This window comes from Dendrobium catenatum, unplaced genomic scaffold (genome assembly GCF_001605985.2).
Source record: "Dendrobium catenatum unplaced genomic scaffold, ASM160598v2 fragScaff_scaffold_621, whole genome shotgun sequence".
In the NCBI taxonomy this organism is placed as follows: Eukaryota; Viridiplantae; Streptophyta; class Magnoliopsida; order Asparagales; family Orchidaceae; genus Dendrobium; species Dendrobium catenatum.
In genome coordinates, this window is record NW_021319083.1 from 30,954,916 (window position 1) to 31,013,231 (window position 58,316).

Consider the following 58,316-nt stretch of genomic DNA (forward strand, 5'->3'; position numbering starts at 1 on the left):
CAAATTAGACAGCCACCCAATCTTTTTGCCATTTTATCTTCGTGTCTATTGAAAGAAAAATCAAGAAGAGAGTGCGAGAGAGCATTCAAAGGAGGATTCCTACCACTGGAGCGTGAAGGCTTCGTTTGGTGTTCAAAGGTAAGAATCTCTACTTGTGATTTGGGATTACTTCACTCTTTTCTTCATTCTTCTAGAATTCTTGTCAGAAGATCTGTCAAGGAGATCCGATTCTCTGCCGACATTTGGAGAGTGTGAACAGCTGCGGGTTCTCTGCCCACACTAGGAAAGTGTAAAAGGTCGAAGGGTTCTCTGCCCACAGTAGGAGAGTGTGAAAGGACGGACGGTTCTATGCCAACACTGGGGATAGTATAAAAGGACGACGGTTCTCTGCCAACACTGTGGATAGTGTAAAAGGATGACGGTTCTCTGCCGCACCGGGTAGTGGTGGAAAGAGTGTTTGTAAAGGCTTCTCCGCCTTGCTGTGGGTGCAAAAGGAGAGACACTATTGGTATTAGTGCAATACTCGGAGGGTGCCTCCAGGGAGTGGATGTAAGTCTGGTTTAGACCGAACCACTATAAATTTTGTGTCTTTTATTTTTACTGCTTTTTATTTTCTGCATTTTGTTTAGTTCTAAAAATTGTGATTGAAAAACTATTTCCAAAAATCCATTAAAGTTTATTTTCAGTTCAACATACTCAAGAGGGATAATTTTTTAAAATACCAATTCACCCCCTTCTTGGATAGCCTTGGGACATAAGCTTAGGTTTAACAACCTAATTCATAGTGAACGAATCTCAACACATTTGAGATCCTAATATCCTACACTTTATTTAGTATATTTTAAGAGAAAAAATAAAAAAATGTATACGAATCACATGAATTTTTAAAATTTGTAATAAATCATTAAATCTGAAGTACTCACGTAAAAAACCAAATGAATTCTTATGCAATTATTATTTATTTTTATTTTTTGGCCGTTCAGAGTATTAAATAAAGGGCATTCTAGTCGTTCCCACCAGGTGGAAATACAACAAACCGCTAAGAAATCCAGCCCTTAAACCTCTATCCCGGATCTCAACATCGCCGGCCTTCCCCTTCTCCTCTATAATCCCTATCTCATGGAAGCAGATGTCTCCATCCTTTTTGCTGTTGTTTCTGTAGTTCAATCGATCCGGAGTCGCCAGGTATTAAAACCCTCCTCCCTCGCCTTGGATTCTACTTCAAAATTCGATATTTAGTCGCGAAGTTGCTTTTTCAACGGTAACGTTATATTTCGCTTGTTTCAACTTTGTTCGTTTTGCTTTTATGATTCCCATTTGATTTCCCTGGTATTCTGTAGGAACGGGAAGGGTTATAAGTGGATTTAGGTCTGCGGATTCTCTGTTTACTGCTTTTGATTGGGAATTGTCCGTCTTGTTTGTTGAATTGGAGATGGCTTCGCTGAATACAGAAGGAGGATGGAGCTTTTTGATACTTTTTTGTACTGTTCTTAATTTAATCGCTAGGTTTGCTGGAGCTAATATTGTAGTGATTGGGAAGAACGTATCTTTGTCATTTAATGACCTCGAGGCCAATTTTGGTAAGTTTTACTGTTGTTTTGATTGTTTTTTAGGTTTTATTCTCAATTCATTTATTGTTCCATCCTTTTCTTGTTGAAATAGTTCTGCAATCCTAAGACTTGACATGTAATCTAGTTTCTTATGTGAATATTTTTTCTTTGCTTATATGGAAGTTAGTTGAAATTCTTGCAATATGCCTTTCTTTTCTTTATCGATTTTCAGATATATTGGTGAATTGCATGAGGAAATTGAAGCAGTTGCTAGTGGAAAAACCTGATACGGTCTAATGATAGTGTTCTTGCAGGTTGAGCTAAGGAAATAAAGTGGAGCTGAGCGTATGAACTTTTACTTTCATTCAATTGCAGTAGTCTTCATTTCGATAGAACAATACATTCATGCTTATTATTCTCTAATCATTGGTTTTAATAATTCAACGCATGTTGAAGCAAAAAGAACTATTTAGCACCATCAGGTTTAAAGGTTGGTCCAGAAGCTCATCAAATTACCTAACACCTTATAATTATTGGACATGCCCGTTAAAAAGTTCACAAACGCCACTACCTTTAGAATAATCTTTAAAGAAATCAGTCATATGTCACCCGCAGTTACATTCTTAAAAATTCAGTTCATAGGACTGCAATGATAAACAACTATAATGCTGCTTCAATATCATTTTGGGAAGCATATTTTATTGGTTTTAAGCAATGAAATGATGCTTCAAATGCTGCATTATTTTGTATTGCTTCAGTTATGGTGTTTTGTACTTTTATTTTTTTTCTTCCTTCCATTGGTTGGCTCCGTGCAGCACTAAACTAAACTAAACTACACCCACCTAGGAGCCCCTTCACCTAATTGCATCCTCAACCTTCCTTCTCTCTTCTTTCTATGACATTGTCTTTAAAAAGGTTTTAAAGTTTCTGGCATAGGATTTCAAGAGTGCAGATTAAAGTCAAATAGCTTTTCAATTATTGTTTCTTATTTTCTCTTCAAATAATACTGTGTCATTTGTCATTTTGTTGTTCTTTATAGCCATCCATTGTTAATGAATTTACCTTTATGAAAAATGAAGTTATATTTGATATGTATAAACACACACACACACACAGACACACACATACACACACACACACACACACGCTTGATCGACCGATTCAATTGTGAACTAGTCAAAAGGCCAGTCCAGTTCATCTCAAAAAAATGCTTTTGCATCAAATCGGACTGAACTAGTCAGAACCGTCGGTTTAGCTCGACTGGTTCAGCTGACAAATCGATGAACCAGTCGCAATTCCTTTGAACCGGCCAATTCAATTGTTGAATTATTTAAAAAATTAAATATAGTAATTTAATATATTTAGAATAAAATATTAAATTTAATTAATTTAAGATATTTTAATTCCTTAATAAGCATGTAAATCCTATAAAAATATTTGCCAAAGAACACCAATCAAGTATCTTCACATGGCCTTTCAACTCCATGCAAGTTTCCTACACATGTAACCCAAAAAGCTATAAATAATATTAAATGATGCAACCTAAAAACAACCTTGGTTCTAAGAATGCGAATTACAAACCTCCTTTCAAAACAACTTAAACAAACACCGATAGAATATAACAACACATCACTTCAAACTCACATTAAACAGGACATAACAATACTTTACAACTTACAATAAAACAGGACACAACAACACTTCTTTTTTTTTTTTAAAATACAATAAGCAATTTTATTCACTTTACCACTAACAAGAAGATTCCTCCTTTAACAAATTTAGAATCCCAATAAAAGGAAGAAAAAAGAGCATAGTTAGCACATAAATCAGCTAACTTATTACAATCTCTCTTAGAGAAAGAAAAAATAAATTGCTTAAAATTAGAAAGAAAATCTAAATCCTTAGGATTTATAAATTCTTCATCAATCGCTGTCTTTTTCAATGAATTTTGAAAGATTTTGATGACATTATAGTTGTCACCCTCAATCACAATGCCTTTTACATCTAGCATCCATTCTTGGATGTACTCTCTTAATGCCAGAATGGCTAAAGACTCCATTTGAGAGCAGTCCCAATGTAGACAACCAAAGCCAAAAGCAGCTAATACACGACCTTTACAATCCCTGAATACTTCTCCTATGCCAGCTTTCTTATTAGAGAGCACTGAAGTATCTACATTCACCTTGATCCAACCAGGACGAGGAGGATGCCAAGAAGATTGAGACAGCTTATACAGCTGATTAGCATCCCAATTTTCCCGGAATAGACAAGTATCAAAAGACATTACTGTCTGAATAATAGAGTTTGAAGCAATAGTAGAAGAGCTGTCTTCCGACCCTCCATGAACAATTTTATTTCTTCTTTTCCAGCAAAAGTATACCACTGAACAGAGTAAATTTCCAAGGAACGAATTTGATTCAGCAAGGTTATTCAATAACCAATAGCATTCATTCATAGAATCAAATACTTGAATGATAAAATTCCAAACAACAAGCAGTTCCAATATTCTTCTGACCTTATAACATTATACAACCACATGTTCTACATCTATCAATCCCATACATCCTCTCGGACATCCTTCGAACTCAGCCAGCCTCCTATGCAACAGAAAACCAAAAGTTGGAATTACATTTATGCATAACCTCCACCAAAAAATTTCAATCTTTGGCCTTAGCTTCAATTTCTTTCTCCAGATCCCCGTCTAATCATCCTTGTCATATTTAAATTTTTTCTCATATGCAATAGCTACTATAGATTTACCAGAAAATCTACTAATACATTCCAACTTGTCTTCACCTGCTTCATTATAAATTGGAATCGAAATTATCACCTCAATCAGTTGTTGTCCAAAACAGAGTTTTAACTTGTTCATATCCCACATTCATCAGAAATAAAAGCTGATGTATTACTGAATTCAGGAGTTAAAACTGCTACAAAAGTTGGCCACTTATCAATGGTCTTATCCAGGATCCAAATGTCTTTGAAAGTATCCACATTCTTACCATTAAAAATTCTCCACCTCATAATTAGATGCAAAAAATATGCTCCATTCATAATAATTTTCCAGGTTGCAGAATAACAGCTCTTGGAAGCTACATTCCATAAATCATTCCCATACTTGGATCTTAAAACTCTATTAAGAAGAGAGTTTGAGTTTTTGATAAAATTAAGAGCAAACTTAGACCTCAAAGGTCCTAATTTCTCCACCTGCGATTGTAAACCACAGTTTCCTTTGTTCTTCGGTTTTCACATGGTGTCCCATGTAACATAGTGCATCCCATAGCTTCTATCCCTTTTATTCCAAAGAAAATCTCTACACATTTTCTCCACTTCATTCAAAACCCCCAACGGAATCAGTGAATGTTTAGAAAGGTATATAGGAAGTGAAAGAACTGAAGTATTTACTAAGGTAATTTTTCCTGCAAGAGAAATAAATTTGGAACCCCAAAGATTCATTCTACACGCAGTTTTCACCATGAGATTGTTGAAATCAGCTTTGACCAATCTTTTAAGAGCAATCTTAACGCCCAAATAATCCATCTCATTTACCACTTTCACCTTGAGAATCTTAGCTAGAGATTTACCTTTCCTCTTTTTGACCGATTTGCCAAAAAGCATAGCCGACTTGAGCATGTTTATTTTCTAACCGGTCCAGTTACAATAATTCTTCACAATTTTGTCAACTTTCTTCAAGCACTTTTTGTTAGCTTTGGTGAAGATCACAATGTCATCCACATACATAAGGTGACTAATCAAAATTTCGAGAATAAAGATACATGTGGAATGAGAATCGTGGAGAGAATAATAGATAGAAGTCTAAGACGAAATATAAGAAGGAAGGTAAAAGAGGATAGCTTGCAAGCTATGGAAAACCCACAGGTTTAACATTTCAAATATTCATCACATATCACCTATGTTGCACCGATACTTCGATTTATGAAGGCGTGTTGTATCCGATACACCGATACATGGATACGCCTCCGATACGGCACCGATACGTGTCAGATACGCCAAAGCCGTATCCAATTAAAGTACTATTTAATTTCTAAAGGACACGCATATCTGATACGCGTGTCCGTGAAAAAAAAAAAAAGACGCATCATATTTACTTCCAAGGTTGGGAGCGAGGTTCTTTCATTTTGGAGATGGATTTGAGTCTCTTGATGGTATGAGAATATTAGAAATTGCTAATATTTTGACTTGATGAGCCTGAATTAGAAGCTATGATATTTATTGAAGATGATATAGAAGTTCAAAGACAAACCACTGAAGAAGTTAATCATATCATTCCTTCTATTGAATACTTGAAACTTCATGTGCTAGACAATTTATGTTTATGCTTTTGTTGTTGTACTAAACATTTAATGCTTACTTTTATTTTGATATTATAAGCTACAAGACTACAAATAATGTTGCTTCCATTTTTTTTTTGTAATTTCAAATATTCTACTTTGAATGATTTCTTAAATTTTATGTATGATTTATAAATTATAATGTCATGTCCGCGCCGTACCCATATACTGTACTTTTAAGAATTGATGTGTCCCGTATCCGTATCGTGTCGTATCCGTGTTGCCGTATCCGTATCGGTGCAACATAGCATATCACTCTCCGAAACTCTCTTTCATAAAGGAATTCAACCCTAGTTTATAGGAGAAAGAATGGGCCGGGGAATAACATTCAATAGTTCATATAGTTGTGCTACTAAAAACAGCCAATAGTAGCCTATCAAGACAACCCATTTAATATAAAGTTAAAGCACACAACATAAGAAACAACAAGAGAAATCTGAATAGCTAGCAGCAGGGAGAACCGACCCAAAAAGGCAATGAGTAGAAAGGAAAATAAGGGACAACATGGAAACCAATTAACCACAGAAATGACATAGGAAAATGATTTTTTCTTCATTTCCTATTCTTTCCCCCGACCCTACGACGAAAAAGACGTTCACTTCTTAAATATCCCATATATGTATGTGGGAACAGAGGAAGGGGTCAGATTTATCCTGATGGTAGCAAGAGTAATAATACAGTTTATAATGCTATATCTGCTGGTATAATAAGCATAATAACACGTAAAGAAAAGGGGACACTCAAAAAATCCGTTGGACAAGCGGATTCACATCTTTTACAACCTACAAAAAATGAGAAAATATTCATACTTCAGCCACATGGGAAGACACAACCACTACTAAAAACCCCTCCAAGTCATCCCCTATCTTGGCTGCATCATTAAGAAAAAGTTTTCAAGTGATATGAGACTAAATAAATAAGTTTAAGTTCACAAGTTCACAATATATATACTACATATTTTTAAACAGATTTTTAATTAATATTTTGTAATATGAGTAATATTTTTTTGTTTAATAATAATTAATTAATTTTTTTTTATATAATTACATGTTATACAAAATAAGTTTTATGTATTTATTAATGATAAGTAATCTAATATGAATGATTTATATATTCAAATTTATAATATGAATTTAGTATATAATCTATAGATATAAGTTATATCTAAATATATAACACATGTTAATAATAATTTAATTTAAACTTATGACTTTATATGTGCACTCAAGTTATATTAAATGTGAATCAAATTTAAAAATTTGTTGTATTTAATTTAAAAATTATAAAATATATTTTTTATGTATGAAATCTTTTTATTTTTAATTCACAAATTTATATTATTTTATAATTATTACATATTATTATGTCATTAGATTTTATTTAAATAATTTTAATATTTATTACATCATTTGTTCAACCCTTGGTTCCACCATCAAACCATCGAACTTTGAATTTTGAACTTCCCAGTTTTTTGGTTTTATGTTTGGTCATATTTTCTCAACTATATATATATATATATGCTCATTGTTGGCTAATTTTTTTCTGGATTACGAGGAATCTTGCTATTAAATTAATCCTTCTTTTTGTAGCATGCAGGTTAGCATTGTGGAATAAATTAATCCCTATTTTTCTCATTATTTTATGATAGTAAAGGTGAATTAGCGTGCACATATCCTAAGTAATTTGTTGAATTTCAATGCCATCCATTTTTAAGCCATCTTTAATCACTGTGAATAGGACACTGCTTGAATTCGTACGGGGATTAATACATAGAAATGAGTAATTTGAGTTTCAGTTATTTTTATAAGAATAAATTGCATGTTATGCATGACAGAAGTGTGAGAAAACGCTTGCACACCCAAAAATAAGCTAGATGCTGTTTCTTTGATTTCATTCAATAATCTCAGATTTTGAAGATTTTGTTTTCTTATTCTAAATAACTGGCATTTTTGTTGCTTATGTGGGCTAGGACCTTTCGGGAAAGTGACATGATTGGATAGCTGAGAAAAAAACAATGATCTTTTTGAATTTTCAAAATCTGTTAAGAGAAAGCCCCATGAAACGATTAATAAACATTACAGAGCAATTCAATTCTTATTTCTTACGTATGTGGTGGACAGGAGAATTTCTCTGTTACTAAATTCAACCTGAAGATGCTTTTCAAGTTTTGCTTGATTGATTCCATCAAATTTTCATTATGGTATTTATTTATTTGCTATAGTATGCATAATTAAGAAATGCTAGATTTTCTAATTAGGGTTTCTTTGTATATTTTGCAGCTCCATCGGTTAAAGGTTCTGGTGAATGTGGGACCTTATATTTGGCCGAGCCTCTTAATGCCTGCAGTCAGTTGAAAAATAAGGCTGTTGAAGGTCCACTTTCTCCGTTTGTGCTAATCATAAGAGGAGGATGCGAATTTGATGATAAAGTTAGAAATGCACAGAGTGCTGGATATAAGGCTGCTATTGTGCATGACAATGAGGATAGTGGCTCCTTGGTTTCAAGTAAATATTCTGGACTTCAGCAATCTTACCAATAAGTTTTCATGACCAAATATCCTTTTTTTCGTTTAATATTCCGAGTTCATCTCTTGAATGCAATCATTGATGCAACTGTCTTTTCTTGTTGCTGGTGCATCTCTAGTAAACTTCATTGATTGCAATGTTTAGTCCACTAATAGAACATTATATGGGCATGCGTTAGCTGATAAAACTAATTTGGCAGGATTCAAAAGGAAGAGGGGTGGACTAGAGGTAGCATGGATTTATTTTGTTTGAAAATATTTGCTCAATGTCTATTTTATACTTCCAAATTCACATAGTAGAATTTTACAAAGAGTGATGATTTATGAGGAGAATCGCAATAGTTAGGATAAGGTTTTTGTTGATGAAGATAGGATGCTTTCTTGGACCATTCCTGTGATACATTAAGCTGAATGATTGATTGTGTAAATGCATTTTTCTGCATTATACAATGTTTGTTAATTTACTAAATAATCTTTTCATTATATATATAATAGCAGTTTTTTTTATTGTACTCATCATCATGGTATGTTCATTATCATCATTTTGTTTTTATTGAAATTGTTGATACTATGAAATTATTACTTTCAAGTTCAATCCTCAGAATTTTGTAGAATAAGGTGTTGAATTAACTGCTTGATCTTGTCATTTGGCATGAAAGAGTGAAATGGTTGAATTTCTATGACATTTATTGTGGTGCCACTGGATGTTGATAGCTTTAATTGCAGGAAATAAGAAAGACACAAGTTTTGAAAGAAGTCTCCTGGATGTTTTATATCTGATTCAAGTATTGTGTTGGTTAACAATTCTTATGTGCCTTCAAGTGTGTTAACCCCTTAAAATTCAAAATAAAATGGGGTTATTTGTTTAACTGACTCATTGGTCAATTTATTATGCTGTTTCCTTCACCAAAATCATTTGATTAGTGGGCTAACAATAGGTGTAGAGCTCTCATTGATCAACTAATACGGCATGAGCAGCAGGAGAGGGGGGCGGCCCGAACCAACCCAGCCGACCGGTCTAATAGGAGCCGAACCATCCTAGGGGCCGGGCAGAACCAAGGGGGATTTTGGCCCCTTATGTAAGGAGGAGAAATCAACGGGGAGATGTTTAGGAAGGTTTTGAATTGTTTGGTAAATGTTTAATTGTGTTTATTATGTATTAGGGCTGTTTAAGAGGAAGTGTGGGCTAGGATTAGTATATTTTGTTTGCTGAATTTTTTTTCTAAGGTTTGTCCAAGGTTCCTAGTGGCGGCTAGAGTTTATGGGAGAGCTGATCTACCTCTTTTTTTTTTTCCTGAAAAAGCAAACATTGCATTAATAGCTAAAGAAAAAAAAACAAGCAAACTACAAAGTAGATTCCTCCTTTAACAACTTAAAAAAGGAAGAATGAACCTTATTCAAACTAATGTCTTCCCAAATAAAAGAATTAAAAAGAGTAAAGTTAGCACACAAATCTGCTAACTTATTACTATCCCTACCTATACAATTGAAAATGACATGATTAAAATCTTTGATAAAAACTTGTTCTTCCATCACTTGGACACCATTATTGAAAGCTTCTTGGAGAAATTTCATAATATTGTGATTATCGCCTTCAATGATAATCCCTTTATATTTAAACATCCAATCCTTTATAACATCCTTCAAATGTTGAATAGCTAAGAGTTCCAATTGTGAAATATCTCAATGAATGCATGACTTACCAAAAGCCAATAAAATCTGCTTTTGCAGTCACGGAATACTCCTCCAATTCCAGCTTTATATGAATAACGTAACGATGCATCAACATTAACCTTTAGCCAATCGGGTGGAGGATGCCAAAAATTAGACAGTCTAAATGACTGGTTAGCATCCCAGTTGCCCGAGGAGAAGTTCCCAGAAAATCTTGAAACCGAAGAGAATAACAGCGTTGGCAGCAATCACAACCAAGCTATCTTCAACTCCTTCATGAATGAACTTATTTCTAGCTTTCCATGAGAGAAATACAACATTGCAATAAAGATTAACAAGCAAACTATTCCTCAAGGCAGAAAACTCCAACCACTTACAACATTCTTCCAGTTTATCAAACTATGGGATTCCGAATCCCCATTTGTTTAAGTGTTGAAATACTTCTTTCAACTTGGTACAATTGATTGCTTCATGTTCTACATCTTCCGTCTCCTCAGAGCATCTAGGACAATCACTATTATTTTGCAAATTCCTGTATGATAAAAACTGATTAGTTGGAATAGCATTTTTAAATAGTCTCCACCAGAAGGCCTCCACACGAGAGATCAATTTTGCTTTTTTGATCCATTTCCAAAACCATGATTCCTGAACATCTTGCAGCGAAGCTTCAAATGCCAATCCTGAAATGGTTTTCCCTGATTTTTGATAGATAAGCTCCATCTTGCCTTCTCCTAGTTCTGTTTGGATATTAACATGAATAATCAGGTTTACTAATTCTTTACCAAAGAATTTAAGTAATTCATCTTCATTCCATCTTTCATCTGTAATAAATATATCTACCGAAATTGCATTGTCTCTAGGAATCACCGCAAACGTAGGCCATTTGTTGATACATTTATCCATAATCCAATTATCATTATAGACATCAATAGCATTGCCATTTGCAATGGTCCACCTAACAATAGGCTTAAGCTTTCTACCATCATCTGAAATGATTTTCCAAGAAGAAGAGCCCCATTTCTTTGAAGTTCCAATATCATACCGAATACCATATTTTGGAGCAAGAGTCCTGTGTAGCAGGGAATCTTTGTTTTGTAAAAAACACCAAGCCAATCTTTCTCTTAATGCAGCCACCTTAGATGCACTGGAATGCATCCCCCCCTCCCCCCTAATTCAATGGCTTGCGCAATTCCTTCCGGTTGACAATGTATACCCAATCTTCCATTCGACTTATTCCATATGAAGCTCCTACACAATTTATCAATCTCCTCCAGCACTCTTTTTGGAACAAGAGAGTGAGTGCTATGAAAAGTGGGATAAGAAAGCAATACCGACTTAGCCAAAGTTAGCTTACCCGCCAAAGAAATTAATTTGCTGCCCCAAATGTTAAGCATCCTTAATGCTTTGTCAATGATGAATTGAAAATTAGCGGCCACTAATCTCTCTCCTCAAAGCTATCTTGACACCTAGGTAGTGAAATTCTTTCACTGATTTAAACCCCACAATACGAGTATTAGATCAATTGTATCTTGCATTATTATTGAAGGAGAAATAAAAAATCAGTCCCTATCTTTATGTTCCTGTGTTTTTCTTCTCATCTACTTGTTTTTACTTCCAAGATGCATTACATGTTTGGTTTGAAGCAATTTGAGAGAATACAAATGCATTTTATCTCTAAATTTCATATTTGGTTTTTGATTTTAATGTAATTAATAGGTAATTGGATTTGCCTAGGAATTGTAAACAATAAATTTTTCTATTGATAATTCCCTACCCAATCTTATTGAAAAACCAAAATAAAGTTGGGACATTTTTGTGACTCACATATCTTCTCACAAAAATAAAAACTCAAATTCTCATTAACCAAGTAAGAAAGTTAAAAAATATATATTAAAAAAATTAATCAATTTCTGCTCACGCAAACTAATAAGTAAAAAACTGCTTTCAACCTAATTTCTTTACTATTTACATATTTAGTTTTTTTCACGTCATATATTTTAATTTCCTCAAAATAAACATAGTCTTAATTTGTATAATTTCGTTGTAATTTATTAGTCATTGAAACACATAAAATGCCATTGCTAAAAAAAAAGAGAAAATGATTGGTTTGACTTGTCTAACCTAGATCTGAGCATGATCACATGGGCTGACCTAGACCTACTATTCATTTTCCTCAAAAGAAATAAAAAAAGATGGAAACAATTGTCCTCATCTGTGATACTTAAGATATTTCTTCGCTTCTTTAGCAACCCACAATGCCTTATGATGCTTACTCATTTTGAGAATGCTAGAGGCCACCCTTCCATGTTTAAGGTCCTTGTTAACTCTAAAATATTAGCCCATGCATTCAAGGCTTTTGACCACATTAACAACCTATGGCTTCTTTGAGTGGCCAATGGACTCTTATTACATTGTGATGTAGGATGAAGAAGATCTTAATGATGGACACATGATGACCTCTTTAGATGATGGTAAAGGGATTGCCTATAAGAGGGTAAATGATGACTAGGTTTTTTGGATAGATTGGGTGCATTTGGGGCGACTTTTTCTTTGATTTATGCCATTAAACATAACTGAATTGTTGTTTGGGGTTTTGCGTTCATGCTCCGTTCTGAAACGTCTTGCGTCCCACTGGTACTATTGATGTCCTAAAAAAGGCTACCGCCTTGTGCTACTTCCCGCTATTCGAATCTACCATAAATATGTGAATGCCCTCAGTTACAGTTAGCGCCATATACTTTGTCGTCTCCATCCTCGGCACTAATGATCCCAATATGAAAGACTCCACCTTTACCCTTTTCCCATGGCTGCATATATATATATATATATATATATATAGTACTTTCATATTTAAAACTTATAAAATATTTGCTAAAATTAGATACAATTTTTATTTAATTTTTTTTTGTATTCTCATTAAAAAAAAGTAATATAAATAATTATCTTTCATGTCAATATATATAAAGGTATTAAAGTAAATTGTTCTCATACAACTCCAACACAGCAGCTTGATAGTTATACCTCCCAAATAAAATATATTGATTTATGTACAATAACTTCAGAATGCAGCTTTCTGCACTACAACTTCATAATCTCCTTTATCGACAGGTTCAGCCGTCCCTAATGAATCCTTAGAGTTAGAGCTTCTTTGCTTTGGAAGGGTAGATTTTCTTTGGAGAGGAAAGGTAAAGAACTTCAAATCAAAGGTTTATGATGTTAGAAAAACAATGGATGTATTTTTATTGTTTTTGGATAAGTGGTTAGAGAGTTTCGAATTTTTTGAAGTTTGATAGTCACTTTAAGTAATTGTCTCCTGGTGTTGGGGCTTTGGCTTCAATATCTTGAGGGTAATGGGGACTTGAGTCCTTGGGGGTTTGAGTGTGTTTGCGATGCTAGGGTTTAGGGGTTGGCTGAGCCCTAGCTAGTTGGAGTGGGTGTTGTGTTGGAGAAGAGAGGGAAATAGATAAAGGGGATAAGTATAAACTCACCAGATTTGTGGAAGATAAATCACCAAGCTTCACTGAAGTATTGAACAACCATCAAGCCTTTCACACAACATTTACTCTAGAAAAATATAATTTCCTTTGTTAATAATCCAAATAAGGTTATATGGTTAGTAATTATAAAATCTTGGAAATATCATTTTATGGTGGTTGATTTTCACTTGACTTGGAATTAATTTTAGCGACTTAAAAAATATCCCAATGAGCGGAGGAGTGTGCTGGTTCCTTTTTTTTTTAAGAATAAAGGTGATGCACAAAAGTATGCAAATTATATTGGAATTTAGTTAATGTGTCATATATTAAAATTACGGCAGAGATTAATTGAGCATAGGTTACGATGTGATACTATTGTTTTTCAAAACTAGCTTTGATTCATGTCGAATAGGTCTACTATGAAAGTTGTACAGTTGTTGTGAGGCTTGATGGAGAAGTATATAGAGATTAAGGAGGATCTACATATGATATTTATTGGTTTAGAGAAAACATATGATAAACTTCCATGCGAAGTGCTCCGGAGAGTTCTAGAAAAGAAAGTATTTAGTGATGCTTATATTCAAGTTAGGAGTTGATACTTTTGTTCAAACAAGAGTTAGTTTGGCCAAGTATTTTCCTATTTCAGTTGGATTATATTAAAGATCAATGTTCAGCCCATATCTTTTTGTTTTAGTCATGGATATTCTTACTAGACATTTACAAGAGGATGTACCATAGTGTATGTTAAACCTCAGCCTTTAACTCTCGTATGACTCCAACGGTACAGGATGGAGATCCGTGGGAAGCATTGAGTACCTTCTATAGCTAGACATCTAATTTAGGAAGGATTATATTACATCAATTATTCATTATTTTCTAGTTATTTATTTCCTTAGTGAGACCTCTTTTATAGATCTATAAATAGGGATGATGCTCTATAATAAAGTATGGTTTTCCCCTCTCAAATTCTTGACTTCGACATGGTATTAGAGCCACGAAGGGAAGAGGGAACCATCGAAGCCTAGCAGGAAGAAGGCTTATCGAACGAAGCTTGAAGCCAGAGCCGAAAGCCTCGATCCTCCTCGCGGAAGAAGAAGATGAAATCGGAGGTCCTCGCAAAAAGAAGAAGACGAAGTCGGCGGTCCTCACGGAAGAAGAAGCCAAGCCTTGCTGATGGAAGCCTCGCGGAAGGAAGAAGAAGCCAAAGCTTTGCCCTCGACGGAAGCCTCACAGAAGGAAGAAGAAGCCGAAGACTCGCCCTAAGCAGGACGGAACCTCTCCGCTCATGGAAGAAGGTGACGCTCGGACGTTGACGATCGGAAGCCACTTTCGATTTCACTCGCCCTAATGAAGCCCCTTCCGATTTTCTTGGTTTCGCTTGAATCCGTAGGGACAGATAGGTGCCCTTCTCTCGGGTAACTGGGACTAGCCAACAATAGCCAGAGATCTTAAATCAATCAGATTTGAGACTTGATTAAGACCCAAAATCAGCATTTATTACCAAACTAGCCTTCATTGCTCTTATAACACCACAATGTTTGAAGAAAATTCATCCTAGGTTTTTTTTTATCAAATAGAAATTTCTATGATACGCCAAGAATGAGGTGATCTCCAAAGCATGCAACCCTCCTATCGCCTAAACAATAAGAACTACCTAAAGTAGTCTCAATTTGTAAATACCTACTTAAAGGGAAAATGAAAAATACACCACCTCCTCAGAGGAGGACCAAAAAGAGGAGATCCTAATTTTAGGGCATGGGATGAAGTAGACTCCATGATTATGTCATGGTTGTGGAATTCCATGACTCCAGAAATTAGCAATACATTTAAGTTTCTTTCAATTGCAAAGGATATATGGGATGCTGCAAGACATTTTTTCAAAAGCTGGAGATGCTGCTTAAATCTTTGAAATCATAATCAAGGTAGGAAACACAAGACAAGGAGGCAAGACGGTGACAGAGTATGCCACTATCTTACAAACATATGGCAAGAACTTGATCACTACAGATACATAGAGATCAAATTTTTAGAAGATGTTGTTATCCTAAAGAACTTTATTGAAAAAGATAGAATTTATGAATTTCCTGCAGGACTAAATACTGAATTTGATTAGGTAAGAGTCCAAATCCTAGTCAAAGAGGAGACGCCATCACTAAATGAACCATTGCTCTCATTTGTGTTGAACAAAGATGATGAAGGGTAATGTTGGAGCCAAAAGTTGTTGAGAGCTTAGCAATGATGACCAAGGAAGCCCCATGGAAGGGAATGAAAAAGTCGCAGCAAAATTCAAAGGCAGTGACTTCCTTTGGTGTAGTTATTGCAAGAAGTCGAGACATACGAATGAGACATGCTGGAAGATACACTGAAAGCCCCTAAGGAGTGGAACCAAAGAAATGAAAAGAGAGACACATCATATGTCAACACCACAACGAGTCAGCCTAACTTAGAAACACCGAGCAACTTCAAAGAACTCAATAAAAAAGACATGACGGACTCATGCAATTCCTGGTATCCCTTGAAAAACCACCTGCATCTTCCTCTATCGCACTTTCAGGTAAGTTTCCCAGTTTCAATGGATTAATTACCTTGAGAAATTATCTGAAATGAATATGGATTATTGACTCAGGAGCTACAGATCACATGACAAACTCCATTACCCACTTCATCAATTATGATCCTTGCCCAATTGACAAGAAAATCACCACTGCTGATAGTTCGTTTGTCACTGTAGAAGGCCAAAAAGACATAACCTTATCACCTTCCCTCACTCTAAAAAATGTGCTCCATGTTCCTCAATTATCCACAAATCCTATATCCATACAAAAATTTACTAGTTACCATAATTGTCAAGCATTATTTAATCCTAACTTTTGCCTATTTCAGGACTAGGGATCAGGGAAGACGATTGGATTTGTTAAGGAGAGAGCTGAACTGTACTACCTAGAAGAGCTGAACAAATCTAAAAATAGCTACTCTATGTTATCCCTAGTTGACAAGAAATCTATTATCTGGCTTAATCACTTCAGATTAGGACAATCTTAAACATATGTATCCAAAAATTTTTCATAAATTGAAAAATGAAAATTTTGATTGTGAAACTTGTAAATTAGCCAAATATAAAAGAACCTCCTTTCCAAACAAGAATGAGAGGTGCAATACTCCATTCTATCTCATTCATATTGACAAACGGGAACCCTAAAAATTTTCCAACATCTCTGGGGCTCATTGGTTTGTATCTTTCATTGATGATTGTACTCGAGTATTTTTGATCTATCTCCTCAAAATAAATCTAACGTTAGTAACATTTTTCCCATTTTTCACACCATGATCCAGAATCAATTCGGGGTCAAAATAAAAAGATTTCATTCTAACAATGTTAAAGATTACTTCAACCAAACCCTACACTCTTACTTTCAGAGTGAAGCTATCATCCACGAATCCTCCTATGTTCACACCCTACAACAAAATGGGGTTAAGAAAAGGAAGAATGGTCACCTCGTAGCCTCCACTTATGCCTTCTCCACAACATTATACCCAAATCCTACTTGGGGGAGCTCTCTTAACTGTCACTTACCTCATAAACCGACTACCGTAAAAAACTTTGGGATTGAAAGCTCCAATGGATATTTTGTCATCTTTTTACCCCGAGATTCGAACCCGTAATAATCTGACACCCAAAATCTTTGGGTGCACTGCCTATGTTCACATCCATAGCCAGAACAGGGGAAAACTAGATCCAAGGGCACTCAAATGTATCTTCATTAGATACTCTGCCATCCAAAAAGGTTACAAGTGTTATCACGCCCCTACAAAGAAAATGCTTGTATCCATTGATGTCACTTTTGTTGAACAAAATCCCTACTTTACCAAACCTCATCTTCAGGGGGAGACTAAAATAGAAGAAGATGATGAAAGTATGCTTAACCCTCTTGACCTTACTCCACCACATCAAACCAATACTCTAGAAATTCAAAATTGGGAAGCTGGAGACAAAACTATCTTAAGATTTGGGAATGTATATTTCAGGCGTACAAGTTCAAACTGTGCTCCAATGCAGATTCAAAAATCTAAACCATCCCCTGAAGATGAGGTTTATCAGATCCAAGAAGCTCCTTTATATCCTATAACCAATTATATATCCTTCAATAATTTTTACTTCATACACAAAAACTTCATGGATACACTTGACGATATTTATATTCCTAATAATATTTATGAGACCTTATTCGATGAAAATTAGTAAAATGACAAGAAGATGAAATGCAAGCTCTAAAAAAGAACAAGACATGGACGATCATCAATCTACCGATAAGAAAAAAACTAGTTAGTTGTAAATGGTTTTCTCTGTAAAATATAAAGCTGTGGCACATTGGAGAGATATAAAGCAAGATTAGTGACGAAAGGGTACACTCATATATATGGCATTGAGTACCAGGAAACCTTTGCACCAGTAGCCAAGATGAACACTGTTAGACTTCTACTCTCAATTGCAGTTAAGTACAATTGGCATCTAAAACAATTGGATGTAAAAATGTATTCCTACATGGGTATCTGGAAGAAAATATATTTATGTAAATACCACCAGTATTTAAGAAAAATTTTGGAGGTAACAAGGTGTTTAAATTGAAAAAGGATCTATATTGGCTTAAAAAATCACCCAGGGCCTGGTTTGGAAGGTTCTCTAAATTCATGCTCCTTAATGGGTATAAACAAAACTAAGGGGATCATACACTATTTTTTAAACATTCAAACTCAGGAGAAGTTGCAATAATATTTGTATATGTTGATGACGTTATCTTGACCGGGACTAATGAAAAGGAGAAAGTAAGTTTAAGAAAAAACGAAGGTTTAAAATTGTGTAAATAAGCCTCATGCGATTTTCATCTGTGAGGCGAGGCGTAAGCTTCGAGGCGGTGTGAGGCGTATGCCTCACGGACGAAGAATTGCGTAAATAGTAGGTAAATTATATTAAGATTATATCATATAATAAAAACATCTAAATGACATGTGAAATTAGTGGAAGTAAGAAAATAGATGCAATAAAATCATGTCCCAAAGTACAGAACCACAAAATATTAGTCTATCAAAACTCCCAAAGTACAAATAAGAAAGAACATATAAAATCCAATCATGTCCCATCACTAAATGGGTATTTAAGAGAATCTTCGTCTCCAATTGTATCTATGAATCTCATATCTTCATCATCTTCAATATGACTTACTTTTCTCTTTCCTGTTCAATAAGAATGACCATTATCATGTTAATTGCCCATTTGATATAAATTTAATGTAATAGTGTATAAGAAGTTGTGAAATACTTTTATTTAGTTGTTGTGCTGCAAATCTAGTGGATATGTATGGTGTGGTACAAGTGGATATACCCATTTGATCTGCTATGCCCCTCAAGACATCCACACTTAGATCCTCTAGCTGCAGGTCTGATAATGACAAATCTGCCTCATCATCTATAAATCACTCATTATCAGATGACACATCATCACACACCAACCGGTCCTCATCATCCTTCAACCGCTTTTTCCTCAACCTCCATCTCTCAACCTCTTGTTGTGCATAATATACACATGGGAGTTCATTCTGAGTGTTGAAAGTCGATTTCTTCTCTTTGTTTGCACTTGACTATATGTACTCCAGTTTCGTTCACACCTAGAAGAAGAACAAGTGAGGCCCAAAACTCTAACAACAAAACTCAGGGGTGGAATCACTAAATTGGATCCACCATTCAACTATTTTTAAGAAGAAAAATGATAATAAGAACATATTAAAGTGCATGCATTTACAAAAATAAGTTTACTAGGAGATCGTTTGACAATAGTTGATTTTGTGCAATTGAGGCGCGCCTCACTCTACTTGAGGCGTAAGCCTCAAAAAACGCCAAAATTGCTTAGGCAATAAGGCGTCATCGGTCCAAATTGCTCTTATTGCACAATTTTAAACTATGGAAAAAACTTTACCAATGAATTTGATATCAATGAACTTGGTAGACTAAAATATTTTCTTGAAATTGAAGTAGCTCATTCCAATAGAGGAATCTTCATCTCACAGCAAAAATACATCAAAGAACTGTTGGTTTCTTTGGTAAATCCTTTGTTTGTTTACAGTTTCATGTAGTCTCTCCACCAATTAATGGTGGCTCTATTGACATAAGCCCCTCTATTAAGGCCTAAAATATTAGAGAGTTAGAACCAAAGAGAGACTAAAGTTGGACTTCATATACTCATTTTCAATGTAAAATTTTAAGCCTAAGAGATGTGGCACTCATTTGGTATTTTAACACCAATTTATTTTTTGAATACTTGATGTGATACTGAGCCTAAGCATATCTTAACAATTTTGCCTTAATATGATCTCTCTCTCTCTTTGCTATCACTTCTACTCAAGTAGATGTTTTTTTTTTTTTTTTTCAAAATCATTAAGCACCATACATCGAAAGTCCACTCAACCATATGGATCTATTGTTGGAGTCACCTGGGAATCTTGCTCAACCATGATAGTAACAACCAAAATATATTACATGAAACATTTGATGGTAGTTGAACCTTCAATTATGATACCATTTATTAGGAAGTAAATATCAAAGAGGTAGCCAAGTTGGGTTTAAAGCACCAGAGGTAAAATCATTTTCAACTGAAATGCTTAGCGTATGAAAGTGGCCAAGCACATGGTATTTTTACATCAATATATTTTCAATTGCTTGGTTTGGGCTAAAATTCAATACTGGTATGTGCCTTTAAAAGTTAGTTAGTGTTTTACACTATACATCCTTTTTCTTGGAAGTCACCTGAGAACAGAAAAAATGGTTGAAGTTGTGCAAGTTTTGTAGGCAGTGAGGTGCCTTATAATCCTTCATCGGGACATATTTGTTTTTAAAGTGTATTTTCATCAAATTACTCATCTTCTGGTTCTTGTGGCCTGTATGTGTGCTGTTAAAACAATTTTCTATTGTTCTTATCAACACGAACTTAGCAAACATTCTTTTATATCCAGTTCATTTGCACTAAACTAGCATGCAGGTTCTTATTTGTTGGGAACTACTCACAATCAATAAAACCGAGCAATCTAATATCTTAATGTCTCTTTCATTCAGAAGCTTTATGCTTCACTGACTTGAGTTCATTTTGATATTGCTAACTTTTCAACTTCTTGTACTCTAAATAGAAAATTGCACATGATTAGCCCTCATTTAAAGTGAAAACTGGTATTTGGCTTTGTGTTGAGTCTTTTGGTGTAAAGTGATATGCATAGCAGTATTGTAAAGTATTTAGAGAATACCTGTTTTTATTGTTCTATTTTAAGTGGATGCCAATCTATAAACAAATCATTTAGCATCTAATACTAATGTTGATCATCGATTCAGTGGCAGGAACTCCTGGTGGTGTACACATATATGCTGTTTTCATCTCTAAATCCTCCGGTGAGACTCTAAAGACGTACGTAGGCCGTACTGATATCGAGCTTTGGATTATTCCAACCTTTGAAAATTCAGCATGGTCGATTATGGCCATCTCTTTCATATCGCTACTAGCCATGTCTGCTGTCCTTGCTACATGCTTCTTTGTACGTAGACATCGAGTAAGGAGAGAACAACCTAGACCTCTCAATGTGAGAGAGTTCCATGGAATGAGCAGCCAGTTAGTAAAAGCAATGCCAAGTCTCATATTTACGTCAGTCCTGGAAGATAATTGTACTTCAAGAACATGCGCTATTTGCTTGGAGGACTATAATGTTGGAGAAAAACTCAGAATTCTGCCCTGCTGTCACAGTATGTTCAACTCATTTTGTACTATTATGTGCTCTTTATTTTGCTCGGAGATAGTCATAACATTTTATTGCTTTCCCTTTTTCTTATCGTTAAGATCAGTTAAATAATCAGCAAGAATGTTATTCATCCGGAACATAATTTGGGTAGATTGATGAGCCGATTTTCCTACTTTTTCTTTGCAAATTCATGTTGGAAGACTAAGATTTGTTTGGGACGGCTTTTTTACTGCTTCATAACTCAGCTTTTTAGTACAACAAAAAAGATGCTTTAAGAAGCAGTAAGAAAGCAGTTCCAAACGAAGCCTAAATGTTTTATTAAGTTTTTTATTTTTTGTTTCCCTTGTAAACTTATAAAGCAGTTTTATTGGAGAGATATTGATTAGCATCTACTGAAGATATGGTAGTTGAAATTGAACTTATTCTGAACGTGTCTACAATTGAGAAATATATCCATTCGATGGATAAAAAAAATTAGTGTTGATGGATTAGGAAAAAAGAATGAATGTAGATCTATAACTTGGATGGAAGTCAAAAGGATTTGTAAAGCCTGTATTGCCAAGTTCCAAACTTAGAGCATATATATTTTTGTATTTTTATGGATCTATATACGGCCTTTATGTTTGGATTGAACCTATATGGGAAGGCCTTGCTCTCCTGTTAAGAGTTAAAGTTCCTGGTACTGATTTTGGCTAGAGTGTTTTGATGCTTATGCGTATTCTGAATTTCACCATTATTTGGGAAAATGCTTTATTAATATTTTCTATTCACAATAAATTCATCCTAAAAACTGAATAATTCCGAAGGATTAAATGTTGTACACCCTGTAAGGCTGGAACATGAAGGTGCATAATTTAGAACGCCAGGAAAATAATGACATTCATGGAAAGCTTCTGTAACATCTTTTAGCTTGTTCTTATGATGCATGCAAAATTGTATTCAGAATCATTGGACTCTATAAACCGTCTTTATTGGAGATGCAAATGCATTATAAATTGCTAAGAACTTCAACATTAGCACCAATCTATCTTTTTCTTTTATATTTTGAAGGTAATATCTTATACTCTTCATGGTTTCATGTACAGAGTTCCATGCATTGTGCGTTGATGCATGGCTTACTACATGGAGAACATTCTGCCCTGTTTGCAAACGCGATGCGAGGACGGCCATGATGAAGCCACCCGCCTCCGAATCAACTCCACTGTTATCTTCCGCAGCTGCATCTTCTGCAATCCTATCATCATTTCGCTCCTCTTTTCACTCATCGGTCGCAGCATCTCCATCTGCAGCCATACCAATTAGTTCCACGCCACTCCACTCACCATTAACCTCTAGAAACCATTCCATCTCCAACCTATCTCGCCCGCCTATTCCGCAAGTATCCTATAACAACTTGACATCCATCCACACCAGCAGGAGCACCGCAGAGCTTAGGAATGCATCTTCTTCTTATAGATCTTATGCTTCCAGTCTTGCATCTCCGCATTCATTGGGTTATCCCATCTCTTCCTCTTTTATCTCCAGGCATGGTTCCAATTATAATCCTAGTCCTAGTTATGCCTCCCCTAGCTACCTTGGTAGGTCTTCAAGCCGGCATTCATATCTTCAGCATTGCGAATCTGGAACGAGCCTCTCTGCCATGGAATCTACACATTCTCTTCCAGGATGCTCTTAAGCTTATCATTCATACTTTGTTTAGTTTATTTGACCTTATCTGACAGGTCTTTGGGCCAGCATTGTGAATCTGGAATGTGCTTCTCTGCACCCCCTCCTCCAGGATTTTCATGAGCTTTTCTTGTACTCTCTAGGCCATCATTTTACTTTTAGAAAGCCTGCTGGAATCAAGGAAGCATCACGTGGATGGAGTTTCGTGCCTGTGAACTGTGCTAAAATGGGCGGATCTTTGCTGTTGGCAGATGATATGGAGAGTGGATTCTTCTTTTGACATTGCTCACAGGAGAATTTGGTAAATATTCAGTTCGTTTTCTGTGGTTTGGTGTATATATAGTTGTTGAGGAGCAGATATTACCTTGATTTGTTCTTTAGATTGGTACTGATTGTTGAGCGATTTTCTTAGTCATTGATAATCAGATGTGTTTTGACTACTTTTTCTCAATTAAAATGTTTTTTTATTAATCAAATCAGAGCGTTCAAATGGAAGGTAGCATGAATGTATTACTGTCTCCGGCTATTCATGTGTGACCAATTTAGTCCCATATTAATATTTTTTTTTTCCAATTTAGTTTATTGGTTATGCAAAATTTATTCAAAATAATCCTTCATATTGTATGTGTGATATAAAATTGATATCAAATAAATCTCTCGACTATGTAAAATTGATTCCAGTTTAGTCTCTAGGGGCTATTTTGGACCAATTTTTTATAGTTGAGAGATTAAATTAAATCAGTGTGATAATTTGAAACTAAATTTGTACTGAAAAACTTAAGGTTTCAATCTTATTTTCTGATTGAAGGTAATATTTGTTATGAATGTTAAAATTTACTGGTGGTTTTTGGTTTTTATCTCTGTTGATGATCTATTACTTCATAGGACCTTATACAGTTATATTTTACCCCTGATTTAACATGTTGTTGCATCACACAAGAGACCATGTGGTTGCTGGATATTTGTTGGTGGTAAATCAGTCATTTTGTATTTGAGTTAGCTGCTGTTAATGACAAAGCTTACAAGAATTATTTTTATGTGCTCGAAAGAGTATTGTTTGACGATTGAGCTTTTCCATCAACCAATAAGCCAAGCCAAGGTTATGCCTCTTCTCTAGCAAGGTATTGGAACATCCTCTGAGTGAGTTTGAAGCACTTACATTAATGCAATGGGCTCTTAGTATAGATATAAAGGCGATAGCCCTCTATGATAGATTGCTAGCTGTTTCTTTATATTTTTTTTGGATAAAGATTTTTGAGTGGTGGATCCTTCACTATTGACCATAAGAATGATACCTATAGCAGTGAGAACTATGGATATGAAGTTGAAACACCACCCTTAGTTCAAGGACCTCCAATAGTCTCTCATGTAGGAATTTTTATTGGGTGTGGAGTGCGGACGTAGCTCTATGTCTTCAATCTTGTAACACCATGTCACGTGAAGCCCACCTTTACCCCACCATTCTAATAATCACATTTTTTTTACAGTGCGGCCTGACGACCCGACACGCCCTATTCATGAAAAATTGAAAAAAAAATGCAGTAATACATGGGGTTTTAGTTGATGGCGCGGGGTATTTACCCCGCTTAAAAAATATTTTCTCGCACCTGAAAGCTGAGAAAGAAAGAGAAGAGAGGAAGCTATGAAGATGGATACCGATATGGAGGACTTTGAAGATTGCTCGGAGATCGGAAGGCGTTACGCAAGAGACCCAACAAAATAAAAAAAGAAGTTTTTCAGCAAATTATCGAAGATAAGTTGGAGATATTATAATTATATTCAGAAAGAGAAAAGAGCTAAGATTGAGAATGAGGACACCAATTCCCTAATTGAACTTTTCAAAGATCGAGCAAATGATGATAACATGTTTGCATGGGACGTTCAATATGATGATAAGGATAGATTGTTGAATTTTTTATGGGTTGATGGGGTGGGGATATCGAATAGATCACGACTGCTTTGGAGATGTGATCATTTTTTATACTAGCTATAGACTTAACAAATATAATATAGCATGTGCACCTTTTGTTGGAGTAAATAATCATTGGCAGAATGTTCTTTTGGGGTGGCTTTTTTATTGGAGGAAACAATAGAATCATTTACATGATTGTTTAGAACATTCTTGTGAATTATGGGTGATAAACATCCAATTATAATATTTACTAATCAGGACCACACAATGGCTCGGGCAATAAAAATTGCATTATCTCAAACACGTCATAGGCTTTGCTAATGGCGCATCACCAAGAAGGTGCCGTCCAAGGTGTGTTGCTACAACAACAACAACAAAGTTAGAGGCCTCTTTTATAAATGTTTAAACAAGTGTGATTTAGAGGAGTTTGAGAGTAGTTGGGATGAAATGATCAATGAAGGCAACCTCCACAACCATGACTGGTTGAAAGAACTTTACAAAATAAGGAAGAAATGGTCCACAACATACAACAAGAGTTGTTTTAACCTTGATATTCTTTCAACACAACATAGTGAATCCACTAACATGGTGTGCCACGAAATTTCTAAGCCTACGAGTACCATAATTGACTATTTTTTAGGGTTAGAGAAGGTGATGAAAACATGACATCTAAATGAACATAATGAAGATTTCAAATTCAGGCAATCCGATATTGTACCTTTAGTTAAAAGTAGTCCAATTCTCAAGCAAGCCGTTCGATTTTATTCACGAAAATTGTATTCATTATTTGAGGAGTTTTTACAGGGTGTGGGTGGAATGAGCATAGCTCATGCCTCAAGCCACTCATCAACATTTTTCATCAAAACTGTTGATAAGATTAATCAATCTTACCATTGGACTGTTCATTTTGATGAAAAAGAGGGAACCATTGAATGCAGTTGTTGAAAGTTCAGCATGATGGGCTTACTATGTTCGCATTGCTTGAGAGTAATAATGTAGTTTGATATAATTAATATTCCTCCAAAATATTTAATTATGAGATGGTCAACTCGATCTAGAAAAGATATTTATTCCGGTCGGCTGATGACATGTATGGAAAATAAAGTTTTCCCATCTTATGTCTTAGGTGGTATGATATTCCAAAATTATTTCAGTAGATTCACATATCAAATTATCACAAGAGGGCAAGGGAATGAGGAAGAAGAACAGTACATGTTAGCTGTAATGCCTAACATGGCTGAGAATGTTGATTTGATACTAGATGTCAAGAAGAACCATAAGTTTATTGCGAAATCGAGTATGACAAAAAAAAAAAAAAAAAACACACACACACACTAAAGTGCAGACCCAAAGATATTTCTAATGCAAGATTGAAGAGTCATTAGGAGAAGAGAAAATCTATGAGAAAGAAAATTGAGGAATAACTTACTCCATCAACTGAATAATGTACATTAGTGGAACCAATTAGTCAAGTTATCTTTCCAAACATATCAGATTGCTTCACAGCGAGTTCACCCTTCGTCGACCAACTAGCCAATTGAACCCTGAATATCTACAGACGATGAATGGAATAATTGCTGCATAGAGACTTCTGTGATTTTTAAATATTTCTTAATTTTAATTTGCTAATTTGAATTTGTATGTTTGCTCAAATATTACTCAGAAAAATCTCGGTGATAAATTTTGTAATGTTTGATGTTTCATACTTAATTTGGATATCTTCTGCTACCATTCGTACTGCATAGTACCGCTCGATACAGTTCGGTACCTCTCTATGCAAGATTTATAATTTGAGCTGATGATAGTGTTTAAATGTTGTCCTACACAAAGTCAACTCCAGCAACGTGTTCGCAATTTGCTTAATAAGTAAAACTTTATGAAAGTAGCATGCACAAATTTTTTTTTATTCAATAAACATGTGATTTGCTAGAATGTAGTAATATTATTTACAATGTTACAATGTACATACTATAATTATTTTGACTGGTGGTGAATGGGGGCTTAATCTCTTTGTTTTTTCGGTCTAGCCTTCATCTCACCCTTCTTGCTATGCCCGTGCTGCATGAATTAGCTAGGCCAGCATAATCCACATCACCCGGTAGATTAGATGGGTTGTCATTCGTCTATACATTGGGTTTAAATGGGCTTTCAATGACAATTATAATTGTAGCAAGGCCTTCATCCACCACTTTCTTCTTCTCATCTATCATGGTCGTGGATGAAGATTCAATGTGTTCTCCCAGGGTGGACAAGGGTTTAAATGTTGGGAAGTTCTCAAATATAAACTTCTTCATAGCCTCAAATCTCCTATCAATCTCCCGTTGCTTGAAAACAGGATGTTCTAATGTAGCAATTCTTCGCTCTATCAGAGTAGTTGTTGATTCGAGATGAACTAACCTTTTCTGAAGAATTTTACTTTGACCAAATATCTTGTGGAGGGATTATTTAATACTAACATGGTGTAGTTTAATAGGGGAAGTTGGTTGTTGCTACCCAGGTGACCTGGGGGGCTGTGGGTGCTTGGTGGGCTGGGAAGTCTGAATGGGATTGGGGGTTTGGAGGGCGTAGGTGATCTCAAAGGCGAAGAAATAACTACGCGAGGTTTGTGCAAGGTGAGTTGTAAGTTGGGGATTCTTTCAGCTGATGTGGATCTTTGATCTATAGATGTATGTGGGGGCTGAGAGGGAGGTCTTGCTAATAATGTCCTCTTCTCATTGGTTATTCCATCAAAAGAAATTAATATATATATATGCATTTTCGAGACCTTCAAATAAATTAGTAGCCTCTGCTTCGTTATAAATTATATCACAATCACATCGAAGAAAATGTGGTCTTGATTTTGAATCCACTGGTTTGTGGAATATAGTGTGCTCTAGAAACTATATCTGCAATCAAAACATAAGGATGGCAGCATAAAAAGGAAAATTAAAGATTCTACATCATTCATATATAAAAAGTTAATCCAATGTACTCACAATTATAATCTGTACAAAATCATTCAAGCATCCATGTGGTTGTGCTTTTCTAAACTTCTTCGCAATTGCATCAAAGTCAGCAACAAGAAATTCTCTAATGGATTTTGCCCAATTGTAAGATAAAAAATTTTCTACATTACGAGCTACACTGAGGATAGTAGCTGGTCTTCGGTAGTTGCGCAGAGGAAAGAAAATGTTTGACAATAAGAAAATGATGAATTTCTTCTCTACATCAGGAAGTGGAGTTGAGTCATCTAAACTAAGAACCTCATTCTTAATGTCATTTGTTAATTTTCTCATGATTCTGGTGCTTCCCAAGTCAAAATGGGTTTGTTTGTTTGGCAGGCCTAAAATCATAGAAACCTCATCGGGAATAAATGGTAACTTCTGGTCCTTAATGATAAAACATTGCTTCTTAATATCCCAGTACGACAACAACTTGTAAACCAACAAAACATTTTGTACGTATCGCGGCATCACAAGAAAATGATGAAGATTATTTTGCGTCAAACTATCCACAAAGTTTTGGCCAAATATTTCAACCAAACGATCACAGACTTCTCTAAATGTCGTTGTTCTACAATGGAAGCTAATCTTTGGAACATATCCCTACGTAATATGATGTATTTGATCAGAAAAAAATGCATTCCAGCATGGGTACCGAGCGGTACCTAGCTGTACCGAGCAGTATTGAGAGGTGCAGATCAGTATCTATTATTCACAACAGTTCCCAGAACAGTACCCAGTGCTTCTCAGATGGTAGACAATGGTACACACATACAAAACGGTTTCCTCTCAATAGAAAAAATAAAAAAAATCCCTAACTTACCCTAGAACTAATGGCACTTACAATGCATTCCAAAATGAACAGAAGGGGTAGTACTCAATTTACCCAGATAGGGTACCCAGTGGTACCCAGATGGCATACACAGTGGTAACTCAGACGGGGTACCCAGCGGTACCCACACGGCATGCCCAGCAGTACCCACATGGCTTACAAAGCAATACCCACTACTCACTACGAAAACTACTATCCAATCAACCCTAAACTATAAACGTGATAAATACAGATTACTATAGGTTATCCACCATGAAAAAATATACATTCGCCATGTAGAAGATATAGATTGAAGATGAAGTGGCTTCGTGTAGAAGATGAATATCGCATGCGAATATTCCTTATGGAGTAATGTAGAAAACCAAAAGTCCCGAATGCGCAAAACTGAAACGTTTCAGATCATTTCAAAAAGCTGAAACGACATATACAAATTCATTTCGGGGTGTTTTTTTTTTTTTTTTTCAAATTTTCATGAATAAGGCGGGTCGGGTCGTCGGGCCATGCTATAAAAAAAACATGGTTATTAGAATGGTGGGGTAAAGGTGGGCTCCACATGACATGGTGTTATTGGGTTGCGGACATAAAGCTACGTCCGCACTCCACACCCAATAAAAATTCCTCCTCTAGAGACTTTTTAAGGCCTGCCTTCTTTCTTTCGACTGGATATATGGGTAACGACATTCTTGTGTAGGCCCCACTCACTTTGGCGAGCCTACTTAAGAGAGTTAGCTTGGTGGAGAATATCTCAACTTGACCCGACATAAACTACTATATTAAGAAAGGTTGTTCATGTTGAGTCTACAACATTTAATTTATTTATCAAGATATATATTTGAAAAGAATTTTTATTCGATATTTATAAAAATGGAGCATTTTTTATATCATCAAATAAATTGTAACTAAAATATTAATAATTTTATTTTCACTTAAACATATATAATTTATTTTTTTTTTCAATTTATTTTCATTTTTTATATCATCAAATAAATTAAACTAAAATATTAATAACTATACATCCAAAAAGAGTTTCACACAATAATCATGATATAATTTATTTTCACTTAAACATATATATCGCTGTGATTCTTAAAAGATTATGGCTATATAATGAAAATATATATGATCAAGTTCTTAATAAGTATCAATAGCCTCTAACATGATAGAAAATAAAATTTTATTTTATTTTAGAATATTTCATATTTTTCCCTTTACCTATTACACCTTAAGTTCCATTTATACATTCACTTGTTCACATTTCTTCTTTGCCACTTATACATTCACGCTTACTTATATCTCTGTATATTCATAAATGTTCAAGTAGGTATATAATCATATAGACATGCAGGTCCTACCACATCAACTTGAGTGCATATAAAGTATCGCCAACAAGTAACATGCATTTTTTTTTCCACATATTATTTAGATACAAAAAATAGAACCATTAGCAGTTTTAATGTATAAACAAAATTTGAAATGTTAAAAAAAAAAAAAGTTATATGACAAATTATTAGACTTTGCGGGGATAAACTTGTATACAAAATTCAATAGTCATAATTCATGAAACAACTCATATGCAATATCTATAGCTTCATTTTGAAGCATTTATATTTCTATAGAAATTTCTATCAGTATCAACATACATGCTAAATTGTGTTAGGTAGTCGACAGCCAGCGTAAAATTTGTCGAACAATAATGACATGAATTCTTTTAAGAAATTGTGTTAATGCTAGGGCGTCCCCTGGAAGCGACGCGCTGTATGGCCTGAATACAGTGACAAGTGTGCAAGGGCCGCTGCACCGACGCCCAAGTGTAGTGTTAAATAGGCAAGGGTTCTCACATCAAGGACGAATGTGGGCAAAGAAGCTAGTCCATGAAACTAAAATTATGATAAGAATATTGGTTCCCTTACAGGAAAATTAATGGAATTAATAGATATTATGATTCATAAGAAGACATACATGCTAAAATATCTAAAATAACTTATAATATAAAATACCGAATGAACAATTAAATAATATATACTAATATGATAAGAATAATATACTTTATAACATATTTAAAGTTACATAGTGAAATTTTTTAAATCTTCATAGATTTAAGTTTGTCTAAAATATAACTAAATATAATATATACCAAATTTTAGACAAAAATGATAAAATTGAAATCTTAAGATAATGACAGTCTACCTTGAGCTAGATAATTTTTCTAATTGACATGACAGATGAAATTGACTTTAAGACTCCCATTTCCCAAACTTTTTCTCTCCTATCCGTTTCTTTCCCTCATCCCTTATCTTCCATCCATAGTTTAAAGAGAAAAAAGAAGAATATTTTAGTGAAATTCTTGATAAGGTTAATGGATGATACAAGGAATTAAAATAGGGTAAATTGTAATTATACTAATTGTGCAATTATAATTATAAAGTTTATGTAAATTATTTAATAAATTAAAGTATAGAGCTTAAAAATTATGAGAAAATAGTCAATAAATACTTCAATATGTTCAAAATACTTAGGTGAAAATAGTTTACAAAATGAATACCAAATGATTCCAAATATGTACTTTTATAAATACATGCTAATTCCTCAATGAAGACAAGTCCAATAAGAAATGTCCTATTCTCATGACTATAAATCTAAAAAAATAGATAAACATATATATAAAATAGAGTGTTAAGTGCTCTATAACATGGTGAAGATTGTCTGTAAATCATACTAAACTATATCTAAAAAATTTAATTGAGTGCACTAAAATTAGATTTTAATATATTGAAATTCCCTTTAAATTAAATCAAAAAATTTTAGCAAACAATCTAGGTATAAAAATAACTCTAAAAACTCATAAAAAATTCTTACTAGATCTAACTCCAAATACTTTATAAGCAATCATTATAGAGAAGGCATTGAAGCTTTGAGAATTAGGTATGTAATATTGTCATGACCCGGCTTGGAGACATGAATTAATAAGGCGAGAACAGATGATCAAACGATTAAATAAATTTTTTTCTTGCTAAAACTATATCTAATAAATTGTAAGAGCTACTACAAACCACATAATTTGAAATAAGGAATTGGAGTGTCTAGCCTATGATACATATTTGCAACTCTTCTACTCATTTATGCTTTGAATAACCTGTTCATTTATATTTTAAGAGTGAATCATAAAAGAACTCAGTAAGTAAATTATGCTTCTAAATTAGAGTAACCAAAGGTATTTGAAATAATATGCATGATTATTTCATTGCATAAAGTAGATCTATTTAATAATTTATTTTAATACTTTTAAAGATATTCATATATTATATCTTTATCCATATCTTTATCATTTCTCGTAAATAATTCAACTGTCACTGGAATCACTATCTAAAATAGTATCGATAAAGGTACTCAATTTTCAATTCTATTTTCTTTTCCATAACATTTTCCATTTACATGCACAAGTACCAGTACAATAAGGGGGTATGCTCCATTAGTCAACATGCAGATACAAGCATAAATCATATCAATTATATTTTCATATTATTTCATATTGACATCTATTAAACATGTTGACATAGGATGAGTGTCCTCTTTATGATATAAAAATTTAATGCTTCTAGTTTAGCATGATCAATCATCTTTAATAAAAATAAATCATAGAACATTAATAGTAAATAAATAAATAATAATAATACTTGATGTATCATGTGTAGGAGAAGCAAATATCATTGTTGTAAATTAGGACATAAATAGTCACATTGAAATTGATATCTTGATAATGTACTTTTGCTTCTTATTCCAGTGAAGATAGATTTAAAGCCTATAAAAAATCATATCTTAATACATTTAATTAATATAACCTCTTCTAATTAAAATTGAATCTTTAAAATATTCATTCTCTCTCTATCTAACGCGCACACACACACACACATACACACAAACATATATATTATATTATGTTTTCTTTATTATTGATACGGCATCGCAAAATCATCTTGATCGGGCACGAATCTCGAGGCAAAAACCTAGTTGGAAACTTCAAAAATTAATTTCGGGAGCATATGAACTCCGATTTTTTTTTATAATAAATTAATCATATAGTAATTTTAATTCTTAAAATTCCCTGACCTTTCCAAACTAAGTGTCAAACCAACTTCTTCTCCCTCACTTTTTCTCTCACTCTCTCAGTCTTCCTCGATGCTAGAAATGGAAACCCAATAACTCTCTATATTTCTTTCCTTTGTCTTCCTTCTCCTTCTCTTTCGTCTCAACACTTTTTTTTTTCTATCGGTTGAAGCTTCTCACATGCATTTGATTACACTGGAGTTAAAGGAGCAAAGTTATCTCTCACAATGAGTTGCTACCTTTCACTCATGTATGCGATTCTCCACTTAAACCTGTGATTCGAACTCTGTCAGAAGCAAAACACATGCACGTGGCGTACTCAAGTTGTATGCTTTGCTCGTTGTTTCGCTCGCCAATTAAATAGAGCCGGTTCAACTGAGTCGACAAAACTAGTTCTTACAATCTCCTTTTCTTATAAAAAAGAATTATTCCTCAAATTTTTCTTATAACATATAGTTATAATATATTATTATGAGTTCGATTGAACATAACTACTTTATACTTAAGCAAAATACCATCTTAAAATTCATTCAACATATACTTTAACAATGGGTACATAACATCTGATAGATATAACATAATAAAAGAAACATCTAATATAAAATAATAAGATAACTGGATAAAGCTAAACATCTATAACATAACATGTTACTAGATTAAAGTCATTTCATTCATCTTTGTTATTATCTATTGATTATTCATTAGGCTAATGCTGTGTAAAAGCATAAACTTTGGGTCAAACATTCTGTCTTGGTTGAGATTGTGAGAGTTGAAAATGTTAATTCTATCACCTTCTATTTGCCGAAGCTCTTATGTGAAGCTGTTTCACTTAACCTCTTTTCTCTTTAAGTCTTTTTAGCTAATGTAGGGAAATATTTTGCCATGTGTTCGGGCTGACGATTCTAATAGCAAGTATTGGTGCCCATCAAATATTCACCTTAATTAAATCTTCCACACTAACAACAAGCATCCTTAACTTCTGTCAGCAAGACTATTAACTCCACTAGGGATAAACTTGGGCTTCTTCCCATTTGATCCTTCAGTATGATTACTTTGGATATCTTCTTCAACACTCTTCCTTTTATGCTTGTCCCTTCTCTTTTGAGTGATTTGAAAGTCAATCTCCACCCTTCTACCTCTTTCTACCAACACTAAATAATCCTTGATTGCTAAATGCACTAAAGGTTATCTAATTATATCTTTTAGACCATATAGGAATTAATAACATTTCTGTTATGCTATTGAAATCAATTGTGGTGCTTACCTATATAAGGTTATAAATTTTGCTTCATATTGTATCACTGATTTGTCTCCTTCAATCAGTCTTATAAATTTGTCCTGCATCTGCCTCCTTACTTACATATTTATGAACTAGTCTCTGAAAAGATTCACAAAGTCTTCTTAGTTAACTATCAAATTTAGAATATCTCCCAGCCTTTCTTTGTGCTGATCTATCCACCACCTTTCTGCTTCTCCATCTAAAATAAATGTATCGAGTGACACTTTCATTTCATCAGGGAATGACATATTATCCAATATGTTCTCTATACAAAGTAACTAATTCTCTACCTTAATTGGTCCTTATTACCCTTGAATAGTGGTGGTCACATGTTTTTAACAATTTCATATATTTATCCACTCTAATCTAAGTTGCAATCTTGATTCCTGAAGCATTTGAGTCATAGCCACCATCATCTGGGTAAAGGTATTCGTGTTCAAAGCCACTTCAGGTGGTAGTTTTTCTCCTTTCATATTTCTATTATTTACTTCGTCTTGATCATCAGCATACATGATATATTTATAAATTAATTAATCATATTATCTATTTGAATCCTTAAATATTTCACAAATTATTTCATAAATCATTCCTATGGCTCTTTCATTTTGATTCACATTTCAAAGATACTTGGTCTGTGATTCCACTTATGTCACAACCTAGCCTAGAGACTCAAATTATGAAGGTAGGATTAGATAGTTAGTCTGTTAATTAAATTTTTTATTTACTAAAACTATCTCTAATAAACTGAAAGAGCCACTATAAACCTCGAAATTTGATATAAGGTTAAATATTATAAATACCATTCATTTGGAGCATCTCACATATGGTACATATTTTCACCTCTTCTACTCATTTGTGCTTTGTTCATTATTTTTAAGAGTGATTTGTAAAAGAACTCATTGAGTAAATTGAGCCTCTAAACTATAGTAACCCAAGGTATTTAAAATAATATGCATGATCACTTTAGTGCATAAAGTAATTCTATTTAATCATTTCATTTCAAGACTTTTAATGTTATACATATATTATATATTTATTCTTATCTTTATTCTTTCTCATAAATAATACAACCATCACAAGAGCTATCATCTAAAATAGTACTAATAAAGGTACTCCTTTTCCTTTTTCTTTTTTATAATCATTTCTATTTACATGCATGGGTTTGAATGTGTTAAAATATGGTTATTATAATGTATCCATGCATGTAAATAAAAAAGATTATAAAAAGAAATATGTAATATTAAAAGAAATAAATATAATTGAATAGGTATGACTTGCTCTCCAAGGAGGAGAAAGTGAAGGAGAAATTCAATTTTTCAATAAATTATAAGATAAAATAATAAGTTAACTAGATAAAGCTAAACATCTATAAGATCTATAATATAATAAGATAACTAGATAAAGCAAAACATCTATAACATAACAAGTTACTTCTTTTTTTACTCCCTCTTAAAAATATAGATGAACAAGTATTATTCAAAGCACAAATGAGTAAAAGAGGTGAAAATGTGTACCATATGTGAGATGCTCCAAATGAAAGGTATTTATAATCTTTAACCTTATTTAAAATTTTGAGGTTTATAATAACACTTTCAATTTATTGGAGATAGTTTAAGCAAACAAAAAACTTAGTTAACCATCTGATCATGTGATCCTACCACATTAATTTGAGTCTTTTGGGCAGGGTCATACATGAAAGGGGATGGAAACACTCCAAGCTAAGATGGAGGAGACTTATTACCTTATCAAGAATAATTATAAAAGTTTGTTAGGGTTGTTAAGCCATTATGAACTAGCTCAAGGCTAACTAAGAGGGGGAGGGGGTTAAATTGGTAGTTTTAAAAATTATTAAGCACAAAGTAAAAAACTTTTTGAATATTTAAAACAAGCGCAATCAACTACAAAAATTAATATGCGAAAAAATAAAGTACATGAATAAAACAGAAAGAGTACATCAAATTTTATAGTGGTTCAATCAACTTGACCTACGTCCACTCCTTGAAGCCTCTCCACCAAGTATTTCACTAAAATATAGTGACTCTCCTTTTACTCTCACAGCAAGGCAAAGAAGCCTTAACAAACTCCTTTTCACTTATCTTGATGAGGTAGAGAACCCAAACTCCTTTTGCTTTCTCTTGAAGTAGGTAGAGAATCTTGATTGATTGTTGAAGAAGACCTTCCTAGAGCCACCAAGGAGATAAGGATGATAAATGGAGAAGATGACTCAATCCTTACTTGGAGCAACCTTTGTGAACACCTCACAAACTCCCACTCATAAGATTCTCTCTCTCTCTCTCTCTCTCTCTCTCCCAAGATCTCCCTCTCCTTCTTTAAGCTCTCTCAGATCAAAAAAAAAAAAAAAAAAAGATCCCTCTTATTAACAATCAAGATATCTTATAAATAATGCTTTAAAAATTTCCCAAATTTGCAACTTGCCATCAAAGATCGTCCTGTACGATCAGTGTATTTCAGCCCTTTCAGCTAGGATGATCTAGGAGGGCTAGACGATTAAAACACATTATATTTTGATTGTCCAGGCTGATGTGGACATCATCTTATATGATTAGTTCAAAATCATACATATCATTCAGCACATAATTCTAGCCATCTATGATACATGTTGGATGACGAAGAAATATAACTTATCATCCACGGCAATGCTTAGATCATCCTGTATGATTAATTCAAAATCATGGAATATCATCCAGTAAATTATTCTAGTCTTCTAGGTGATTTAGAAGAAATCTAAGGTTTTTCTAACTGATCGTCCAAGATGATATAATTAATCAATCTAACCTTAATTAATTTTCTTAATCACCTAAATAATTTAGGCATGACTATAATCAATCATCCAGAATGATATGAGATATTCTTGTATGATTTCTAAAACTAATATCATAACTAAAAGAGTTTGACAGCTGATTATTTCTGATTTGAGCCTATCGTCCAGTATGATATAAATATCATCTAGGATGATTTACTTAATTCAGTTGTCTTAACACAGAAGCCCTAATTAGGATTTCTATTTCTAACTGATCATCTAGGACAATTTTGGATCTTCTTGTATGATATGTTAAAAAAAAAAAAAAAACCTTTAACCTTACAGAATTTCTCCCCCTAATGTATGTGTGTAAGTTTACTTAATATTAGGATCCACCTTATTACAATTGACTCAAGAAAAGTAAAAAACTATTGGAATTATAATTACAGACTGACTCAATTCTAATATAACCAATCTTGAGTTGGCTTAATTTTCAATTGATCTTATAGACCTAAAAGGTTAGTAGCATGGTAACCAAAATAGATGTGCAATAGTAATAATAATAAGGAAATAAGAATGTTAGGAATGTTTGCTATCATCAAAATTATAATCCTTGAATCCATATTTGTAATAATCTTTCACTTTTTAATGATGCCAAACATTTGTTACGAAATTCAAATCAATCAGATTAACAAAAATGAACCATAAAATAAAGGAGAAAAGTATAATCAAAGCAATGCAAATTTTACTAAAAATGTAAGTGATTTAACAAAAATAGTATAAATACTAAATGATATTATAATATAATAATAACATTAACACTACTCCTTTTGACATCACAAAAAGGAGAAAATATAATAAAAATACAAAGTAGAAAATACAGAGCAGAACTTAACTATAGTACAAAAACATCAAAACCAAGTAGAAAATCAAAGATAAAATAATGAAAGGATGATAAAAAGACCAAAAAGAATGAAAACCTTTTTTTATCAATGTAAGAATATGATAAATATTCCATGTAATTGAATTAAAATTTGTAAAAATGAATGAACATCACTGAAATCTGAAAATGGTAGAACAACCGATCCTATTACCCTAGCTAGGATTCTCTACATGGTAAAAATCTTTTGAAAATAAAAATCTAACTTAAAAAGAAAATCAGCCAAAAAAGTGATATATTCAAAACTTCATTCCAGAAAACATATCTGATAGAGTAATATAACAAAGTAATTAATAAAAATCAAGTGTTTCAAAAATCAAGTGATTGAAGATATCAAGTGATATCTGAATTCTTCTAAGATTTAAAGGATTGAAAGAGAATGAAGCATGATTTTTGTGGGCTTATTTTGTGCCTCTTGTTAATTGGTTAGTATAATTTGCGCATCTTTTAATTTTTGACACAGTTTATGTATTTTTTAATTTTTTTGACAATCATTGCGCATCTTTTCAGTTTTTCTTTTTGGCTCATTTTATGCCTCTTGTTTTTTTTGCGAGCTTGCTCCCTTTCAAAATCTTTAAAGACTCTCAATTGTGAGAATATCTTCCTGATAATAGACATGAAAATCTCACTCTCTAATATAAGGAAGAATAAATCACAAGTGAGAATCATACTCATATGATAAATACAATAACTTGATAAAGAAAGCTTGAAAGTAATTTAATGACTTGAATATTTTTCATATGAGATAGATTACTATAGGAAGATAGAAAAGATCTTAATTTCAAATTCATTTTTTTAATTTAAAGAAGATTTTTATTTTGAAAGGAAAATTACACCTCTAAAGGTGTTAGAGAAAGGGCAACAATCAACAATATTTCTTCCTTTAACGGATTTAGGGATCTCTACCATTGATTACAAATTTTCAAAAACAAAAATAAAGTATAAAATATCATTTCACTAGTGACCAAAAGAAAACTGAAAGAAAAATAAAGACATAAGAAATGAAAACATGAAAATAAAATCAAATAAATAAAAATCAAAACAAAAATAAAAGAAAGATCAGAAACAAAAGAAAGATTAAAAAACAAAAACAAAAGAAAGATAAAAAAATATGAAGTTCAGAGTTCAGTAATCATCAAGTTTATACATTTATATCAATCACTCCCATTCTGATTCTTAACAATCTATTTGTCAAAGGAATTAGTTTAATAATGATGTCAGCCAGTTGGTTTTCAATTGCTACACTATGTAACTCAATGCCTCCTTTGGTAATATGGCCCCTAATAAAGTGATGCCTTATATCAATGTGTTTGATTCTTGAATGTTGGATATAATTTTTAGAGAAGCATATAACACTAGTGTTATCATATAGAATTGAAATTATGCATACAAGTAATCCTAAATCTTGAATTTGTTGCTTTAACCAAAGAACTTGCGCTACACAACTTCCTAAGGCAATGTACTTAGCTTCAACAGTATAAAGTACAACAAAGTTTTATTTTCTATTGAACTAGGAGATTAAGGATTATCCTATGAATTGGAAAGTTCCAGAAGTGATCTTTTTATCCACCCTGCACCCTATAAAATTAGAATTAGAATATTAAATAATTTTAAAAAAAGTGTTATGTCTAGGAAACCAAATTACTAAATTTTGGGTCATTAAGAGATATCTAAGAATTCTCTTAGCTGCAGTCAGGTGGGATTCTTTAGGATAAGCTTGAAATCTAGCACAGAGATAAATACTAAACATTATATCAGGTCAGCTAACAGTCAAGTAAAGTAGTGATCAAATCATTCCTCTGTATTTCTTTTGATCAATTAATTTTCTATTTGAGTCTTTATCTAATTGAACATTGGAACTCATGGGAGTGTTTATTAGCTTGACTTTATCCATTTTATATTTCTTTAATATGTCCTTAATATACTTTGATTAAAAATAAAAGATTATATCATCCATTTGTCTTATGCTAAATCCCAAATAGTAGGATAATTCTCCCATCATACTCATCTTAAATTTCTTATTCATTATTTTAGAAAAATAATCACATAACGTTTATCAGAAGATTAAAAAATTATATCATCTCCTACTTTTCTCAAAAAAGGGTGGAGTCTACGCTCCCCTTAATAAACTCTCTCTCTTGTGGGAATGTGTTAAACCTCTCATACCATGCCATGGGTGCCTATTTTAATACATTCAAAGTCTTTTTTAATTTAAAAATATGATTTGAAAATTATGAATTCTCAAAACCTAGGGGTTGCTGTAAAAACACATCTTCTTTTATCACCCCATTTTAAAATGCACTCTTAACATCCATTTAGAAAAGCTTAAATCCTTTATAATAGGTAAATGCTTGTAGCACTCTAATTGCTTTCAATCTAGTTACAGGGGCAAAAGTCTCCTTGAAATCAATCCCTAATATTTTATTATATCCCTTAGCCACCAATCTCATCTTATTCCTAAACACCACACTAGAATTCTTCATTTTATTGGTTCCTACTATACTTTGGCCCTTTGATCTTTCTACAAGCTCTTAAACATCATTCTTAATAAATTAGTTAAATTCCTCTTGCATGGCTAAGATCCAGAATTTATCAGAAAAGGCTTAATTGATGTTGGTGGGTTCAGTCATTGAGATGAAGGCTGAGTGGTTAACTTCTTTTCTAAGTCTATGACTAGTTCTAACACCTTCAGAAGGGTCTCCTAAGATCAGTTCTTTAGGATGACTCAAAGAATATCTCCAATCTCTAGGTAAAGTGTGTCAAGGTTTTACCCTTTCTTCTAGATTTATAGGTTCTACTTCTTAGATAATCTCACCTACTACATCAGTGTTTAGAGGTTCTACACTTTCCTCCATATTTATATTTTCTCTCCTTGGGTAATCTCACATTCTTCATCTTCTTGCTTAACTCTAGACTTCTCTAAATTAGATTCATCAAACACTACATGAGTAGTCTCCTCCACCACCAAAGTCTTCTTATTAAACACTTTGGGTTAAACGTTTTTTAGAGTGATTTCTCATTATTTACAATGAAAACCTCACAACTAAAGATATGAAGGTGATAAAGATTGGGTGTACTATCCTTAATGATCTCATGGGGTATCTTATTCAGTTTGGATCTAACATTCACCTTATTCAATATATAACAAGTTGTGTTTATCAATTTAGCCCAAAATTATTTTGAAAGTGAGTACTCAGCAAGTCTAGTGGATTCAACTAAGGTCCTATTCTTCCTTTCAGCTACCCCATTCTGCTGAGGAGTCCTAGGAGTCGTGAAGTTGTAACTAATCCCTTAATCCTCATAGAAGGTTCCAAATCTCTCATTTTCAAACTCTCCACTATGGTCACTATAGATGGTCAAGATCTCACAACATAGTTTTTTTTAAATCCAAGCGGAGAAAATTTTAAATTCATCAAAGGACTCACTTCTATGTGAAAAAATTCTAATCTAGGTGAACCTCAAGTAGTCATCGACTATTACAAATCCAAAGTTTTTTTCCCCTAAGCTGGCAGTGCTAATGGATCCAAACAAATCTATGTGAAGGACTTCTAAAGGTTTAGAGGAGCTAATATATTTAATGGAATGCAATGAGAATTTGACTTATTTCCCTAGTTGACAAGCATCACACAAGTGGTCCTAGTGAACTTAAGCTTGAAGATTCCTCTTACTAAGTCTTTTTGGGTTACTTTTCTAAGTGTTTTCATACTAGCATGACGTAACCTCCTATGTCACAACCAACACTCATCAACACGTTTTTATATAAAAAGATGCAGCACATTCAATATTATTTAAATCAAGCATATAAATATTGTTAATCATTTTTTTTTACAAAATAGTGTTGTTATTCAAGCTAATGATGCATTTGTTTGACAAAAAATTTATGATAAAGCCTTTATCACAGAGCTGACTGATGCTGAGCAAGTTGGGTTTTAAGCCATCCACAAGTAAAATATTTTCAATTAAAATGTTCTTGAAGTTTTCTATTATACTTACTCCCACCAATTTCCTAATGGTTTTGTCTTCAAGAGTGACCTTGCCTCTAGTCCTGACCTAGAGCAAAATAAATTGATTGGCATCTCAAATTATATGGCATGCGTATCTGCTGTCTAGTTACCACATGCTCTCATAAGGTCTTGTGTGAGAGCGCACCTACAAAATCATCAAATGTTAGATATAAGAACCCAAATAAGTTTGGGTCCGTTCATATGGAAAAAAGAATGCAATAAATGTGTGTTATGTTGTGAATCATAAAATTTGGGCCTCCACACCAAATGTGTTCTATGGTGCACGGTGCATGTGTGGGAAATATGTCCTAGCATGCCATATAAAAAATATTTAATACCAGGAAAAGGGTTTACTAATTTATTCGGGTTATAGTGCCTCTTCCTCATTTTCAAAAATTTTGGCTTTGGATCAGTATTGAAAATTATTCAGGTGTGGGTGGAATCATATTTTCCTCTAGTGCTTTCAATTCATCTTTAAAGAATGAGTTAGCACTTTCTAAAATAGTATCGTCAACTTTCAAATAGTGCTCTCTACTCTCAAATTCATCCATAAATATTTTAAAATCAATTTCAAGTTCAGTGTGGGATGATTTCAATAATTCATGCTGTTTGTTCAATTCATCATACTTATCCAATAGTTTCATGTGATTGCTATCAAATATAGAATGATCTTTAATTAAAATTTTAAGTTTTTTTTTTGTAAATTCAAAAATTAAAGTTTTTTAGCATGCAATTTTTTAAGCTTTCAATAAGATGAATGAATTTTCACAAAAACTTCAAGCAATTGATCGTATGATAGTTCACATACCTCTTCTTAGTCAGAATGACCTAGATGTTTGTTTTCCATCAAACACAAGTTTATTGTGAACTCTTCAACTCCAGTCTTAGATGAGTTAGATGCAAAATCTGCTCAGAAAGCCTTTTAGATCTCTTTCTTATCCTTCATGAACTTGGATTTCTCCTCACCATTCTCCTTGCTTGGGTTAGCCTTAAGTGTAGGACAATAAGATTTTACGTGTCTACGCTTCCTGCATTCAAAACAAATCACACAGAACAACCTTTAGAATTCTTACTACTCTTACTTTTGTTTCACTTTTGATGGTCATTTTGTTTCTTTCTTAAGAAGCTCTTGAATTGCCTCATAATTAAGGCAACATCATCACTTTCAAAACCAAAAAAGTTTGTGTCTATATCGTTAACCTTTAAGGCTATCAATTTCTCCTTCTTCTTCTCACCCGCATCAAGTTATCTTTAGTTCACTACTTGCTTGTAAGAAATGAGTGATCCAAGTTAGTTTTCTATAGAGTAAACATTCAAATCCTTGGACTCAGTTATAGCAGTAATCTTAGTATCAAAGGAAGAAGGGAAGCATCCCCAAATTTTATTAACTCTTTCTCATAGTTAGTTAACTCTCTTCCTAACGCACGCAGGGAGGTAATAATTTGTGTAAACCTAGTATACATTTTAGATATTGATTCACTAGATTTCATGCAATATAGTTCATAGTTATGATATAAAATATTTAACCTAGATTACTTAACTTTACTTATTCCTGCATAAGTAACACATAATATATCTCATATTTCTTTACCAGTAGCACAAGTTGAGACACGCATGTAATCTTTAGATTTCAGTACACAGAAAAGCAGTTCAAACATTTTGCATTAAGTTATACTAGATTTCTATCATCAAAATTCCATTCATAAAATGGGAGTTCAGTTTTGATAGTATTGATTTCATGAGTTGGTGGAGAATAACATTCTTTAACAAGTATCCACATGTGATAGTCTATAGATTATAAAAATGTGGACATGGGAGTTTTGCAAAAAATAAAAGGTATATTATCAAACAATGGTGGTTGGATAATAGAATACCCTTCCTTAGTATTTTGGTTACCAAAGTTAGCCATGGATCAAAATTCAAAAGTTTTTAAAAGCTAGATTTATGAATCCCGCTCTAATACCACTTGGAAGTTTGTAAGGGTATGAATTAGCCCAAGGCTAACCAAGAGGGGGGTGAATTGGTTGTTTTAAAAATTCTCAAACACAAAGTAAAAAAACTTTTTGAAACCTTTCAAATATTTTAAAACTAATGCAATCAACCATAGAAATTAATATGTGAACAAATAAAGTGCAGGAATAATACAAAAAGAACACACCAAATTTTATAGTGGTTCGGTCAACTTAACCTACGTCCACCCCCCTAGAGCCTCTCTTCCAAGCACTAAAACACAATGACTCTCCTTTTTCTCCCACAACAAGGTAGAGAATCCTTTTCAAACTCCTTTTCACTGACCCCGATGAGGCAGAGAACTCAATCTTCTTTTGCTTGCTCACGAAGTAGGCAAGGAACCTTGATCAAATGTTAAACAAGACCTTTCTAAGGAGCAAAGGATGAAGAATAGAGAAGACAACTTGAATCCTTGCTTGGAGTAACCATTGTGAAAACCTCACAAACCTCCTCTCATAAGACTTTCTCTCTCTCTCTCTCTCTCTTCCAAGCTTTCCCTCTCCTTCTCTAAGCTCTCTCAGATCAGGATAGCAGCAAAAGATCCTCTTATTGACAATTAAGAGATCTTATAAAGAAGGCCTTAAAAATTGCACTAATTTGTAACTTACCATCAAAGATCATTCAAGACAATCGACAGATCATCCTGTACGATCAGTGTATTTCAGCTCTTTGAGCTAGGATGATTTAAGATGGCTAGACGATTAGAGCACATAGTTTGCTCTAATCATTCAGGTCGATGTGAACATCATCCTATACAATTAGTTAAAAATCATATATATCATCCAGCACATCATTCCGGTCGTCTAGGAGATATATGTTGGATGATGAAGAAATATAACTTATCATCCAAAATGATGCTTTGATCATCCTGTACAATTAATTCAAAATCAGGGAATATCATCCAGCAAATTATTCTGGTCATCTAGGAGATTCATCTAGATGATGATGAATTTCAATGAATCATCATGTATATCGTTCTGGTCATCCAAGTGATTCAAAAAAAATAATAATAAGGTTTTTCTAATTAATCAATCATCCATGACGATCTTGCAATCGTCGAGGATGATATGATTGATCAATCGAACCTTAATTACTTTTCTTAATTACCTGACTAATTTAGGCATAATTGTAATAAATTGTCCAAGATGATATGGGATAGTCCTGTATGATTTCTAAAAATAATATCATACCTAAAAGAGTTTGGTGGCTAATTTTTTCTCATTTTATCTTATCGTTTATGATAATGTAAATATCATCAAGGATGATTTGCTTAATTTGACTGTCTGAACATAGAATCTCTAATTAGGGTTTCTATTTTTAACTGATCATCTAGAATGATTTTAGATCATCCTATATGATAGGATTAAAAACAAAGAAACTTTTAACCTTACAGAATTTCTCCCCTTGAGTGTGTGTTCAAGATTACTTAGAATCAAGATTCACCTTATTACAATTGACTCAAGAAAAGTTAAAAACTACTTGAATTATAATTACAGACTGACTCAGCCCTAATCTATCTAATCTTGAGTTGGCTTGATTTGCAATTGACCTTGTGGACCTGAAAAGTTAGTAGCAGAGCAACCAAAGCAGATGTGCAATAGTAGCAGTAGTAAGGAAACATGAATGCCAGGAATGTTTTCTATCATCAAAATTATAATCCTTGAATCTATATTTATAATAAATTATTCTATTACAAGGGGAGCCATTTCCCTTGTAATACTCAATATATTGGAATTTTATCTCCTGATGTAATGCTAGATCTAATGTGTAGAATATTCAACAGGGAAAAGTATGTTCATCTCTTCTACTTTTTTTTAATAAGAAAGTATTGTAAATGTTAAAAAAAATTTATATGATAATAAAGTTATATGTGGCCAAGTATCTCAATTGCGAATTAATCATAATTTTTGTTTTTCATATTTTTCTTTTTACTTTGTTGTGTTATTCCTAAGTTAAGAAAGGTAAAAGTAGACCTAAAAAGAATATGTTAAAAAGCATTAGAAATAACCTTTATTTATAATATTTAAATGATATTTTGACTCTTAATAGGATAGAATGGGGAAAAAAGGATACAAGTAGCCGATCACATGTAATGGTATAAAGGCTTAATGTTGTTTTTGTTGTTGTACCTTATCATGTTGTGGTGGCGCCTGCGCCTGGCTTATCATACTTATATGACATATCATGCCTTATCCTTTAATAATAAGGATAATGGTGAGGAGTAGTTAAATTATATATTGTTTTCTTTTAATTGTTGTGACTTAAATGTTATTCTACAAGTGACAAGTGTGTTAAATTTTAATATTACGGTGAGTTGATATTGACATTGAGTAATGAATAAGGCAAGCCACTAATGATTTCTCATAAAATGAGTTAAGGTGAGTAACCTTTTTTTATTTTAAGGAAACTTTTGAAAAATGAAAATTTTACATGAGGACAAGTGAAGGCAAATATATGGAATCTTTTCGTAATAAAGAAAGTATGGTTGTAAAATGAACAATTACAGTGGATATGATTAGTGCTTCAAAATTCTTGTTACCACCCTTTCCAATAAAACCCCTCATTTTCTCATGAGAGAAGTGAGATTTCATTGTGAAATGAGCCTTCATTTTTCTCCAAGAGTGAGTGTGAGAGGTTATTATGCTAGCTCTTAAAGAATGAGATTTTACATCTTAGGGGATAGAATAATACACTGATACCTGAGAGTAGGAGTTTAGAAGGTGACATACACTTGACCACAATTCAACAAGAAGAGTTGTGCATCCCTTATGCCCATGCCCTCTTCAAATTTGGGCTATAACACTCATTTTTTGAGGAGTTTGTCAACATCTTGAACTTCTTCATGCTTATTCCTATGCAAATATTCTCCAACTTAGTGGTGAGTATCATCATCTTTATTTCCTTTTTACTACTGCATCAACTATCATGGAACTAGTGGCGAAGAAAAATTTTTTTTTTTGTTATGCATAAATTATAAATTTTATTAATAATCTTAACTTTTTTTATCCAAACTTGGAATTCACATTAAAGATTTTAAATTTTTTAATTAGAGTTTTTCTTACAAGAAAATAAATTATAAGATAAAAAATTAACAATTGAGTAAGTTTTCTTTTTATTTTTTTACATTTTATAAAGCCAATAAATATTCACATCATCAATAAACTTTTAATTTTTTGTCATTATTTGTAAACAAAGATGGACGTTCTTCACAAATAAATGAAACAAATACGTTAAAACTTTCCCTAATAATATAAATCTAGTTCACCTGCTACAAATCTTGAAGCACATATATAAAGAAAAAACTTCAATCCATAGAATCCATCCCACAGCAGTATAAAATTTTCTCTGACTATTATCCGAAGTAAGTGAAAAAAGATAAAAGAAGTGGAAAATTTGTAACTAGAATTTAATAAGGGAAAAAAGATAAAATGCAAGTTAAGTATTGCATTATTAAACCATAAATTTCTTTACTTTTAGTTGAATAGATTTCATGTATAAAATTGCCTCATCATTCATTTGGATGGTAGTCAAAGTCTCAAAATCATAGCATAATATAGACGTTTGGAAAACTTTTTGCTCTTCGTAAAACTCAAAACCCTAGTGATAACCTACTTCTTCCCTGAAGGAGGCATTTTGTTCAACTGGGCTCTTATTATGGAGGAGGGTGACCCTCTCTCCTTTTATTGCATAACTTTTTATACGTTATAATATTAAAGTATCTTTGACATTTGACTGTAACATTTTTAAATTTCATTGGATAGAAAAAATATTATATTTTGTATGAATTTTTTAAATATAAATTGATAGTTTATTATATGCATATTGCTAAAATTGGCAATGAGAATTAATAATAATGTGTGTTTGAGTAATAGTTGGTCATTATTACTAGTATAATACGATGAAAATAATATATATGAGAATAAATAAGGGTGGGTTATTCACTAATGTTGGTTGGAGATTAACTTACCTGTATAGGATGGTAGGCCAACGGGCTTTCCTTTCAATACTATGATTTGGTATTATCCTGTATTAATTCATGTGATTCACTGATTGGAAGGTATAAAAAGTTATTCTATGTTAATAAGCAAGGAGTAACAACTCTGTTTATTGAGCCAACAATTATTAACAACTAACTTAGTACTTGAAAAACATCACTTTGTCATGACTATTTAGTTGTTTAGTACGATTACTAAACTACATGTTACTGATTCATTGTAACTGTACATATTTACTATTAATGTTCATTGATTTACTATCACTATATGGATTACTATTTTATCATTAACTTACTATTGCTTCCACTACTTTCATCGAGATGAATATTATCGCCAATATTATTATCGAGGCTGCCACTAACTCACTATTACTACTACTATTATTGATACATTGTACCTTTTATTGATTCACTATACTAGTTTACTATACTAGATATGATATAGTGGATATATTAAGCATATGATTAATGCATAGCCTAGATACTTGATACGTAATGCAAACATTATCTTGATCGGGCACGAATCTCGATGCAAAATCAAGCCGAAAACTTCAAAAATTAAATCCGAAATTATCTGAACTCCGATTTCAGCAAACTTATAGTCAAACTGAGCGTCTCAGAAATATGAATCCAAAAACACCAAATTCAACTCGTTCCGAGCCCAAATGAGCCCAAATCGAGCACCCAAAGCGATGTTGGAAAGTTCGTACCACAATTTGAGTTGTCAAACAGTCTTTGACAAGGTTATAGTCGAATCGAGCGGCTCGACGAGACGATTCCAACGAGCCCAACATTGCTGAATTCAGACACCACTAAAGCCTTCAAATGTCCAACGAACGGTGCACGATCGATGGATCCAATATCAGCCATCCATTCAACCACTCCCTATTTCCCTTGATCTCGCGCCTATTTACAAGCCATGCCACTCCAGAAAAACTATAAATAAAGCCCTCATTCTCCATAAGAGGGGGGCCAAGCAAGAAGAAGAAGTGAAGAAGAAGAAAAGGGGAAGGAGAATCAGCTCCTCCTCGACCACCGCCGGAGTTCTTCCCGCCACCCGAACACGCCGGGATTCTGCCGGATATTCAGGAGAACACCGGAATTCTACCCAACTTCCACGGGACACCAGAATTCTGCCCAAGTTCCACGGGATTCTGAAATTAATCCCAATTAACGACAGAGTTCCCTCCTGATGCCGAAACTCCGCTCAAATGATGCTGGAGTTCTCCTCAGCCACTAATAGACGTCGCACTTCTACGCGACGTCGGACCTTCACTCTACGCCAAGTTTCTACCTAACGCCGGACTTCCACCGGTTATCGGACTTTCGCTGGACGTATATCCGAAGATAGATTTTTTTTCATTGTTGGACTTTTACCTAACGCCGTCCTTCTGACCTTCATCGTCAGACATAGTCCTTCCAGCCTCCGTTGCAAGACAACGATCCGGCCGAACTCCATCGCCCACCGACAACGGTCCTTTCAACCTCCATCGCCAGCCGACTACAGTTCTGTTGACTTATGTTTCCCGCCGACTACAGTCCTTCCGACCTCCGTCGCCAGCTGACTACGATTCTCCTGACTTACGTCACCCACCGACTACAGTCCTTCCAACAAAGAGAATATGTCAATAATGACTCTTTGTATTCCCAACATGTAATGTACTTCATATAATGTACATCAAACACATGCCTTCCTCAAAGGAAGGGACTCATTTGTAATCGACTACTATACTAGTGGATTCAATCAAACTGGGCTAGGCCCCGTGATTTTTCCCCCTTTTCAGGGGTTTTCCACATAAAAATCTTGGTGTCTCATAAATGCTAGATCCTCTCTCTTGTCTGATTACGTGCCGAATTTTCATACAATGCTAAGACGATAAACTTTATATTTCTCTACTGCCACGAATACTCCTGGACGTAACAGTTTGACGCCGTTTGTGGGATACATGATTCCCGACTATGGGGAAACTTTTGCTCCAATCTCAAAAGATCGCTCTTATTAACTTCCTGACATCAGTCATTGTTGCATCAGATACAAACTGGGGGCAACTTTGACACCAGTTCTGGTCAAAAAGATCCCTCCAATACTTCCAACATGAAGAAGATATGTCAGGAAAGTCTCAACAAATGCATGGATACTTCCGATCAATAATAAGCTTCACACAGTCCCCTGGTGGACTTCTACTCCTTGGGCAATGTCTTGATCTTGACCTCAAAAAGGCAGTAACGGTCTAAAGATAAACCATTTTTTATCTTTGATTCGGGATACACACGGCATTCGCCCCCTCCAAATCAAAGCAAAATCAATCCCAGGGGGATTCGATTCGACCTCTTCCATACAGGTTAACGTCATCGAGCAGGGCTCTGACATACAACCTCGGATAGGTCTTACATCCTTGGTAGATTCTCTTGATCTTTTCCACACAAGTTAACGTCATCGAGTAGGGCTCTGACATACAATCTCGGATAGGTCTTACATCCTTGGTGGATTCTCTCGGCCTCTTCCATAAAGATTAACATTGTCTAAAAAAAGCTCTGACATACAACCTCGGATATGTCTCACATCCTTGGTGGATTCTCTCGACCTCTTCCATACAGGTTAACATCGTTGAGAAAAAGCTTCGACATACAACCTCAGATAAGTCTCACATCCTTGGTGGATTCTCTCGACCTCTTCCATATAGGTTATCGTCGTCGAGAAAAAAGCTCCGACATACAACCTCGGATAGGTCTCACATCCTTGGTGGATTCTCTTTACCTCTTCCATAAAGGTTAACGTCATCGAGAAAAAGCTCTGACATACAACCTCGGATAGGTCTCACATCCTTGGTGGATTCTCTCGACCTCTTCCATACAGGTTAACATCATCGAGAAAAAGCTCTGACATACAACCTCGGATAGGTCTCACATCCTTCGTGGATTCTCTCGACCTCTTCCATATAGGTTAACATCATCAAGAAAAAGCTCCGACATACAATCTCATATAGGTCTCACATTCTTAGTGGATTCTCCCAACCTCTTTCACAAGTTAACGTCATCAAGCAGGGCTCTGACATACAACCTCGGATAGGTCTTACGTCATTGGTGGATTCTCTCGACCTCTTCCACTCAGGTTAACGTCATCGAGCACGGCTCTAACATACAACCTCGAATAGGTCTTACATCCTTGGTGGATTCTCTTATCCTCTTCCACACATGTTAACGTTGTCGAGTAAAGACTCCGACATACAACCTCTGAAAGGTCTCACATTTTTGGTGGATTATCTCGACCTCTTCCACACAGGTTAACGTCGTCGAACAAAGGCTCCAACATACAACCTCAGATAGGTCTCACATCCTTGGTGGATTCTCTCGACTTTTTCCACACAGGTTAACATCATCGAGCAGGGCTCTGACATACAACCTCGGATAGATCTTACATCCTTGGTGGATTCTCCTGACCTCTTCCATACATGTTAACGTCATCGAGCAGGACTCTGGCATACAACCTCGGATAGGTCTTACATCCTTGGTGGATTCTCTTGATTTCTTCCATAGAGAAAGTTTATTTTTGCAAGAATCTGGAAGTTAAAAGTACATCGGCATCAACCATACAAGTTACTATCATATCCTTAGTGGATTTGAAAGACTTCTTTCTATTGCATACAAGCATCTCCTACAACTTCTTCTTCAAAGAAACATTATAATTTGGTCTTCATCAGGCCTCAACTCAGTTAACACTATACATCTTTCGCTAGAATGTTGGCATAACACACTACTCCGGCCCCTTGAATCAGGGATATCTGATGTCGGCAAACTTCTGTATGGTTATTTATTATCTTTGCAAAATGTAACTAGACCACCGTCATCATCGGCTCTTTGCCTGATGTTCATTGTCGGTCCTTTACTTTGTATAAGCCATAATAAGCTTCTTGCTCGACTGCTACTTACAACGCACCCTCAAACTCTCTCCTCTAGCTCTACACTCGGTCGTTGACTGCTAATGAGCTTCAACTCAAACTTCCATCGCTGAAAAACTTTCACTCAAATGGCGTTGAAATTTGTCCCCGTCTACTCATCACTTATGGTTCTCTTCTAGGACACTATCATCGCTAGATCTTCTCAAATCACCCTCGCATACAAGCAGCAATTGATCTTCTTCCATCAAGGTTTGTCTATTAAGAAGATAGCATCTCATCGCGACTTCTTCTACACAAGAGAGGGGCACTAAAGCTTGATAGGGGAATGCCGCCTATCTACGACAGTGGAATGCCTCCAATGCAAGAAGAAGAGGAGAAGAAATCCCTTAACTTCTGCGCAAGAAGAGGGGCGCTAGGTCGAGCAGAGAAAATTTCCCACTCAAAAATAGCAGAAAGCCTCCACTATCAAAAAGTCAGAGGGGGGGGAAGAAATCCCCTAACTTCTGCGCAAGAAGAGGGGTGCTAGGTCGAGCAGGGAAAATTTCCTACTCAAAAATAGCGGAAAGCCTCCACTGTCAGAAAGAAAGAGGGGAGGGAAAAAATCCCCTAACTTTTGCATAAGAGGAGGGGCGCTAAGTCCAGCAGGGAATATTTCTCATTCAAAATTGCAGAAAGCCTCCACTGTCAAAATGCCAGAGGGGGGGGGGGAGAAATCCCCTAACTTTTACATAAGAGGAGGGGTGCTAAGTCGAGCAGGAAAAAATTCCCACTCCAAAATAGCGGAAAGCCTCAACTGTCAGATAGAAGAGGGGGAAAAGAGAAGAAGAAATGCCCTAACTTCTACATAAGAGGAGGGGCGCTAAGTCGAGCAGGAAAAATTTCTCACTCAAAAATAGCGGAAAGCCTTAACTGTCAGAAAGCAGAGGGGGAAAAGAGAAGAAGAAATCCCCTAACTTCTGCACAAGAGGAGGGGCGCTAAGTCGAGTAGGAAAAATTTCCACTCAAAAACAGCGGAAAGCCTCAACTGTTAGGAAGCCAGAGGGAGAAGAAGAGAAGGGGCAATTTTTATAAAGGCCTTAGGGGCATATTTATACTTTTTTTGGGAGAAGAGGGAAGTTTTTAAAGTTTCTGAATTTTCTAAATTTTTAAATTTTTTTTTAAATTTTGTGGGGCCCACAAAAAAAATTTATTAACCCCAACCGCGTGGCTAACAGCTGCAGAACCGCGCAGTCGCGCCGTTTTGCCTGTGCAGTGCGTGTACAGCTGCCGGCGGCGGCCTGCCGATCAGCCGTTCGGTTCGGTCGCCTATACATGCTCGGGCCTGATTTTCGGCCCAGACAGTCCAAATTCGACAATTTTTGGGTCCACGAAGACGTTTTTTGCCGTTTCGGACTCAATTTTGACACTTTCGGAGCTCAACGGGGCCTCTATGTGCAAGTTTGTGCAAATGTTCAACTTTTTGAACAAAATTTTTTGCGATTCGGCCAGTGTAAAATCTCGGGACAGATATTTTCAGACTTCTGGAGCTTCGACATCTAAAATTAGGGGGACAACTATACGTCATGCAAAACTTATCTTGATTGGGCATGAATCTCGAGGCAAAATCAAACCGAAAACTTCAAAAATTAAATGCAACATCATCTGAACTCCGATTTCAGCAAACTTATAGTCAAACGAAGCATCTCAGAAATATGAACCCAACGACACCAAATTCAACTCGTTCCGAGCCCAAATGAGCCCAAATCTAGCACCCGAAGCACTGTTGGAAAGTTCATACCACAATTTGAGTTGCCAAACGGTCTTAGATTTTGACAAGATTATAGTCAAATCGAGAGGCTCGATGAGACAAATCCAACAAGCCCAAGATCGTTGAATTCCGACATCACTAAAGCCTTCAAATATCCAACGAATGGTGCACAATTGAAGGATCCAATATCAGCCGTCCATTCAACCACTCCTTATTTGCCTCTGATCTAGCGCCTATTTACAAGCCATGCCTCTCCAGTAAAATTATAAATAGAGCCCTCATTCTCCATAAGAGGGGGCCCAAGCAAGAAGAAGAAGTGAAGAAGAAGAAAAGGGGAAGGAGAATCAGCTCCTCCTCGACTACCTTCGGAGTTCTTCCCGCCGCCCGAACACGCCGGGATTCTGCCGGATATTTGAGAGAACACCGAAATTCTGCACGACTTCCACGGGACGGCAAAATTCTGCCCAAGTTCCACGAGATTCTAAAATTCTTCCCAATTAACGATAGAGTTTCCTCTTGACGTCGAAACTCCACTCAAATGATGTCAGAGTTCTCCTCTACCACCAATAGACGTTGGACTCTACTCGACGTCGGACCTTCACTCTTCGCGAAGTTTCTACCATACACCAGACTTCCACCAGTTATCAGACTTTTGCAGGACATATATCCGAAGATGGATTTCTTTCCATTGTTGGACTTCTACCTGACATCGTCCTTTTGACCTTCATCGTTAGACATAGTCCTTCCAGCCTCCGTCGCAAGACAATGATCCCCCCGACCTTCATCTCCCACTAACAACTGTCCTTTCAACCTTCATAGCTAGCCGACTACAGTTCTCCTGACTTACGATGCCCGCCGACTATAGTCCTTCCGACCTCCGTCGCCAGCTGACTACGGTCCTCCTGACTTACGTCGCCCGTCGACAACAGTCATTCCAATAAAGCAAATATGTCAACAGTAACTCTTTGTATTCCCAACATATAATGCACTTCATATAATGTACATCAAACACATGCCTTCCTTAAAGGATGGGCCTCATTTGTAATCGATTACAATACTAGTGGATTCATTCAAACTGGGCTAGGCCCCATGGTTTTTCCCCCTTTTAAGGGATTTGAATGGATGGATATGGTATATACTCTTACATATGATTTTATTATATTGATGTGATTTTGAAAGTTTTATCAAGGCTTTGGTTCTACTGACTCATATGATTTCTTTTTTATTTAGTGTTATGATGACAATTTTATGAATTTAACACCCGTACTAATTTACTAGTTCATATACTATGCCACTTTACATGCTTTCATACTATATTATTTAACTATTTCTACACTAATTCTTGATCATATTAATGTTACTATTGTAAATTAAACAATGATGCGCATATTGATTCTTTACCATGCTTTAACTTTAGTTGTAATATTTAGCAATCGACTTGACTATTGAGCTCATTATATATGGTTTAACTAGTTTTAGGTCAGGACAAGAAGTCAGGAGGGAGAGATTGACTTAGATTTCCCGGGTTTCTTTTTTTATTTATTTTACTTATTCATTTGTACTAAGAATTTGGATAGATATGTTGATGTTACATTATTCTTGAATAGTAAATAGAATTATATATATATATATAATTTGATAAATTGTAGTGCTCCCCCTGATATTTTTACTTATACAAAGGAAGAGATAGTTCTGGTGGTTATTAATCAAAATAAAGAGAATAATTCTTCCAAATTAGATTCTGGGATGTTACACTTTCATTGGTAGGTTATTCCTTATGGAGGAAGCCTTATTATGAGGTTCTCTTCTCTATCATGAAAAAGGCATAGACACTCAAAGGTAAACCCTCTCTTGTTTCTCTTTCAGATAGATTTTTTCTACTATATTTTCCTTACTTGAGGATTATGATATGGTTTGGTTTGTTGTCCTATGGTTTCTCCTTGGTAAGCCGTTCATCTTATAGAAATGATCACCTCTTTTTTCTTCTAACCATGAATAGTTTACTTCTATTACTTTATAGATTAAGATCCATGATCTCCCTCTATCAAGTTGGATCCTGAGGAGATTTCTAAGATTGCTAGTGTCATTGGTGTTCCTTTAGCTATTAATCACCTTACATCTAAAAAAAAAGCATCTTTCCTTTGCAATAATTTTTGTCCAGGTTGATTGTAAGTCTATGTTGTTGGATGAAATTGTCATCTCGATGTTGGTAAGACTGAATTTCTTCAAGTCCAGTATGACTGGAAACCAACTCCATGTGAAATTTGTGTCTTGTTTGCACCTGTTTCTAGCTTTTTTCGTTTGAATCTTATTTCTAATATTTTTTAGGTTGTGCCTAATCACTTCAAGAGCTGTAGTTATAAACCTAGATGTTTGTAGGTTTGACCTCAACATAAAAAAGCTAATATTTTTATCCCCTTTAACGTATAAATTTATCATTTTGTAAGACCCTAATCTTGAAAAAAATACTAACTCTATGTAGGACTCTCCTTATAACTCATTCTACAATGAAGAATCTACCTCTTCCTCTATTATTTATGGTGCTATCCATGACTTGAATTTCCCTTTTAATGATCCACGAGCTTACTATGTTAATCCTAATAAGGAAGCTTCTTGCATTCTCACTTCTAATAAATTCATTATGTTAAATTCTAATTAATGATTGTTTGGCTGCCCATGTTTTTGTTCCTAACATCAAAGTTTTTAGAACCTTTAACACTAGATCTAAGACTACCAAGAAAGGGTCCAAATAAAATTCTAAAACTTAATAAATAACCTCAATAATATTGTTGTTTAGAATGTTGGTAGATTTAAAAATTCATACTCAATACTTGTATGATCCATGGTTTATGGCTTCTCGTCCAGTTTTTGAGAATAAGTAGAGTTGTAATAACTTTGCTTTTGTGTTTTTTTGGCTACATTAGGGTTAAATGGAATCAATCTACTATCATTTTAAGTGTATTTATTTATACAATCAATTCATACATGTTGAAATTTAGTTTAATAATTATTTCTTTTGTTTCTTAACTATTATATATACCTCAAACACCTCCTTTAAGAGGTGCACTCTTTGGCAAAGGCTTATAAATATTGGTGGCTCTATTTCCCAGCCTTGGGTTATTATAGGTGATTTTAATTGCTACAGGTTTCATAATAAAAAAAAAGTGAAGGCCACCCTCTACCTGTAAGTAAGCTATGGTCTCTTAATAACATAGTTTTTATTAATATTTTGCATGGTTTATCCTCTTATGGGTTATTTCACACTTGGTAAAATCCATTAATCCCATTCACATTAAGTTGGGTATGTTGTTAGTTAATGGCTGTTAGATTAAGGCATTTCTTTTATCCTCTTATTGTGTTGCCTCCCCTATTTTCTATGATCATTCCTCTATTATTAAATTTTAACATGTCCTTGCTTGTTAATCATAGATTTATGTTTTAAAATTTTTAGCTTAATGATCATCAATTTTGGAATGCTCTTTTTTTTGCTGGTACTATGCCTTTACAATGGGATCCTATTTCCATTTGGTATTGTATTTTGCATAAGCTCAAAATGGATATTAAATCTAAACATTAGGCCTCTTCTCACTTGATTGCTAACAAAATTTTTGAAGTTGAAGATGTTATGCCCTAAGATCTAACGTGAAGGAAATTTTTTTATCTTTTCATTTATTTATTTCTTTCTTATTTCTTAATAATAACTACTAGTCATTTATAAATAGATAAATTTAACATATAGAGCTAATTGTATTAAAAAAATATAAAGAGTGGAAAATATACTTCACATTACTATAGTAGTCAACATTTACAATTTATCTTAAGGGTCCAAAATAATACATACAATAGCCTTCATAGGATACAAAATAATATAAACCATAGAAATTGAAAGAAAATAATCCATGTTGTCCTGTGCCTCATGTCATATGATTCTTACCCTTTTCTATAAATCTATAAAAATCAGATAATGAGTATAAAATCCCAACAAATAATTAAAATCTTACAACTTAAATCAATGCAAGACAAAAGAAAATAATATGTTGTAAATCTTATAAGAAAATCAATGAATCAATATCAATTGCTCATGCCCTTATGACTCCCGATCAATTGTCTTATAACTCCAAATCAGTGAACTCGTTATAACTCCCCTTTAGTGAATCACATGACAATCACCTCGACTCCTTATAACTCCCAATCAGTTTCCAACTCTTTATGATACCCATTAGTAATCAATATAGTTCATGAGATAAGATTATAAAGGTGACATCTAAAAGTTTAAGTGGTGTCTCCTGCCATGTAACATTTTGTCCCCTGTAGGGTTTAAGAGGTAACTCCCATAGCATAGTACTTTATCTTATATGACACATAGTTTACAACTTCTTGTCAGTATATGTCTTTGATACCACACTCCTAATTATGTCATCATATTCATTCACATAAATCATTTCAGTCCATATCATATTTCAGTATTTGTATATCAAATCACATTATATTACTTTTAAACTCATTTTACATAGAAATTCTTATATATATATATATATATAACCAATAAAAATATAATAATATCATATCAAATTATTCATAATGATCAAATCTACAATATATCAAAAGTTACATGATGAAAGCTGATCTCCAAATCAGGAGATAATGTATTTTTAACAAATTTAGATGAGATAACATTTAAAGAAATTAAAACTATCAAAGTGTTGGTAGAATTTTGAAAACAGGTTTTGAAAAATATTAGTTTTCTTTGGGGATTTTGAAATTGAGATTTAATTCTAATTCTAAAATCGAATCATCCCGTTAAAGAATTATATCACCCCGAAGGACGAAAATAAAATTT

General features: G+C 34.2%; 1 protein-coding gene across 3 annotated transcripts; it reads left to right on the top strand.

Annotated features, from left to right (window-relative positions):
* Nucleotides 1-1,009: 1,009 nt before the first annotated feature.
* On the top strand, nucleotides 1,010-23,531 carry LOC110096391 (receptor homology region, transmembrane domain- and RING domain-containing protein 1). 3 transcript variants are annotated; one of them, XM_020822315.2, is made up of 5 exons: nucleotides 1,010-1,261; nucleotides 1,341-1,580; nucleotides 8,182-8,406; nucleotides 20,948-21,352; nucleotides 22,434-23,531. In XM_020822315.2, exons 2-5 carry the CDS (start codon nucleotides 1,433-1,435, stop codon nucleotides 23,021-23,023), a joined length of 1,368 nt encoding a protein of 455 aa, XP_020677974.1. In that variant the 5' UTR covers nucleotides 1,010-1,261; nucleotides 1,341-1,432; the 3' UTR covers nucleotides 23,024-23,531. The 3 variants fall into 3 exon arrangements, with proteins under 3 accessions (XP_020677974.1, XP_020677976.1, XP_020677975.1); XM_020822317.2 differs by having other exon boundaries at nucleotides 1,010-1,185; nucleotides 1,330-1,580; XM_020822316.2 differs by having other exon boundaries at nucleotides 1,010-1,185.
* The last annotated feature ends 34,785 nt before the right edge of the window (nucleotides 23,532-58,316 follow it).

Excerpts from the sequence above, each read along its gene's own strand:
- LOC110096391 (XM_020822315.2), top strand. The coding sequence starts at position 1,433 with ATGGCTTCGCTGAATACAGAAGGAGGATGGAGCTTTTTGATACTTTTT. Across the intron at positions 1,581-8,181 it reads TGACCTCGAGGCCAATTTTG|CTCCATCGGTTAAAGGTTCT; the intron begins GTAAGTTTTACT and ends TATATTTTGCAG. Across the intron at positions 21,353-22,433 it reads AATTCTGCCCTGCTGTCACA|AGTTCCATGCATTGTGCGTT; the intron begins GTATGTTCAACT and ends TTTCATGTACAG.